The 72,019-nt window shown below is 31.5% G+C and overlaps 3 protein-coding genes across 3 annotated transcripts; 1 reads left to right on the top strand and 2 right to left on the bottom strand.

The window, feature by feature from the left end:
- Window positions 1-34,113: 34,113 nt before the first annotated feature.
- LOC124925936 lies at window positions 34,114-34,963 on the bottom strand. Its single transcript, XM_047466081.1, has 3 exons — window positions 34,472-34,963; window positions 34,249-34,356; window positions 34,114-34,179 (listed from the first exon to the last, which is right to left on the bottom strand). Exons 1-3 carry the CDS (start codon window positions 34,961-34,963, stop codon window positions 34,114-34,116), a joined length of 666 nt encoding a protein of 221 aa, XP_047322037.1.
- An 8,550-nt stretch (window positions 34,964-43,513) lies between these two features.
- LOC124922593 (plasmodesmata-located protein 2-like) lies at window positions 43,514-44,940 on the top strand. Its single transcript, XM_047463314.1, has 3 exons — window positions 43,514-44,481; window positions 44,560-44,673; window positions 44,737-44,940. The coding sequence occupies exons 1-3, from the start codon at window positions 43,683-43,685 to the stop codon at window positions 44,742-44,744; spliced, it is 921 nt and encodes a 306-aa protein (XP_047319270.1). The 5' UTR covers window positions 43,514-43,682; the 3' UTR covers window positions 44,745-44,940.
- Window positions 44,941-45,415: 475 nt separating this feature from the next.
- On the bottom strand, window positions 45,416-46,947 carry LOC124921010. The gene is made up of 3 exons (XM_047461608.1): window positions 46,711-46,947; window positions 46,380-46,599; window positions 45,416-46,267 (listed from the first exon to the last, which is right to left on the bottom strand). The coding sequence occupies exons 1-3, from the start codon at window positions 46,918-46,920 to the stop codon at window positions 45,420-45,422; spliced, it is 1,278 nt and encodes a 425-aa protein (XP_047317564.1). The 5' UTR covers window positions 46,921-46,947; the 3' UTR covers window positions 45,416-45,419.
- Between the last annotated feature and the right edge of the window lie 25,072 nt (window positions 46,948-72,019).

The raw sequence follows: 72,019 nt of genomic DNA, 5'->3' as shown, positions 1-72,019 counted from the left end.
TATAAGTTACACTAAAAATCAATATTTTGTTAGTTGGTTTTTAAGACATTTTAAATCAATTAATTTATTCAATTTAAATCAAATTTAACTGTATGAATTTTATTTAATTTTATTACCCACGTCACGTGGGTCACGTCTTAATTTCCATAATTAATTTTATAAAATTAGTTTAAAACGGTTTTTTTCGAAGGTTTTGTAAAACTCTCCTAAATACTCCTGAGAGGAACAAATCCTTTGGTATTAAAAATAGATTCCGAAGGGGGTGTAAAACCTTCGGGTTTATTAATTATTACCAAAAGGTCTTTGTAGAACTTTCGGTTTTTACCTTCCCAAAAAACCAAAAAAAATTCTAAGTGTTGGATGTGGGTTAATTGTTTCGGTTTTGAAATCTCGGGGATTTTTAATTGCGAAGGTTATTCAAAGAACCTTCGGTTTTACCTTTTTTGAAATTCTCTTTTCCGAAAGTTTTACAAAGAACCTTCGGTTTTGCTCAATTAAAAAAAATTCTAAATTTGGTAATGGTTATTTCCGAAGGGTCTTTAATAAACTTTCGGTTTTGACTAATATCAAAACCGAAAGTTATATGAAAACCTTCGGCATCAACCTCTATAAATACAAACCCTAACCCTTCTCTTTTTCATTCCACTCATCTCTCCTTTCTCTCTCTTCCGCGCCGCAGCCACCTGCCTCCTCCACGCCGGTTCTTCTCTTCTCTCGTTTAGGTTTGTTTCATTTGTTTTTTTTGTTTTGTTTATTATGAGATTTAGATTTCTTAAGTTTATATATATATATATATATATTATCTAGATTTATGCTAGTTTACGTTATTTTGTTTGATTAATATATATATAAATATATCTGAAATGCATTTAGGATATGGGTGATTCATGGAAGAGACTTCGGCGTACACCGGAGAAACTGCATCCGTGTTACCAGAATCTGATAGCACAATCAGAAATTGCGGCACGTGAGAAAGAGGTAAGACAGATGACGCTGGAAATGTAACAAATCCGATTAAGGGATGCGGAAAGAGGCCGTTTGCTCAGTGAAATTAAAGCGGACAGGGCCGAAATGGCCCAGAGATTAGAGAATCTCGAACAAGAACTTGTATTGTTGAGGAGTCAACTGAATCAACCACCCCCTACTCCCACCCAATCTAATAATTTCTAGATTTATTATGTGTTTATTAGTTTTTCGTACGAACGATGACAATATTTCTATGTGTTTTGTTTTAATATTCATGAATTATTATTATTATGTTTGGTTTGGTTTGGTTTGGTTTTAATAGGCTGTTAATGAATTATTTTATTATTGTTCACTTTTCACCTTATTTTTAAAAAAACCAGCATGGCCAAAACCGAAGGTTTATTTGAAAACCTTCGGTTTTGACCTTCAGATAAAAATTTCTAAGGGTCAAAACCGAAGGTTATTTGAAAACCTTCGGTTTTGACCCCTGTTTAAAAAAATCTAAATAATTTCTAAGTATGGGGAAGGGTAAAAACCGAAGGTTTATTTGAAAACCTTCGGTTTTGACCCATATTGAAAAAAATCTAAATAATCTCTAAGTATGGGGAAGGGTAAACACCGAAGGTTTATTTGAAAACCTTCGATTTTGACCCCTGTTTAAAAAAATCTAAATAATTTCTAAGTATGGGGAAGGGTAAAAACCGAAGGTTTATTTGAAAACCTTCGGTTTTGACCCCTTTTTAAAAAAATCTAAATAATTTCTAAGTATGGGGAAGGGTAAAAACCGAAAGTTTATTTGAAAACCTTCGGTTTTGACCCCTATTTAAAAAAATCTAAATAATTTCTAAGTATGGGGAAGGGTAAAAACCGAAGGTTTATTTGAAAACCTTCGGTTTTGACCCCTGTTTAAAAAAATCTAAATAATTTCTAAGTATGGGGAAGGGTAAAAACTGAAGGTTTATTTGAAAACCTTCGGTTTTGACCCCTGTTTAAAAAAATCTAAATAATTTCTAAGTATGGGGAAGGGTAAAAACCGAAGGTTTATTTGAAAACCTTCGGTTTTGACCCCTGTTTAAAAAAATCTAAATAATTTCTAAGTATGGGGAAGGGTAAAAACCGAAGGTTTATTTGAAAACCTTTGGTTTTGACCCCTGTTTAAAAAAATCTAAATAATTTCTAAGTATGGGGAAGGGTAAAAACCGAAGGTTTATTTGAAAACCTTCGGTTTTGACCCCTGTTTAAAAAAATCTAAATAATTTCTAAGTATGGGGAAGGGTAAAAACCGAAGGTTTATTTGAAAACCTTCGGTTTTGACCCCTATTTAAAAAAATCTAAATAATTTCTAAGTATGGGGAAGGGTAAAAACCGAAGGTTTATTTGAAAATCTTCGGTTTTGACCCCTGTTTAAAAAAATCTAAATAATTTCTAAGTATGGGGAAGGGTAAAACCGAAGGTTTATTTGAAAACCTTCGGTTTTGACCCCTGTTTAAAAAAATCTAAATAATTTCTAAGTATGGGGAAGGGTAAAAACCGAAGGTTTATTTGAAAACCTTCGGTTTTGACCCTTGTTTAAAAAAATCTTAGAATTTTCTAAGTATGGGGAAGGGTAAAAACCTTCGGTTTTGACCCCTTCGGTTTTAACAATTCCCAAAAACATTCTGATCAAGGTCAGGACCGAGAGGTTTATTCAAAACATTCGGTGATACCCTTCAAAACCGAAAGTTATACTATTAACTTTTGGTGTTACCACATCATAATTTGGAAAATTAATTGGTTTTCTACCTTCCAATCTAGACTCTTAACTAATATTATCAAGTGTGTGTTGTTTTAAAAAAATTAAGATTATGTTTAATGTTAAAATGTTTATGATTGTGTTTGATTATATAAAGAAGTGTGTATAGATGTTTGTGTTTGATGATCACATGAATGTGTATAAAGTTTGATAATATGAATTGTGTAATGTTTTAAAATTACCAAATGTGTTAAATTAATATTGTTCAATGTCATTAGAAGATTAAAAACACATTAATTCAACAATTTTGTGAAATTGTAATTCTGAAGGTTAATGCTATAACTTTCGGAAATAGCTATCAAAACCGAAAGTTATACCATTAACCTTCGGAATTGCCATTTCATAATTTGTAATATTCATGGGCTTTTTACTTTACAATCTAGACTCATAACTAATATGATCAAGTGTGTTGTATTTTAAAAAATTTAGATGGTGTTTAATGTTAAAATGTTTATGATTGTGTTTAATTATATAGAAAGTTTATATGAATGTTTATAATGTTTGATTATCCTATCAATGTGTGTAATGTTTGATCATATAACTTTTGTGTAATATTTTAAGGATGTCAAATTTGTTAAATTAATGTTATTGAAGGTCATTAGATGATTAAAAACTAATTAGTTTAACAATTTATGAAATGGTAATTCCGAAGGTTATTGTTATAACCTTCGGAAATAGTTATCAAAACCGAAAGTTATATATAAAACTTTCGGTTTATCTAATTAAAAAAAATTATAAATATTTCAAAACCGAGAGATTTAGACACATCTCTCGGAATTTAATTTATCAAAACCGAGAGACATGTCAAAATCTCTCGGAAATATGAATAATAAAAACCGAGAGTTATATGATTAACTCTCGGAATTGATTAAATGATCAAAACCGAAAGTTAATCATATAACTTTCGATATTGACCCTTTATTAAAATTAAAAAACGCTTTCTTTTCTCCCTTTCCTCTTTCTTTCCCCGTTTCTCCTTCCGCCTCTCGATCGACTTCTCTCTGCCTCCGCAAACGACGCCGCTGCCCAGACGAAAGCCACACCGCCGCCGATTGAAGTTCCGCCGCGCCGCAAGGAGAGTCTCCCAGCCACGCCCGATTGAAGTTCCGCCGGCCGCCGACGCTTGGATTTGGTCCGATTGAAGTCCCGCCGCGCCAGATTGAAGGTTTCCGTCTCGGTTATGAAGTTCAGGCGCCTCCTGCTATCTCCCTACAGCCGCCTCCTACTGCCGCCTGCCGCGTCCTGCCGCCGCCTGCTGCCGCCCTACAAAGGTTAGCTTATTTTTTAGGTTTAAGTTATATTAGTTTAATTTTAGGTTATATTTGTTTCATTTTAGGTTATATTAGTTTGATTTTGGTTAGTTTAGGTTATATTAGTTTAATTTTAGTTTGATTGATGATTTTGTAGTTTGATTTCAGGTTATTTGTTTGATTTTAGGTTATATTTGTTGTATTATGTTGAAAATATGGTTGATTTTGGTTAGTTTAGGTTATATTAGTTTAATTTTAGTTTGATTGATGAATTTGTAGTTTGATTTTAGGTTTTTGTTTGATATTAGGTTATTTGTTTGATTTTAGGTTATTTGTTTGATTTTAGGTTATATTTGTTTGATTGGGTTGAAAATATGGTTGATTTTGGTTAGTTTAGGTGATGTTAGTTTGATTTTAGTTTGATTCATGATTTTGTAGTTTGATTTTAGGTTTTTTGTTTGATATTAGGTTATTTGTTTGATTATGTTGAAAATATGGTTGGTTTGGGTTAGTTTAGGTTTTTTTATTTGATATATGTATGATTGGGATTTAGTTTTTGGAATGGATTGTTGGATTTTGTTTTTGGATTAATTATGTTGAATTGTTACATTAGGTTTATATTATTGTTAGATTGATTAGTTTAGATTATGTATTGGATTATGTTATTGGATTTGTTTTTTGGAATTGGTTGTTGGATTTGGTAGCGATTATGTTACAATTATGTAAGCCTAATTAATTTAGACAAATTTAAGTAAATAATAATGCGGGTTGTTTTCCATTTTATTAGAAATATGGAAGTACTCGATAAAAGCTGGATGACCTTACGTCGAGATCATCCAGATTACGAGGAAGGCATTCACAAATTCCTCGAGTATGCTCTTAGGAATACATCCCGACAAACCGTGAAATGTCCATGCGTGAAATGCTTGAACACGCCGTTTATGGAAATAGACGAAGTGAAGACTCACCTGATCATTTATGGAATAAATGTTCATTATGAGTATTGGTATTTTCATGGAGAAAAGAGACGTACTACTCAAGTGGTTAATGAAGATGTCGATGAAGATGCTGATGACTTCGATGATGATGACGACGATGATCAGTCGGAGGATGTCGTGCCGGAATTCAACGATGCGGGACCGGAGATGAATAATACAGTTAATGAAGAGGTCAATGAAGAACGTTATATGCACGAATTTATAAACGATATGTTTCCCAACGTTAATGATATCCTGAGCAACGATGAACCAGTCAAAGATGCGCATAGATTTTATAAATTGCTTGATGATTGCAAACGGCCATTGTATGAAGGTGCTCGAATAACGAAATCATCGGCACTACTGAAACTACTTCACATAAAAAATGTATGTCAATGGACGAATTCTTCGTTCGATATGTTGCTGCGTCTGCTTATAGACTACATATTACCGATTGACGCTCAATTGCCAAACTCATACTACGAAAGTAAAAAAATTCATTACTGATATCGGGCTTAAATATGACAAGATAGACGCATGTAAGAACAACTGTATGCTATTTTAGAAGGACGACCTAAATGAAGATTATTGCAGAGTTTGCGGTCTTTCAAGATGGAAAGTCGACCAAACAAGTGGGACAGTTCGGGAGAAGCAAAATGGGAAATTCATTCCAAAAAAGGTGTTGAGATATTTCCCTTTAATACCAAGACTGCAAAGACTATACATGTCCTCAAAAACGGCTCCAATGATGAGATGGCATAAAGAAGGAAGAGTTGATAGTGATACGTTGAGACACCCCGCTGATTCCTTAACTTGAAAGACGTTTGATGAAAATTATACAGATTTTGCTTCAGAATCTCGAAACGTAAGACTGGGTTTATCAAGCGATGGGTTTCAGCCATTTGCAAATGGGAAAAAATCATACAGTGTTTGGCCGGTTATTCTCGTTCCTTATAATGTGTCACCCACGACTTGCATGGATTCTAGCAATTTCATTTTATCTATGTTAATTCCGGGTCCAAAGAGTCCGGGAGATGCAATTGACATATTTCTCCAGCCATTGATCGAAGAGTTGCATGAACTGTGGCAAACAGGTGTGAAAACGTTTGATGCACACACCTTGCAATACTTTAACATGCGAGCGGCGTTGTTGTGGACCATTAACGACTTTCCCGCATACGCGAATTTATCAGGTTGGAGTACGAAAGGTAAATTCGCTTGTCCTTGTTGTAACAACGACACGATATCTCTTCGATTGGTTCATGGTTCCAAACAATGTTACTTGGGTCATAGACGTTTCCTTCCACCGAAGCACAAATACAGAAGGGATAAATAGTCGTTTGATGGTCGAACTGATTATAGAGATCCCCCTAGATTGTTAACGGGGCAAGAAAGTTACGAGCAAGCACGAGACCTAGAAGACATAATTCTTAATGCGGATCTGAGCAAGAGAACCAAGATATATCATGAAACGCGGGGAGACAATTGGAACAAACTTAGTATTTTCTTCCGTCTGCCTTATTGGAAATCACTATTATTGAGACATAATTTGGATGTGATGCATATTGAGAAAAATATTTGTGATAGCGTGTTGGGAACAATAATGAATGTGAAAGAGAAGACTAAGGATGATCCTAAAGCCCGTAAAGACTTAGAACTCTTAGGCATAAAATTATGGTTACATCCTATAAATGATGAAGGAGTTGTTTATTATCCAGAAGCGCCTTTCACTTTGACATCCGAAAATAAAAAACGTCTTTGTAACTTCTTGAAAGATCTCAAGTTGCCCGATGGCTTTTACTCAAATATCGGCGGTTGTGTAAATTTGGAAGAGAAAAAGATTTCGGGATTAAAGAGTCATGGTTGTCACATTTTATTGGAATATTTTATTCCTTTAGCAACTCGTGGATTACTTCCAGATAATGTGTATGATGCGTTAGTAAATTTGTCTCGTTTCTTTCGGTTGTTGTGCTTCAAAGAATTGATTCAAGAGGACTTGGAACAATTGTACATGGATATTACATTGACACTTTGCAAATTTGAAATGATTTTTCCGCCGTCAATCTTCGACATCATGATGCATCTCCCGGTTCACTTGTCGTTTGAGGCTTTGCTTGGAGGACCTGTTCAGTATCGATGGATGTATCCGTTTGAACATTACATGGGTACAATGAAAAGATATTTGAGGAATAATAACCACCCCGAAGCCTCTATAAGCGAGAGCTATCTTGTTAATGAGAGTATTAGTTTATGTGCCAGGTATATGGAGGAACAAGAGCAAGAAAATGCACAACCTGAAATCTCGGGCATTTCAATATTTGCATCGTTGAAAGACATATCTAACGAAAAAGTATACAACTTGGATTATATCGATCGAGTGACAGCTCATTCTTACATTTTGAAAAATTGTCCCGAAGCAAAACCTTTTTACATGTAAGATTCGATGTTGTTGTTACTAATTAGCATTAAAGAGTATGCTATTTAATATTCGATCTATTTGCAGAGATTATAACAACGAGTCCAGTGGAGAAACGTTTGCCGCATATTTCAAGCATCGAGTGAGTAAATTATAAACCATATATCCTCACTCTTTTTATTCATTTTAACAACTTCATTTCGGATACATATATAGGTCGCCCATTTAGCAGAAATTAACGACATATCAAGAGACCTCAAGATCTTAGGAGAAGGTCCAAGTATGTACTCGTCTATGTATGTTTGGTGTAAAGTAAACGGATTCAAATTCTGTACAGAAAAACACGACGAAGGTTTGACCACTCAAAATAGTGGGGTGGTTGTTGAGGGGTACAACAGATCTGAAATTATGTCATACTACGGAGTTTTGACGGATATAATCGATGTACAATACTATTCTCACAAACGAGTTGTTTTATTCAAGTGTAAGTGGTTTGATACACACTCGGGGGAACTAGGAGTGAAAGTGGATAAATATGGCTTCGTAAGTATAAATGTAAACCGAATTTTGAAAACCCAAAGTCAAGACCCGTATATATTGGGAAGTCAAGCAAAACAAGTATTCTACGCCCCTGATATGTCAGCCCGACCCGGTTGGAAGATTGTGACAAAAATAAAACCGCGGTTTACAAACATATAGTTCAGATTAATTAATTAGGTAGATTTATGTTTTTAACTTTATATTCATTCTTATTACTACTTTATTTCAATTATTCACTCAATTTTATTAATTGTGTGAATTAAGAATGTCTGAAGGTCCTAAAACAACTTGGAAGAGTATGAGGAAGACACCCAAGAAATTGGATAAAAGCTACCAAAACCTACTTGCCCAATCCGAGTCCTTAAAGCTCCGAGGATCGTCTTCTAGAGACCAACCACCTATTGCTGTGGTGCCGATAGCTACTGCGCCTCCCCGAACAGACGAGGCTGAAGACGATAATGAGCTCCAAGAGTTTATAGAGAGCACATTTGCTGATATGGTGGATAGCGATGAGGCAGTAGACGAGGGTCTCGAGGAGCTTATCGAGGAGGAGGATGGCGAGGGGAAGCACGGTTCCACTCCCGACCCATCATCGACAGGTAACTCGTTTACAAATTAGTTAGTGTTTAATTTGATTGACATATCTAATTATGATTTTGATAATTTTGAAGAATCTTCTGCCCGCAAAAGACGGGGGTAGAACAAGAATATTGCGCTGTCTAAGAGGGTAGCGGGGACGAGGATCCCTCTTACGTTTAGAGAGAAGGATGGGAGGCCAGACGGTACAGACGTGGGAAGAACACAGTGGTCTAGACATGTGGGGTCGATTATTCGGGACCCCGCAGCCGTCTCACACCGTCTTCTAAAGTGGAAGGCTTATTACTTGATTATACATTACGTCATTAAATAATTATTTTTAACATTTGGATGTTATTTTTTTCAGGATCCGTTCGAAGCTACTAATGGTGATATTGAGTCTTTTCGAAAGACCGGATTGGAACACGCCAATTAGATATGGGATAGATGGCGGTCGGATTTGAACAATACATATATCCGCGTCCACAAAGGAGACGAGGCGGCGGTACTGGCTAATCCTCCACCAGACTACGATCGAGATGATTGGGAGTTTGTGTGTCGCAACCATTTCTTCATAGAAACATTTAAGGTACGGTTTCATAATTCAAATAAAGTTGATATTAATTAATCTAACTTCATTTTTTATTTCAAATACAGAGACACAGTTCTACAAATATGAAGAACAGGAAGAATCTGAAATTCCCGCATCGAACGGGAAGTAGACCGTTTGCACAAATTGAAGACGAGTTGGTAAGTACATTATTTGTAATAACTTAATCTAAAGATTGTTATTAATTATATAAATCATTTATTTCAACAGGCGATTGAAATGGGACGGGCACCGTCTGTAATTGAAGTATTCAAGAGGACCCGTACCCCAAAACTGACAAAAGAAAACCCAACACCCGTCCCGGACGAACGCGTGCAAGAGAAAATTGTAAGTGAATTGAATATGCCTAGTTTTTTATTATAGAAATGATATTTTATTTGAATTGTGCAGGTTGAGATGGAGGAGGTTGTTAGTAACGAACCGGGAATATCGGATTTTGAATTGACGGAGAGGGTGTTCGGACAACAAAAACACGGGGTAGTGTTCGAAATGGGATCAGGCGTCCGGCCCACACACTTTCGTGAGGATAGTCGAAGTGGAAACAGTTCACAGCGAAACAATGAGCGATTGTTAGAAGAGAATCAAATAATGAAGCTCAAGCTGGAGGAACTGGAGAAGATGGATGAAGAAAGAAGGCGCAAAATGGAAGAAATGGAAGCGGAAAAGGAAGAAACGATGACAAGAATGGAGAGGGAGAAGTTAGAGATGAACGCAAGAATGGAGAGAATCGAATTGTATATGAGGCAACAACCACCTCCTCCCCCCACAAGCTAAGGTTGTTTCGATTATGAACATGTTTTCATTAGTAGTTGAATTTATAACAGATTGTTCGGAATATTAGTTTGGTTTCGAACTTTGTAATGTTAATGATCAATTAATGTGATTGTTTAATGTATGTTGCATTTCTTTTATCACTGATATATTGGTTTGGCTGAACAGGTTTTGGTTGCGAGCAAAATAATCCGCACGTTTTTAAAAATTTACGGGAAAAAACAGAAAGTAATATTGAAATCTCTCGGTTTTTCTTCAAATGGAAAAATCGAGAGATATTAGAAAACTCTCGGTTTGTACCCAATGAGAAAACCGAGAGTTATATGACAAACCCTCGGTTTTTACCCAAAAGATGAAAACCGAGAGTTATATGAAAACTTTCGGTTTTCCACTTCCTGTAAAAACCGAGAGTTTTCATATAACTCTCGGTTTTATCAATTTGAAGAAAAACCGAGAGTTATTACAAAACTCTCGGTTTTCTTCAAATGGAGAAAACCGAGAGTTATTATAAAACTCTCGGTTTTTACCCGAAGAGGAAACCGAAAGTTAAATCAAAACTCTCGGTTTTTCCACAAAGAGAAAAACCGAAAGTTATTTGTAAAACCCTCGGTTTTTCCACAAAGAGAAAAACCGAAAGTTATTTGTAAAACCCTCGGTTTTTCCACAAAAAGAAAAATCAAAAGTTATTTGTAAAACCCTCGGTTTTTCCACAAAGAGAAAAACCGAAAGTTATTTGTAAAACCCTCGGTTTTTCCACAAAGAGAAAAACCGAAAGTTTTCATATAACTCTCAGTTTTACTCTAGGGTATCTAAACCGAAAACTCTACGATATCTCTCGGTAAATGCCCAATTGTTTTTAACGAGAGAGTCAATACCGAGGGATGGCGATAGTTACTAAAACCTTCGGTAAAGTGTCTATACCGAAAATTATGGGGTCAAAACCGAGAGTTTTTACTCTCGGTTTTGACCCCTTTTTCACTAGTGACTGTAGTGGGTCACATGGGGACATATATGGGAATCCCACAAAAGATTGATCTCAATTAGATCCCAACGTCTCAGTTACTCTTCATGAGACTCGTCAGGCCGGGAAATCAAGCTAACCCCCATAGCCTGCTTTGAGTGAATATGTTGTCCAAGACACTCTCAATTGCCCATTAATTAGAAACCTTGCTCTACTAAATCCCAGATCACCCATCAGAAGAGCCCATCCAAGTTTTTGATTTATATGAAAGTGGTCAGGTTCAATGTTCCCGTTGTTAAGGCTACATAAACCCTTTCAAGAAATTCATGCAAGAATGTTTATTTGTAACTTGTGTGGTTTAATTTTTCTATTTATATAATATAATATATTTTATTTTAATTTATATTTTTAATTTAGTAATTTTAATTTTAATTATATATATATATATAAAGGTAAATAATATTTTAGTTGAATGAGGATGTAGATAAATTTAAAGAATCATGATAGTTGGAGAATATTGATGTAAATGTGGGTATGTAGTTTATGGAAGAAAATGGGAAAGGTAGAAAGAAATTTAATGGATTTATAGTTGAGATATTTAATGCCATGCTTAGATTATCTAACTAGTCCTGTTCATATCGTTTCGTTTGTATACTCGTGTTCGTGTCGTGTATATACTTGTGTTGCGTCTGTGTTTATGTCGTGCCGACTCGTAATCGTGTCATGATTTTATAAACTCATAATCGTGTCATGATCGTGTCATCTCGTATTTGTGTCGTGTCAAATCCACAACCCAAATGAGATAATATTGTATCATTTCGTTCTGTACCAATATCACGTTGGATCGTGTCGGTTCGTGTTGATTCAACCCATTGTCCATATCTAGTCTAGATAATTGGTAAGTTGGTGTTTTTGTAGCAATCGTCTAAAGTGTATGGAAGGATATTGCTCACCATCAGTACAAACTCGTCATCAATAGATTCCCTTGTTTTATTTGAGCAGGCAACTACAATGGTGGAAAGTGTCACAACCATCATGGTCCAACTGCCATTCGGAGTATTAGGAACGTCGTCTATGTTTATTTCGGTCAGACTTTGGATAAGAGTAAAATTGAATTTCTTGTTTCCCTACTAACCCATCTTCTTTGTTGATGTGTTTGATTAGTTTAATGAAATATGCCATTCTTCTTGCCTTTTGATATAACCATCGACAACACTAACCATTTTCATTATTGTATGCTTGGAAAACTCTAGTTCCTTTCTTTTCTTTTACGGTATCCGTGTCATCGTCATCGTCTTCTTCTTCATAGAATTAATTAAGAATATGATCATCTGTATAAATAAAAGAGGGATGTAAAGAGAGCAAGGAGATGACATTGATGAGTTAAAATCTAGAACATAATGCAAATATTCAGAAATAGAGCTCTCCAAATGTATTTTTTATTTATTTTAAGAGGCGTCAACTCAAATCAATTGTTGTAATCTCTCTGTCCAGTATCCCTATACAATCCACAAATCTGTACAACTTGATTTTGACAATCTTCAAATTTGTATCAAAACACCCTAAACTAGAGTCGGGCATTATGTATAAATAGCCTTATTTGACTCTGGCAATTTGTGTCAGATTTTTAATCGTGTCATGCCGTGTCAAAACTCATTTTCATATGTGTCGTATTGTATCTTGACCCACTCAAAATATCATAATCATCGAGTTCTTTCGTATCGTGATAACTCGTGTCAACATATTTATTTGCGTGGTGCTAACTCGTGTTCACACTCGTGTGTCGTGTTATGTCTACTAGAGTTGATCATCGTGTCAATACAATTCGTGTCTATTAGTTTATTAATCCAATTAAATGAGTTAAGTTAGTTTAATATGTCATGTGTTTTTTTAAATTAATAATTAATATATTAAGTTAATTAAATGATATTTTTTTCATTTTAATTTTTTTAGATAAATAACACACTCAAACTCGTCAATAACAAATTCCCTTGTTTTCTTTGAGCAGGTGACTGCAATGGTGAAAAGTATCCCAACAATCACGATCCAACTGTCATTTGGATGCTTTTAATAAGAGTAAGATTGAATTTCTTGATTCTATGGAAACCTTTTTTTTGTTGTTGAGGGGTATGATTAGTTTAATGGAATTTGTGTTCTTCTTGCCTTTGTTGATATAACCATAGACAACACTAACAATTTTCTTTAATGTATGCTCGGCAAACTCTAGTTTATTTTCCACTTTGGATCCCTTTCTTTTTCGATGTCCTTAACTAGTCTATTTTTATATAAAATATATTGGTATGATCTAGAGTTGAGCATTGTGCATAAACGGTCGTATTTGACTTGGACAAGTCGTGTTAGACTATAAATCTTGTGCGTGTCATATCATGTCTTGATTCACTCAAAACATTATGATCCACGTGTACTTTCGAGTCGTGTTAATTCATGTCCAAAAGTTTATTCGTGTCATGTTAACTCGTGTTTAAATTCGTGTTATTCCGGCTAGAATTAGTCATCGTATCGGGTAGATGCCCGTTTTTATGTGTGTCATGTCGTATCTTGACACGCTCAAAATATTATGGCCCGCGGGTCCATTCGTGCCGTGTTAAATCGTGTTTAAATCTATTAATTTTATTGTATTCATTAATGTCTACATTATTCTTACATATTTTATATCACATAATAACGCATATGACATAACTCTTCGATTAACAATCCTTGTCAATGTGTTGTTTATGAGACATGATAATTGTTGGGAAAAATCCTGACAGAAACACAAAAGAAGAAAACAAACGAAAGAACACTAACATAATTTGATAACGGAGTTCGGCCAAAATGTTGCTTACGTTGCCGAGCACTAAGGATATCAATTAATAAGGAAGAAAATATATAAATATTGGGTGCTCTAAACCAAAGAGGGGAGCGTTTCTTTAATACACTAAGAAACTTCACCAACTCCCATCATCTTCCGATTGAGATTTATTCTAATTGTGAATATAGTTTCTTTTATATACTAAGAAACTTCTTTTACTCCCATCATATTTCGATGTGGGATTCTAATTGTGCCAAATCAACAAATCTCCACATTGACACAATATCCAAATAATAATCTTCAATATTAAAAATAGCTCTTCAGTGCTTCCAATTGGCGCTTTTCAGCGCCGACTCAAACGCGGAATATGTTTACCAAATCTAAATAAAGTTCAGATTTGGTTTTTCACATGTCTTTCATCTCCAACTCTTTAACCAATTGAGCCTTCAATTTGTCAATTTCATATTGGCTCTTTGATGCTATCAATATATCATCAACATACAAGAGTAAATAGATATAAGACTCAGCTGGCATTTTGCGCAAATACACACATGAACTGAATTCACTTCTTGTGTACTTGTGCTCAATCATAAACTTATCAAGTCGCTTGTACCATTGTCTCGATGATTGCTTCAACCTGTATAATGATCTATTCAACTTGTAAACCCAATTTTCTTTATGAGCAACTTTGAATCCATCTGATTGATAAATGTAGATTTCATCATTCAAATGACCGTGTATGTCTGCGGTCTTCACATCTGGTTGAGCTAGCTCCAAATTCATTTGCGCTACCAAGGCCAATAAAATTCCAATGGAAGAGTATTTAATAATAGGAGAAAGTACCTCATTATAATCACCTCTTTCCTTCTGAGCGTAGTCTTTAGCTACCAATTTTGCCTTGTAGAGAACATTAAATTTTTCGGGAAATCCTTCTTTCTTAGCAAACATCCATTTACAACCAATAGTCTTCTTCCCTTTTTGTAGATGCGTCAACTTGCATGTCTTATTCTTCTTAACAGATTGCATCTCATCTTCCATAACACCTCTTCTTTTTCCATTTTCAGTATTTCGACTGACATCTGAAAAAGTGGATGGAACATCATCTACGAATAGAAGTGCATAGGCCGCCATGTCAACAAACCGACCTGGTTTTTGAATAACTTGTCTTGGTCTGTTCAAATCAATTGATTCACGTTGTTCTGAGGGTTCTTGGGTCAGAACCTCTTTCTCATTTAACTCTTCGTTTGTCGTCGGAGAGTCACTTATAATTGGGCTTATCTTTATCTGCTCAAACTCCACCTGTTGCGAAGTACAATCAATCTTGTCTGATGTTACCTTATTCAACATTGAATAATCATGAAAAGTAACATCTCTAATGATAATGGTTTTCTTTGCATCCAAACACTAGAGGCGATATTTTTTAACTCTCGTAGTAAATCCCATAAAAAGAGCCTTCTTTCCTCGTGGATCCAACTTTGATTCAACTAAATGATAATATACAGTAGAACCAAAAATATGCAAAAAATTATAATTAGTTGTAGGTTTTCCAGACCATACCTATAATGGAGTCTTGCCACCAAGTGCAGATGATGGTAGGAGATTTACCAAATGTTGAGCGTATGACATAACTTCTGGAATGAATCATTCTTGTATTCTCCATCGTTATCAGTCCGGAGAACTTTAATCTTTCTTCATGTCTCGTCTACAACTTGAGTTTTCCATTTAAGAAAAATCCCAAACACTTCACCTTTATTCTTCATAGTAAACACCCATACTATTCTGGAAAAATTATCAATAAAAGTAACAAAATAATGTCTACCTCCAAGAGAAATAGTCTTGGCAGGTCCCCAAACATCTGAGTGCACATAATCCAAAATACCCTTAGTGTTATGGATAGTAGTGCCAAATTTTACTCGCTTTTTTTTCCAGAATACAATGTTCACAAAAATCTAATTTACAAACTTTTGTATCTTTCAACAATCCTTGCTTGACAAGAGTTTGCATAGATTTCTCACCAACATACCCCAATCGCATATGTCATAACTTTGTTGCATCTAATTCTTTACTGCTCCCGGAAGTTGATACACCTGCTGTCCCATTAACTATACTACCTAGTAATACAAATTATTACTTTTCCTGATAGCTTTCAACATCACTAGCGCTCTAGATATTACCCAAAGAACTCCATTTTCCAATTTCACATTTAGGCCTTTTGACTTCAAGGCCCCCAAAGAAATGAGATTCTTTTTAATATTCGGTATGTACCGAACATCTCTAATAACTCTGGTGGATCCGTCATCATTTCTCAGCTTGATTGAACTTATCCCTTTTATTTTACATGAACTAGCATCTCCCATTAAACAACTCCACCATCTAGCTCTTTAAAGTCAAAGAACTATTTTCGAACTGATGTCATATGATAAGTGCAGGCTGAGTCCAATATCCACGCGTCAGAATGTGATGTTGTGTGTGACATCGATAAAGAATATTTTGAATCTGCATCACCTTTGTTTTCTGCAACATTTGCATCTTTAGAATCTTTCTATTTCTTCTTCAATTTTGGACAGTTAATCTTCCAATTACCTTTCTCACGAAAGAAAGCACATTCATCTTTGGCAACTCTACTTCAGATCTTCTTCCTTTCCCTTTTGATTTGCTTTGCTGACGACCCCTAACCATCAATGCTTCATCTGTTGTAACTATTTTGTTTTTTCCTTTTGTCTTGCCTTCTCAATTTATGACTATATAAAGTAGAACTTACAACATGAAAAAAAACATTTCCCTTCCCATGAAGTAACGTTGTTTCTAAGTATTCAAATTCATCAGGAATGGACAATAGTAACATCAAAGCAAGATCTTCATCCTCAAACTTAACATCAAGGTTTAACAGATCTGTATCTAATTTATTAAACTTAGTAATATGTTCATTCATAGTAGTACCTGATTGGTAGTCAAACCGGAACAACCGCTTCTTCATAAAAAGCTTATTCTGACCACTCTTCTTCAGAAATTTGTCCTCCAATGCTTGCCACAGTTTCTATGCAGAAGTTTCGTTTTTCACAGCATACTTCTACTCTTTAAACAGGCATGATCGAATTGTTCCGCACTCCAATCGGTTCATGATAATTCATTCTTTTCTTCTATACCATATGGTTTTTCGACCTCAATAACAACATCTAGACCTTGCTGAAAAAGACAATCTAGAACATTACCTTGCCACATGCCGAAATGCCCAGTTCCATCAAAGATTTCCATCGAAAACTTCAAATTTGACATTAGTGTCCTCGTCCAAGATGACGAAGGAGTTGACGCCCATTTTGAAGACTCCACCATGCCAAGGACGAACCTTCGGCTCTGATACCACTTGTTGGAAAAAACCTGACAGAAACACAAAAGAAGAAAACAAACGAAAGAACACTAATAGAATTTGATAACGGAGTTCGGCCAAAATGTTGCCTACGTCTCCGAGCACTAAGACTATCAATTAATAAGGAAGAAAAGATACAAATATTGGGTGCTCTAAAGCAAAGAGGGGAGAGTTTCTTTTATACACTAAGAAACTTCCCCAACTCCATCATCTTCCGATGTGGGATTTATTCTAATTGTGAATATAGTTTTTTTTATATACTAAGAAACTTATTTCACTCCCATCATCTTTCGATGTGAGATTCTAATTGTGCCAAAAACAACAATAATCTTATTCGAACGACAAAGCAAATCGACGGTGGTTTATTATAGGTTGCATTTTTGTTCTATTATCTTAGCCGATTTGAATTTGGGTGTTTGTGAAGTATATTTGTTAATGGTTATAGACACTTATTTTTTAAATTCTCTCGATTTATAAAATTTTCAAAAATCTTGAGTCATCAAAATGATTTTCTAAAAATTCATATAAAATTTATTACACGGGATAAAAATAAATAATTATTTTAGAAACAATATTATATCTAATAAATTCTAAAATAATTAAAAATAGGACTAATTTTAAATAAAACCAAAAATATACAAATAATTAAATAAATAAATGATATAAGTTAAACTAAATATATATATATATATATATTAATTAAACTATGAAGATTCCCGTACGATACACGTACAGATAAAAAATATATATATAAATTAATAAAAAAAATTATAATAATATGTATTTTAATGTTTAAAATTATTAATAGATCACAAATAATATATTAAAATAAAAAATAAAACACTCTCATTTCACATTTTATTCATTTCGGTAAAACAATTAATCTTCTCACATATCTCATCACATATTTTTTTCAAATGAACTTCTCATCTCGTGACCTTACACTTTTACTTTGGTCAAATAAAAAATCTCAAACATTATTAATCTATTTTTTACCCTCACTTTAGTAATCAACGCTCAATCGACCTCTCATCTCGTGACCTTAAAACACTCAGACTAACCAACCATCTCATTCCACATTTATTTACCAATTTAAATTGGACTTTTCATCTCGTGACCTTAACTTTCATTTCGGTCAAACAACTAATATTTTCGTATATTTTAATCACCAATATCAATTTATTTCCCAATTGATATCTATCTCTTTATCTTATTTTCACTTCGATTAATCAAGAATCATCTCATTCCATATTTTTATCCACCAATCACAATCGATTTTTATTCTCTCGAAGACTTTACTTTTACTTCATCAAATAACTCATCTTCTCACATATTTTATAATATACAACTCGTCATTCTTATCCTTGCTTCGGCTATGTATTGTTAGGTTGCAAATTCGAAATATACATATAATTTTTTTTAACCGTTTTAAGTTTATGGACGAGTAAACCCACAATGCGATCCAAGTATCCATTTATTATTATTATTATTATATATATATATATCCAAATCAACCACATTTCTCGGCCCGACAATCCGGACACTTTGAAATTAAGCATTATATATATATATATATATTTTTTTTTTTGTAGGTCGAAAAAAAAGTATTTTCTCGAAAAAGTTGTGACTTAGTCTAGGCAATGATCGGACCGGCCACAAGCCAACGCAAAAAAGGTCAAACTCAGTGATCAAGAGGCAAAGACCCAAGCTCAAGCATCTCTAGAGGTTAACGCGCGATGCTGGTCAACAACTTTCATCACTAGGATCGCCCACATGCGTTCAGCCTTCGCATCCGCGACCTAGGGACTCGTCTTCTTCCTTTGCTCATCATCAATAGCCTTTTTATTTGAAAAAAATGGCCAAAAGAGGAAGTTCAAAGCATGAAATGATCACAGTATCCTTATGATCATTTCCCTTATGATCATAGGATTTCCACCTACCGGAACTGATAGAATTCGATTGAGAAGTGAAAGTCATTAAATGTCCGATCAAATTCGACCGACTTAGCCACTTCTCATGGCTCGAACTGCCTATAAAAAGGATCATAGGATGATAAAGAATGGAAAATGCGCAACCAGCAAACATAAGACACTTTAAATAAAAACTCGTCATTAATAAGCTTTCTTCAAGGTTTTTTTTTTTCAACAGAAGCTTTAAAAGAACTTTTCATCAAGTCAAAAGTCTCACTAAGAACATAGGAATCTACTAAAAATTTGAACAAGTGAATTCTTGTGTTCTTCAATACCTTATTATTCTTCATTTGGTTAATTGAGAAATCATTTCTTACCTTAATTAGAAATTTTATGTGGAATTGAATATGACCCCATTACCTTAAATCAAAACCTACTTCCCGACCGAAGGCATTTCCGCGTGTTGAGTTGGTCTTTGGCCGGTTGATGACGGTTAGCCCGCGCCCGCTACCCGCGAACCTAGATCTGAACGACCCTTATGACTTGTTTGCTTGTAATTTCATTATCTTTATGTTTTTGGTAGTTTAAAAGTTTTTTTTTTAAATATTTTTTTTTGAAAATTTAAAAAACTTTAAAAGAATTTTAAAACAAAAAACAACACAAATTATCATTACAGACTTGTTTGAATTTCTTTTTAAAATTTAACATTTTTAATTGATATTTTTAAGGTACCTTTTTACCCTCCTCGACATTAATTATAAACATCAACTTATTTTTACTATTTAAAATTAAAATGTCAAGCCTAGGCACATATTTAAAATTTTGGAAAATAATTTAATAAAATAAAACACGAAAATCAAAATTTTAAAATAGTTAAAAATTTAAAATAGAGATCTTCTTTCAAACGGACATAGATGATATAATGCTAACATCAATTCTCGAGTGTCCTCAAACCAAATTAGAATTTTCTGAAAATGAATTCTTACCCACAAAATAATTTATTTCCTAGTTATGATCTTGAACTAACCTAATAGTTAAGATCATAATTCCAATGGAGAAGTTCATTTATTCCAAAGTAATGTGATTCAATGTTACTTACATATTTATTTAGATGATATGTCAGATCATCCAACACTCCAAGTGATTCTACTTTTCTTGTTTTGCACTTGACTATGAACTTTCATTTGTCATTAACCTAAAATCTAACTTAAAATCCATAAAATTTGAGATTGTGATCCAATTTAAAATCCAATGAAACAGGTATTTAGCTACATTCCTGTTGAGATAAGAAGTTTTATATTTTTCACGAATTAGTAGTGAAATCTTATATTTTTTGGATGAACTCGAAATCATGACTATCAATAAAAATATATAAACATATACAAAATAAACAACAAATATGAAAATGAAATGGAATATTAAATTTGCATAAAGTGAATGTAAATATTGAATATTAATTCTCTAGGTATTTTAATTTATTTAATAATATATGCATTTTAATTCATAGAAATTAAAATTACATATTAAATTATAACAGTCTAATTTAACATTTTTAAATGAATTAAAAGAATGCAGTATATATAATTCATATTTTTATAAACTAGGATGCAATCATCAATATTTACATTACAATGTTAGAATCTAGGGAATGTTTACATTACAATGTTAGAATCTAGGGGTAGCTAAGACTTAAATGCCTATCTATAAAAAAAAAAGTCCGGATCTAATATATTTTATTTATCTAAAAAGATATGACAATATTAAAAATTGATAGATATTTAAATTATTTTGAATAAAAGACTAATTCCTAATATGTATAAATCACGTTTTTTTAATATATTAATAAATTTTAAAAAAGAGAAAAAAAGTTTAATCATTAAATATATAAGATGATTAATAAAAATAATATATAAATATAATATTTTTTTTGAAATTATTATTATTATTATTATTATATATATATATATATATATATATATTGATGTATACATAGAAATAAGTTTAAAAATATATATAATATAATATGTATAAATGTTTGTTTCTGTATATTTTATAGGAAAAATTTTGTTGAGTCAATCAGAAAGTTTGTTTTTCATATATATATCTTTAATTGAAAAAAAAAAGAATATGATATATATGATTTTTCAGATATTATTCTTATATATAATAATAATAATAATAATAATAATAATAATAATAATAATAATAAATAATGAATATTATATATATATAAATGAGGATGAGAAGTAAATAAATGTATATAATCTATTTACATTGTATTCAAAAATAACTTAAAAAAAAGTTGAAATTTGAACATCTTTTAATTTATTTATAATATTATTTATCCTTCTTTTCTGATTTAGTATATTATTTTATTTTATATTTTTGAGTAAATTTAAATTTATTTACGAAATAATAAATTTAAATTTGTTTTATATAAATTACTATTTTAAAAAAAATGTATTTTATTAATAATGTTATTATTTATAAGGTTTGTATTATAAAATTTGATGCTTAATATTTTTTTTATTTTTTTGGTATTATATATTTATATTAGTTTTAAATTTTTAACTTTCAATTATATTTGTGTTATTTTAAAATTAGTTTTATTAAAACATATTTGATATTTTTTATTTAAGTTCAAAATATTTGAATTTATATATATATATATATATAATAATAATAATAATAATAATAATAATAATAATTCTGTAATATAATAATATTTTGTAATCTTCATATTTTATAGAATATAAACAAATAATTATAAATTAATTTTTTCAAATAATATATTATATTATAAAATAAATTTGAAGAAAAAATATTTAATCTACTATAATTTATAAATAAATATAAATATAAAAATATTAGGTTTTAATTAATTTAATAAAATATTAGTAGCTGTATTATTTATTAATATAAATAATTAAAACATATACAAATTTATAATTTTATTATTATTTTATAAAATTATAAAAATAAATTCAATATATTTAGAAATTCTAATTTTTTTGATTTTTTTAATTTATTAGACTATATTACCAACATCATAAACTATATATATAATTTATATTAAATTGTTTATAATTATTATAAATATAATTAATTCATAGCAAATATTTAGTATAAAATTATATATTAATATATAAAAATATTAAATTCAAATTTTATTTAAAAAAATAAAAATAGTTGTTTTTGTTTAATATTTAATAAATATTGTTAATAATTTAATATATTTTATTTTAATTCTACAATGAAAATAAATATATACTTAGAAAATATATTTAACTTCATTATTATTTTTATCTATCTAATTTATCTTATATATTATAATAATTAATTTTAAATTATTAATTTAATGTAATATTAATATATTATAAAGAAGATTAAAATATTTGAAAATCATATGTTTAACCAAAAAAAATAATAAACTTTATATATATATATATATATATATATAATTTATATTAAATTGTTTTAATAATTATATGTATAATTAAAAATAATATTATAAACTTTATATATATATATATAATTTATATTAAATTGTTTTAATAATTATATGTATAATTAAATTAAAAATATTAAAATATATTAAAATATTAAATTAAATTTTAATATATTTAAAAAAATAAAAATATTTATTTTTATGTTTTATTATTCAAGAAATATTGTTAATAATTTAAAATTTAATATAATTTATTTTAATTCTACCATAAACAATAAACTTAAAAAATATATATTTATATTTAACTATTAATATTATATATTTAATTTATCTTATATACATTAATTATTATTATTTTAATAATAATAAAATTATAAATTTAATGTAAAACTATATATATTTTAAACAAAATTAAAATATCTATTTGGAAAGATTTGAATTTGAATAATAACTGCAAAGTTAACCAGTTTATTTCACTACTCTTAAATATTAATTAATTTTAATAAATAGTTTCTTTATTATTTTTTTAATAATTTTTTTAATTATTATTTTTTAAATAATATTTATTTTTAAAATATATTAAAATATAAAATTATTATAAATTTTATTTTTTAATAATTGCTTTATAAAAAAATTGAAACTATTTTAAAGGATAATTTTTAATAATTTTAAAAAAATTATAACTATTTTTAAATTTTGTTCAATAATCATTTATTAAATAACTATTATAATTATTATAATTTTTTTTATATAATTAAAACATAAAATAAATACCAAATAATAAATTATTATTTAAAATTGGTAAACAAATTAATTTAAAATTTATTTTTTAATTATAAACATTAGTTTTATAATTACAAATATTAGTTTATAAATAAAATAAAAAATATAAGAAACAAATAATTATAAATATAATTTCTAAAAATTATATATTAATTACAATTTACAACTATATTTCAATTAATATCAACTATATTTCAATTAATATTTATGAAAGCAACAACAAAATATTGATATTTTTTTCATTTAATATAAATGACATTAATCACCAAAATAATATATATATATATATATATAATTTAGATAATTTAAAAAATAGGTATGATATATTATAAATTTAATATATTTTATTATATAAATATTTTTAAAATATATAAATATTTTATTTTGATATTATTAGTATTTCTAAAAATAATAACTAATTATTTTAATTAATTTTTGAAATATAATTAATTATAAAATAAAATTAGTATTGTTAATAATATTTTTTTTATAACTTTTATATTATTATTTTAAAATTAAAAATATTTTTAAAGAATATTACCTTAATAATCAAATTTAAAATAAAAAAAAAATAATATTTAAAAATTAAAGTTTCAAATTTAAAATATTTATGAAAAATATTTTATTTTATTTTATTTTATTTTATTTTAAATTAATTGATTATTTAATTTAAAATAATATTTGTTTAATTAAAATTTTAATTCAATTTTTTATATTTATATACGATATAAAATGTATAATAATAATAATAGGTATTTGAATTAAAATTATTTAATAAAAATAATTTTAATTTAAAAAATATATTAATATATTAAAAAATATATTTTTTAATTAAAATTATTTAGTTTAAATTTGTTAATTTCACTTTAAAAATTAATATAATTTATTTTTATAATTCATTAATGTTTTAAAAATCTTATTATAAATTAGAAATGAAAGTATTTTTTTAATTTTAATATAAATTTGATTTCTTTGTCAAAACTAAATTTAATAATTTTTTATATGTTTTTATTGATAAAATTTATACTTTAAAAAGAAGATTTAATAATTGTAATGCTCAAAACACAAAATTTAACTACAGAAATTTGGGTTAAAATCATTAATATGAAGGGCAATGGAGTACACTTGAAAACACAAAGTACTGTTCATACAAAAAAAAATATAGATAACTTTTTTTTTCTTTCAGCTTCAGATAAAAAAGAACTTAACACCTTCATATACATATAGAGAAACAAACATAGTTGACCGAGAACCAAATGATGATCACAAAGATCTAGAGCGACGGCAACCCTTATCAGAGAAATTGACTTCTCATTGAGCACGATATGGATCAAGTTGCACTGGTTCACTCAAGGACTGGATTATCCAATGAAGAATCCAGTCGCAGCTGACCTGGAAGAGATAATAAAAGCCGCTGAGCTTTCAATCAGGCGAAAGAGCATCTCGAATGCAAATCAAGATGGACATTACAAAATCCATAAAAACGGGGATGACCATAACCAGAGACGGAAAATAAGACATATGGATGATGGATCACTTACAAATATGAGAAAAACGGGAGATATTTGTTTTGGATGCAGCACGCCATGGCGTGAAGGACTGCGAATCCAGACGAATATAGCGAAACAAGATTCAATTTTCTAGTTGAACATATATAATCGCAGAATAACACCCACATGCCAAAGCCCACGGAGGCGTATCCCACATTCCATGTAAGCACAAAAAACTAACACATTACTTTAGTTAAATATGATCAAGGAGCGTAGTAAAAAATAAAATCATATAGGGATGATCTGTAAAAAAAATAAAATTATAAAGAAAATAATATATGTAGCTATAATATATATATACATCAACTATGAAAAATTATAAAATCACCTAGAAAAGGAAATTGGAACTATTGAAGTTGTATAATGCGATTTTTCATTGAATAAAACTCATCGATTATTGAATCGATATCTATCATTGTAGTAAACTCTCGTTCAATGTAGATAATCATAGAATCTGTCAATAATTCTTCTTCAATCTTATTCCGAAGAGATGTTTTAAGAAGTTTCATAACTCAGAATGATCGTTCCGTTGTTGCAGTAAAAATAGGGAGCGTTAAAACAAGACAAATCAATCTGTCACTACAAAATCGTCGACATAATTCCGAAATGGTAAAAATATTCTAAAACCTTTCATGATTAACTATATCAAGATTATAATGCTACAAGTGACTTCTCAAATCATGTAGTTCTTGACCACTAAAATCATTGGAATATAATTTTTCTGCAAGATTGTGAATATCATTAGCATTAAACAACTTAAAATTGTCTCGAGATTCCAAAGCAGAACTAAGTTTAAAAAATTCTACAGTCTCATCATCAAATCTGCTATTAAGCTCCTCAATTTGATAATCTATTACAACATGAAATACGTCAAAACGGTAATGATGCTCAACTGTAATAGAATCTCATTGCTGACATAAACGTCTTGTAGTTGATCTATAACAGGCATTCATATTAGGTATATCAATACCATTATTTTCACAAACTGATTGCACAATCATTAGATGATTATCATAAGCTTATGTTCTCAACATATAAAGTAAAGATTTGGTAGTTGAGACAAAATCCATTGCATTAAATAATCGATGTACTACTATGTTTTGATTTATAAAATGAAAACAAGGTTTTCTTCTTAGCTCTTTGATCATCCATTAAAAAAATCAACCTATTAAATATTAAATTAACCTTTTGAAAATTGAGATATGCTAAGAAATATTTAAAATAAAATATCTAGGAAAATCTTAAAATACAATAAGAATGAATAGATATTAGATATTATAAATTTATAACATACCAGTAGACAGGGAATATCCATAAATACAATCTTCGTTTATGGTCTGAACTCTGAATTAGGGCAAAACAATTAGACAATTATAAAATTAGGACAAAATTAGAACTAATGGGATTCTGATTTACGAAGAAGGAGAAAAGAAAGAGAAGAAGTTAGGAACTAGGGAAGGAAGAGAGAATAAAAAGAAGAATTGAACTGAGTTTGGGCTCCTCAATTTGGGACAGTCGTGGCTAAAATAAAAAGAAGAATTGAACTGGGTTTGAGCTCTTCAATCTGGAGCAGCAGCCAGGGTTATAGCCCTTGGTGTAGCTACGCCCCTAATAGGATTTGAATCACCTGAGTTAAGCCACAACAAAGTTCATCATAATATCGGAGAGATTAAAGACACCGGGGAAGTAAAGTATGTGATCCTATCAAGCTATATGAATCATTTAAACTTTGTACAATCATTACATGGGAAAGAGTCGCTTTATATCGTGCCAAACAAGGCAGGACTAATGGACAAATTTCCCAAAAGTAATAAGGAGAATGTAGTCATATGATAATAAAAAAGAAATACCTGAAAACCAAACAAGAGACATGCAAAACCGGAAAAAATGTGTTGCCTTTTTAATCCCACCTGTGAGTTCACCGTATTAAGAGGGCAAGAAAGAGTCTTGCTAACCAAAAAATTTTTACAAAGGTAAAAGCACCCAACATTATAAATCAATCTAATGCAAGAAAAGAAACAACCACATAAGATATGCAAATTGATGAAAACAATACCCAGGGCTTAAACAAAATGAATATTACTTTCAAAAGCTTTACACAATTATTTTTGTTGATAGTGTGGTTCAATGGTTGGAGACTATTGAAGAAGCCAACTCTGGGATGCGATTGCAAGTACTACACTACTGACAACACACCGTGACTTTGTCTGAGGGACTTCAACCACACAATGTACTAGTTCAACAGGTTCATCAACTAGACAACTGAATCAAACAAGAATAAGGAAATTTAGAGACATTATTAATACTTGCAATTTAATGGACATTCCACATGAAAGAAGTCATTTCACCTGGTTTAATGGAAAAGAAGGAGGCGTCCACAAAATCCTGGACAGAGCTTTTAGCAACACTTAGTGGAGAAAAACCTCTCACATGCATCTGTTTCTGCACACATTTAGCTATAGAATCCGACCATTCTCCTATTTAAATTTATTTCCATGGTATTAATCGTAATAAAAGCAAACATTTAAATTTGATTATTTTTGGCGTGATTATGATTAATGCATTACTTATGTGAAGCATCATTGAGACTCATATAATTGTGTTTCTAGTCTATCTTTGTTAGAATTTAAATTGCAGGCATATGTATCAAATCTGGGAGAAAAGAAGAAAAGCAATATAGACAACAGTAAAAAAAAAAATCAAAAGAGTTGCAAAGAAGCTTTTCTAACCTGCAAAATGTTGCTCCTCCTCATAACAATCTAGAACCAATGAGAAATATTAAAAAATAAATTACAATCCTCTGGAGAAATGAAGAGAAATACTGAAAAAAATAGAGCAAAGATTAAATACCTGCAGGCTGGAGATCAAAATACCCGCTAAGACCACATGAGCACCATCGGCAGGAAGAAAAGTAATTGAATTCAGAGGTTACATGATGAAACTGGAGCTTGGCATAATGATATTCTGGGCATGAGAAACATCATTGAAAAATACAATTGGGACTTATACTCAACTACAGGGAATAGGAATATGGCACCAGTCCTCAATTGTACTGAACCAAGAGTCACAGATGAGTGACACACAATGCTCACACAAATACCAACAACGGAGGAAATTAAACAAGCTTCACTTGATATGGACCCAAGGCACCAGGTTTTGATGGATTAACAGGACAATACATTCCAGTTCCAATTTCTTTAGAACACATTCAAACAAGATATTGTCAGGTCGGGTCATAAAAAATTTCAACAACAATTGTACAATGTCAGAAAGTCTAAATAGGACAAATATTTGTCTCATCCCAAAAGTGAAAACACCAATTGAAGTTGCACAACTGAGACTATTTAGCTTCTGCAATTTTGCATATAAAATTACTGCAAAAGTAATGGCTAATAGACTGCCAGCAATGATGGACAAGCTCATTTCAGAACAACAATTTTATTTCATAAAAGAGAGGAAAATCCAAGACAATGAATTCATTGCACAATGATGAAAATCAAAGTTTTATCCCAGGTCGGGAAAGAAGTGTTAATCAAAAGTGTTTTACACATCGTCAATTTATTTAACGAAAACTCACAAGGGTAACTCAAGTGGCAAGAGTCTTACCTCAAGTTCAATTCTCACTAAGAACGCTCTGATTTAAAAGGGGTCATGCTAGCCACACCCGAGAATAAACCCGTGTCACAAAAACAACACAAAAGGTGTTAAATGGTTGAAATGGGATAAAATGATTTACCAAAAGATAAAGGAGGAATGTGACAGATTTTAAAACTTTAAATAAGCAATGTTTGGCAAAAGCTTAGAGAATATATGAGGAAAAATATTCATTTTGGATGCAAACTTTTTAAGGCAATTTATTTTCCACAAATATTCTTTTGAGAGGCAAAATGGACATGGTCATGCTATTCTTGAAGTTGAATTTGCCAAATAATTTCAGGCAATACCAATGGGAAATTCTTATGCCAAGGACTATTTCATCTGTCCTCACACAAAAATCTGGTCACTACTCGGTTTAATCAGGTTATGAATGAATCTTCACACTTCACAGATAGAAACAATGACGACAGTCAGTTGGATCAAAATTTGGATTTGAAATGCTTACCAAAGATTAGGAATTTCATATGGATGGCACTCAACAATGCATTGGCTACAAAAGAAAACATTGCGAGAAGACATCTGGGAGAAGAGAATACATGTCCAACCTGTGAATCAACACAGGAAACAGTTGACCACATTCTGCTTAAATGCAAACTGATTAAGCAAATATTGCAATTTTCTTATGCTACTAACCCTGATTTCACTTTGCAAGACTGGTTCACAATTAATTTTTTGAAGAACAGTCAACCTGAGGTAGTAAAAATGGCCATTAAAGCAAATTTAGAAAGCAAGAACAGTCTCGTTTTCAAGAGAAGCAGTGTTTAATCAACAATCCATCACATATCAAGCAGCATTAGAACACCTACACTTCATGTCAGCACTACAGAAGAAAACCCAGCTAAGTCCAAACCTACTTTTTCATTCTAATCATAATAGTACAAGCATGGAAACTTACACGGAGCACATGTTGATCTATTTTCAGAGACGGGAAAGGACAAAAACTATCTTATGGAAAGGATGCAACTATTGCTGAAACTGAAGCTATCAGATACACTATTCAAATGGCGATATCAATGAAGGTTCAAAAACTGGCCATCTTTGTAGACTGTCAGATTGAAGTTAATACTCTCAAACCGAAGATACTGGCTATAAGACAAGATATTTGAAACAGACTTGAAACAATGAATCGAGAACAAAATAGAGCAGCACACAGGGTGACATAAAAGCTAAAAGAATGCAATCTACTGTGGAACTGGGTTGTTGAGATCAACAATGAATAACAAACTATGCTAATGAATGATTCAGAAGAGATTAAACAAGGAAGTGTTACCACACACCAAGCAATTCTCCTAACCTGACTGATTTCCGGCAAACAGACATCAACCCAGACTTGAATCCTCGATCAAGAGGCGTGAACCATATGTCGATCCCTATTCCAGAATCAGGAGAAGAGATCCCGGAAACTTCCAGAAACTTTACTATTAAACTGGCCCGAACGATTTTGAACCATCTTATTGAACCCTCGAAATGGGAATTATGGCACATGTAAAAATGAGATGAAGTTGGATATAAAAGTTTATATATTTGAACAAACTACACAGGCATAAATGTGTCAATATAATAGATTGAAAAGATGTAAATTTTGACTTTGAACCTTCTTTTCACCCATTATGAAATCATCATTTTCATTCCTTATCATACTTATTATTCCAAATTAGAGAAACTAAAATGAAGAAGGTGATATATACGAGGTATTCTAGGTATTTGTTAGTAATTTAATTTTTGAATGTAAATAATAATGCCTTGGTTAATTTTTAGTTTTGGTTTGTTATAATTTGGGCCATAGAAAATCTTTAAGGCCGTGTGTCTTGATTGAGAATTTAGGTATAAATATGTGGCGTGACAACACTTCGCCCTAGAGATGGTAGACGATTGCGCCGCCTTCGACATAAACCCTTTGATTGTTGAAAGCGTTGTGAATAGTCTATGCGTCTTCGACTTTTGATGGATCTATCATTTCTCTTTGGATCAACATTAAGCGAATATTTTCTCTGGCCCTCCAGGTTAGTCATTTGTCCAAAACTACTTTCGGTTTAATTTTTGTCGTAGCTAGGTTGCTAATGTTTGTTGATGTTGTATGATGTTTTATCCTTTTTTTTGCAATACATGAAACATGTTATGACTACAAGTTTGAGATGATAATTCTAAATGAAGATATGATAGTCTTTGTTTATGACTTTGCAATGGCCCTAGAACTTAGATTGTAGCGTGAGAGTAAGTTGTCTCAATGATTGTGGTTTAAAGACTACAATGTCACCGACTTTCAATGATACATATATTTGTTTTCTATAGTAATGTTATATTTTGTGTTGTAAAGAGGTCAAATGAAGATTTTGTTCTATCAATTGCAGGGATCTATACTAACGAGACTTACCCTTGGAGGAATGAATGATGGCGTTGTACCACCACTTATTCGAGAGGTGTGGTTTCTGAGTAATTATGCATCGAGTAATTATGCATCGCATGTATATTTCCACACATTTGTTCACTATTTATGTTTGTTCTTCTGTTTGTGGATGAAATATTAGGTAACTTTTGTTCAATAATATACACATTTAAGTAATTATTTAAAAAATAAAAGCAAATCAAAACATATTATCTATATTTTTTTGACATACCTTGAGTTTAAATACATTTTCAATAAAAGAAAACAATCACAATATAATTAATATGCAGTGTATGGATGATAGATGGCCAAAAAAATGGGACATTTTAGAAATCTTTCTACTACTACAAAAGTAGTTATGCCTTGTGATTTAGGGAGACCTTTTTATAATCCATAAATATGTGAGTCTAAATCTAAACCTATTTTGAAATGAGTATTGGTTGTAAAAAGCTATTTGGGAGATGTGGGTAAGGTTTGTGTACTTGACATATTTGGCAATTTTCACATATTTCTTAAATTTTTTATCATTTCTTTAAAAAAAAAAACAAGTATATTGTATTTTCTTTATAGTGACTTATGTTCTAGAATGTTCCCCATATATAGATGATGTATGAGCTACTTTTATGAGTTTTTTTTTTTTCTAAAAGTTTGGTCAAACTCTAGAACTATTTTCTTTTGTTTCTCAATTGATAGTAAAATAAGAATATTCTAAGTGAGTAGAAAGATTTATTTTATTATTTTCTTTAATTACCTTTTTATTTTATTTTTGTAAATGTAAATCAAATCCCAAAACTTATATAGCCAGTTTTTATTAATTTAGAAACAACAGTTCACTCCACTCTTAGACATAATTTTTAGCACTTTAACAAGTTTAGTGGGTTTTGTATAACTATTTGATTGAGTTGTATGCTTTCTCCCGAAGTTACGGGTTCATTTTGCCGAGTTACTTCGACATGGTTATCTCAAACGCCCTAGTATACTCTACTTGTGAACCTGTGTCGGTTTGGGGTACGGTCAGTTCACCGGGAGGATCGCCCTCCCAATTCTAAGTTTTTCCTGGAAGTTGAAACCGGCTATGACAACAGTCGCGACTATAAGATTAAGTGGTTCTAGATGAGTTTTTTTTTGTTGGTCTATAAATGGCTTGAACTGTAATTTTAATTTTTTTAACAACTTTAGTTAGTTAGTGCAAGTAGTTCTTTTTAATAAGTGGGTAGTAATTTATTAATTGGAGATTATTATGATGGGCATCATTTTGATTGTTCGGGGTTACCGATCTTGCATTTTCGCTTTGTATTGGAACATTAGGACGAACATCATCTTCTTCTGTAAAAAAATGTTGTGGTCTTTATCGTTGTAATGGTTGATTTGTTGTAATAGAGTTTCGACCGCGGTCTCAAATCTTGCTTGGTTTGTGTCTAATCACGAGCGCTAAAGTCATCAAAACTCTTTTGTTGAACATCGAGTATAGAATTTATTTGTTCTATCAATTTTTCAGTATTTTCCATGACGGTGTTGCATCATAGTGTAATGTTATGTAGTTTCTTTCTCGAAACGCTGATTGATCATGTTGATGTACATTTTGAATTCTTGATTTTCTGGTTGTGATCAGGGTCCTATCATATTATTTGAATTACTCATTTCTTTATTATTTTTGCAGGAAGTAGTTAAAAAACAATTTATCATCACCTTTGGTAGGAGGAGCAAAGCTAGTCTTGGGTGTCATTAGACTATGCAGAATGCGAAGGCAATTTGTCGGAGAAGAATCCACAGAATTACACGAGGAAGAAGATGAGAATAAGATGTAACGATTCAGAAAAGAAGGTACGTAAGATAAAATCCATATGAGAGTAAACATATTGTAATAATTTAAGTAAAAAGAGTGGCTTAAAATATCAAAGTTGTAGATCAATTTTATTAAAAATGTCTTAAGATCATAGCTAATAAACATTTTTAATTCTCAAATCTATTTTCAAATGCACAAGATTATCATTTCACAATAGCTTTGTGAGTATTAAAAATGTCTATTAGCTATGATTTTATTTTATTAGACATCTATTAAGATTTCAAACAATTAACTATGGGGTAGGATATTCGAGAAAATATTTGGCCATTTAGAGAAGATCCATTTGCTACTCATTTGCTATTTCTTAGAGGGATACTACTTATTTAAAATAATTATTTTTTGAATGAATTTTTATAATGACTAAAATACTATTTAGTGTCATATTCAAAACAAGATTTCAACCAAAATAACAATTATCCCAAATAAAGTTGTACAAATCAAGGTGCATTGGTAAACTTTTAAATCAATTTGGACACCTTATATGATTTGTACAACTTTCTTTGGAATAATTGTTATATTTTTGATTGAAATATTATTTTGAATGACACTAATTACGTATTTTAGTCATTATAAAAACTAATTTAAAAAAATAATTATGTTACACAAGTATTCCTCTAAGTTTATCATTTAGTAAACTTTTAAATCAATTTGGACACCTTTATATGATTTGTACAACTTTCTTTGGGATAATAATCCTTCAAACTCAGATCTAAATAAATAAAACACACCCAAAAATATGATTTAAGGATTCCCAAGTTGTTCCTCTCTCATGCCAGTTGATAATATATATAATAATTTAATTTATAATTTTTTGTTTTAAATTTTCAACCGATATTATTAATGTGATATATATTTAATTAATAATAATTTAAAATTTTTCATGTCATTAGTAAAAATAATATTAATGTGATATATATTTAATTAATAATATATTTTTTAAAATTATTATGGTGTTCCTTTTATTTATATATATATATATATATATATATATATATATATATATATATATATATATATATAAAATAAGTTAATGTATAATTTCCTTAATGTAATATTATCGATATAAAAATATATAACATTCATATGTCATTAATAAATAATATTAATGTGATATATATTTAATTAATAATATTTTTAAAAATTATTATGTTATTCCTTATAACAAAATATATGTAATAATTTAATACGTATATAATTTTAAATTAATTTAATATATTATTTTCTTTTTAAATTCTCAAATATAGTTAAATTTATATGTTAGTTATGAATAAAAAAAAAATAAAAAATTATTAAGTGCATTCAGTCTCTACCTATATAAGTAACATATAAAATACTAATATGACATTCAAAATAAAGATTTCAACCGAATAACATATATCCCAAACAAAGTTGGGCATATAAGGTGTCCAAAGTTTACCAAATCATCTAATAAAAAGAGAAATAAGTCTTCAAATTCAGATCTAAATAAATAAATAAAACACACAATAATATGATTTCAATGATTCCCCCAAGTTGTTTCCTCTCTCATGCTAGTTGATCCATTGGGGTCCAAAAACTCAATCTGAAAAAAAAAAATAATTAATTATAAACAATGATTTTAATAATTAATTAAAGAGAAATTAAAACTTACATTATCTTTGTTTGTGTCTGATGAGCCTTCCCCAGATTTCTCTTTTTTAATAAATCTCCCTTTCTCTGATCTCTTCCTAGTGTCAGCTAAAGTCTTTCTTGCAACATACTGCAAAAAAAAAAAAAAACAATTTGTGAACTAGAATAATATATATACATATATCTACCTACCTAACAATATTCATATATTCATGAAACATTTTCAAAAAAATATATATACTTACCCGGATTCTCTTGGAAAAGTTCCTCTCTTGTTTCTTCTTTAAATACCTATCAACCTTTATTTTCCTCTCTTCAGCCGAGATCTTAGGCACTTGAAAACCACCACTTCTAGGGCGATGAAAAATATTAAAGTCGGTAGCTTTCCTAATCGGTTCTTCTTGAGCATAGAGCATAGAGAGGATATTATCGTATCCATTATGATTATTCTGATTGGTCGGAAAGGTGGAGGCGGTGTAGAGATTGGCGTCGACATTGAAATTGGTATTGACGACGCCGTCGAGATTGACAATGGCATTGGCATTGACATTGACATTGACATTATTATCGTTAAAAGGATGGAGGCCGGGGATATGGTTATAAGATGTACTATGGTTGAAATTAGGATATGGGGTATGGTTAGGTGTGATGATGTCTGATGTCGGGGAAAATGATCTAGGATTTGGAATGAGCGAGATTATCTCTTCCTCATATGCATTGTTAGAATTCGGCGGCATTGTAGAGTATACATCTACATCCAACGAATCAAAAGAAGTTTCCGGGATGTCTTCATGATAATATCCCTCCAATAATGATTTCAAAACAATTTAATCATGTTAGATGCATGGTTAACTAAAATGGAAAAATTATATACTAAGATAGAAATGAATCATATTTTTTTTTTATATTTATTATTATAGCAATCCATTTTTCATTTTTATGAGAAAAAGTATTATAGCAATCTTCACTAAAGAAATTTTGTCAAGAAATTTGGTGCAACCATTTTCAACTTTTCTTTTGAGAAATATATGTTTTTTTAAGTATTCAACATGACTAATCATTAAAACAATTAACAAAAAGTATAATTTAACCAAATCTCTTACCACTTAAATATATATATCAAAGAGAAGGTACTAATGAGAAAAACAATTACATATAGTTAATAAAGAGAGTAAAATATATAAGAAAATCTTAACAAAAAAAATACTTAAGCTTTGAGAATCCTAGATCGAAAGATTTAGAAATTTGCAAAAAAAAATCCTCTCTAAGCAACTCACAAAGGGTCATGTAATTATTAAAAAAACTAAAAATTACATTTTTATCCCTACTTATGAGAGGGCACATGAGTGATTCGTCTCACAGAGACTCTCATAGAGGACTCTCGCTGATTTCTAACATATGATTAATCATGTTTTGAGGTTTTCATTTTTTGAATGGTACTTGAATTTATAAACCTATAAATTGTGTTAATGTGACTTTTATATGTGAGTTTAATTTGAAAAGTGTAGACAATTATTATAACAATGTAGAAACTCTAATGATTAATTTGAACTATATATTATTTGGTTTGTAAATATATAAGAGATGTAACATAAAGAATAAATCTTATATAATAAATAGAAGATAAAATTAGAGATTACATTGAAAAACATATTGGATGGAATGGCAGCTTCATCTCCATGTACCATTTTTGCAGCTTAGAAATGAACCCTAGAGAGAGAGAGAGAATGGAGAGTTTCTGGCTATGAAGAGATGTTTTATTTGAGATTTTTATAATAAGCTCCAAAATCTTCTTTTTTGTAAAAAAAAAAAAATTCAAATATATATTTTTAAGTTTGTTACATCATTTCACAGTGATGAAAAAGAATACAACTCTCTTTTTCATAAAACAGATTAAAAAAATCAATACCGTTGTCTAGTTTAGGAAACATTTTAACAAATTAATAATGATTAAATCCATAATTTTTAATGCATATTAATTTAAATTGTTAAATAAGGTATTTTCTATTATATTTTGAGAATTTTATGACAAATTTAATTCTTTTCTTTTTTTTTATTTATAATTGAGATAATTAACATTGAATTACTTACTTAAATTGTTTCTTTATAGATTAAGAAGATAGTCAAAATTAATTTCTCACATATATATTAATATTTATTTTATTTAATCAATATTTTATTATTATATTTTTTTTACCATTAATTTGTCACTTTTTATAGACAATATATAATTGTTAGATTGCTTTATTTACATTATTCAACGATCATAAAACTGATCACATGTTTTTATTTTGAATAATTAAACTAATATAACCTTTTCTTTATTATTTATTAATATCACGATTATTATTAGTATTTTATCACGATTATCATTACAATATTTATAATACAATTATAATACGTCATAAAAATTGTTAAAGTAAAAGTAATTTTTAATTTTATTTAATATACAAGATTATATTAAATTAGACCAACCATTTTAGGTAAAAAATGGACTAAAAAAGGTAAATTTTATAAACTTTATATCAGGCTAAATAAACAATTCATATTTTTTTTACCAAATATTTTTTTTGATGGTTGACAATAAAAATTGACCAACAAAATAAATTGTAATCTCAAAAGAAATTGTGATGATATCTAACATAATTAAATTGCAGATATAAAAAGAAAAATTATAATCTTCAAAAGTTTCAGATTAAATATTTCAGGTTTCTTACCAATTATGTTTTAATTAAATTGAAGTTGAGACAATGACAGTAAAGTTCATGTCAACTTCTCAAATTAAAAAGAAAATGTAAAATGTTATTTTTTTTATATACCTGAAAACCAAAGTTTGATAATTAATTCAATATAAAAATAATATGAAATATAATATTGCATTTAAATACTTTTGGGATAGGGTAGTCCATTTAATTTTTTAAAAAAATTATTATTTTGTTGTTGTGAAGGTGTAAATTTTATTTACTATTAGTAAAGTGTTCTAGAAACCAAACCAAGACAAGATTACATCAATGTTCATGAAAAAGGCAAACCAGAAACAAAACTAACATAAGAAAACCAGAAGGATGATGAGTTGGTTAATGCAAGATTGCTAAAGAGTTGGAATGTGATATTGCATTAAGATTAATCTTTCACCCTAAATTTACAATAAGTTGATCACATGACCCATCAATTAGACTCATCCAAAGTAGGAATGAAAAACTACATGGTCAAATGCAAAGAGACAACTTATATTATGCGTTAACATTGTATGGAAGGTGGATGTAGCGATTAACGCACACAAATGTATGATTCCACAAACAAAAACAGCAACAACCATAATTAATAAGGAGTTATTAAAAGAATCATACAAACAACACGGTTTCATTTAAATCGAGACAAGGACAAAAAATAAATTAAAAATGTTCAACATACCTATCAAAAGAGTTTAATAAAATAAAAATGTTCAACATACCTATCAAAAGAGTTTACTCCTTTTCATTTAAGATACCGAGGGGTTTGGAAGGTGATTGATGACAAGGTGTAACACCCTCTTCATTCTTTCTTCTTCCTCCTCATCTTCTCATGAATCTAAAAAAAATTTGAACAAACAAAATATAGATTGTCAAACATATCTAAAAACAACTCATAATAGATGTACATAAATAGATGATCTTCACTAAGAGATGTTGATCATGAAGGTTATATAACATATATATGTGGATTTTTAGCAAAATTGGAGCAAGGGAAGGTGGTGGGAATGATTCCTTATGTGAGCTAGAAATAGGCGAGTAAGAGTGGTGGTGAAGGCGATGAGAGATTGATCTACTTGTGAGGCGGCGCCTTCCAGAGGAAGAGCGGAAACCTATAAAAGAGTTCTCCCAAATGGGCCGCCAGCGGAAGAGTCGAAACCTAAAAAATATTATCCAAATGGGCCGCGTACAATGTACAAACGCGGAGAACATTTCTCTATTCGTATTAACTAACCAAGATTTATTTAAAAGTTATTAGTTACACATACAATTATTATGGTAATATAAAATCTATTATTGATGTTAATTATTACAACTAGTCGAGACACACTAACACATATGTCAGGCTAATTAGAATCATATAACATTTGATAGTTCAAAATAAAATGCATGACAAACTAATGTGATTACTTTATTATTGTGTTGATGACAATTATTATATCTTAGAATTTATAATTGAATTAAAAAAATAAGATAAGTGAATTATGTCGTTGAGTTATAAGATAACAATAATAGTTTGTGGTACCAAGGTCATTTAAAAAAATAATAAAAACTCTAATATATACTTTTAAAAAATCCATATAAATAGAAATGGATTGTTTAAGTATAAACAATATAAAAATCAAAGAAAAAGTACCAAAAAAATATCCCAATTACGTCCTCTAAGGCTCTAGCCATTCAATTCTCCCCCAAATATATAAAATTCACCATGAATTAGTCTAATGAGACTATTACAACTATTGAATATAACTACAATGGTTGTGATTGTGATGGCTAGGTAATCCATGAGAACACAATATTAACGATGACCCATTGTTTGCTTTGGTATGCAAGGACCATAATCTCAATCCACGCATCACAAAAGTCGACCATAGTACTAAGCATAAGTCACTGCATGTCGGAACAAGTTTCAAATATTAAACACAACCATGTAATGAAGGAGTAGATGGGAGATCAACTCCTCCTCACTACACATGCAACATCCATCGAAGGGTCATCACAAAACCCTTCGACATGTGTAGTCGGTAAACCAAAAAATTAAATTTGTTATTATTTTATTATGTATATTTTATGTGAAATTGATTAAATATAATAATTTTATATTATAATTAATAAAGAAAAAAATTACTTAATTTAGTTGGTTAAACATTATATCAATACATGATGTGGTACATGATTTAACCCTAAGGACGCATCCAGATTTAAAGTATGGGTGATCATAAAACCCTTTGGCGTTATATTAATATATGTTGGGCTCGCATACGACATTAGACGACACGAGTAATCTTATAGACGGTCGTAGGGACAAATTTAAAAATTAGAGTTATGATTAACTTGAAAAAAATTGGGGTAAACTCAAAAAAAAATTAAATTAAAAAAATGAACCAAAACATTATTTAAAAATTTTATCGCACAACGCACTATCCAACTATATAGTTAGGATCAATTTAAAGAAATGATAAGCTTTGGTGCAATATAGCCTCCATGTAGGTCCGTCTAAAGACCTTTCTTATCATTAGACGTCGGTCATGCATGGAGGCAAAGTACTATCCTAGGCATGATCATGGGACCGTGATGAACAAACATTGAATAACTTGTACTTACAAAAGATGAAGCATGGTCCCTCCATCTGATTTGATCTGTTTACAAACCAATGGACTAAGGTGCTGTTTGGAAACACTTAGAGTTAGAGTTGAAGTGAATAAATATCATAATAAAATATTAGGCTTTGTTCGGTCCAGAATATTTAAATAATCTGGAGAGAAAAAAAAGATGATTATTGGTGATGATTTTAAGGAGATAATAATATTTTATTAATAAAAAGACTTAAAGGGTATTAATATATATATATATATATAAATAATAATAATTTAAAATAAAGAGTTTTTTAATATTTTGGTTAATGAATTAATTAATTTGATAGATGAGATATGGAGTGAAGTGATAATTGATTTTGTTAGATTATTTGAAAAACTCAAAACCGAACAGAAGGCATGATATAGGTCTAGAGATATTCGAACAAGAGGACTTACATCAACCCATATATTGATGACAATGACAGAATCATACTAAACCCTCCTCGAGAATTTTATTACGAATATTAGAATTATTTGCTTGAAATCACTACTCCATACATGAATTTAAGGTATAGTACATAGTCATTTATATTTCATTACATGTGTTTTTCGACTATTAACTAACCACTATTATCTTATAATTACAGGAAAAAAAGGTAAGATCAACGCTGTGAACATAGCGAAATTGATGTACCCCTACCACACCGGCAACAAACCATTCGCAGAAGAAACGAGATATGGTAATTTTTAGTTATTATTTAATTTTCATAATATCTAACATATGATATATGTATGTTATTTGTACAGGAGAGGGAGATGCGACACCCCCTTAGTCAATCCGAGTTCTTTTTACAAACACATACACTAGGAGAGCGACTGCCGATGATCCGACTCCCACGTCTTCTCCGCTGTTTCAGTAAGCCGTCGTAAGTTGTTATCCTTTCTATCTTTTTATTTTGCATGTCTAAGTTTAAAATTACTAACATTAATGTTGTAAATGATTGTAGATTGTTATGCGCGAGCGGCTATAAGTAAACCATAATTTGTCGTCGTTCGAGGTGTTTGAGTCTACTTTGGGACGTCAGGGACACGGGAGGTTCATGACCAGGATGAGATCGGGAATACGTCCCACTCACTTTAAACCCGATCAAAGAGGAAGTTCTTCCTCTAGTGTCAACTCACGTGTGTCACAACAAACACTGATGGAGTAGAACATGATCTTACGAGAAGAGATGGAAAAGATGCGCGCAAATCAGGAGGCACAAGAGGAAAGGACGATGGAGCAAACCGACATGCAAGCACAATTTATAGTAGATCAGAATGCACGGCATGTCGCTCTACAGGCGCGCAGATACGTGCACAACAATTAAATATTAATATATATATATATATATATATATATAAATATATATATTAAATAAAATTTCACTTTAATATATATATATATAATATTTATTTTATTACATTTTAAAATTTCTTTTAATATAAATTAAATTATGAAATTATTTCATTTTAAATATTTTATTAATTATTTTAAATAAAAATTAAAACAAAATATAAATCAAACTATAACCTATCCTATCTAATATAACATTTAAATTTTAAATAATTCAAATAAATATTACTAAAAAATAAAGTTAATATATTTAAATAACAAATATTAACTAATTTATAAATATACCTTATCTAACTTAAATATTTATAAAAAAAATTATTATAATTTTATTTTATATATAAACTAACTCTAAACCATCCTTCTAAATAAATATATTAATTATATTAATTAAAATAAATTTACAATATAAATAAAATTATAATATACTATATTATCTAATATAAATTAAATTAAATTAAGAAATTATTTAATTAAAAAAATTATATTAAATAAAATAAATTTACAATATAAATAAAACTATAATATATATTATATTATCTAATAAAACATTTAAATTTTAATAATAGTAATTTATAAAAAAAAATTATTTATTTAAATTTTATTTTTTATTAACAAAAGTTAATATTAATATATGTATAATTTTTTAATATTTATTTTATTATATTTTAAAATTTTATTTAATATAAGTTTAAAAAATATTATTAATTATAAATATATAGAGAAAGGTAAAAAAGGAATGAAAATTAAAAAACATAATTTTTACTAACTCAATATACAAATAACTGAATCCACCACCAATGTATACATGAATATTAAACTACTTAAATACCACTTAATTAAATTACTTAATTTATTAATTAAAATATTAAAATACTTTTATTTTTAAATGATTATTATTATATTTATATATATTAATACCCTTTACGCCTTTTTATAAAAAAAAAAAATATTAACATCTCCTCCATCAATTACTCTTTTTTTTTACTCACTAAATGATTACAACCCAATCCAAACAAGTCCTATATTATGAACATTTTGGTGAGTTAGCGTCCATTAACCTACCTAACACATCTCTCATATTTTTGCACTGTTTTATGGATGGTTCGAATTTGAATTATGGTTATAATAATTGAGGTGATTTTAAGAAGATATGAAATATTCTATGAATATTTTGATAAAAAAAAAAATCAAAATATATAATAATAAAATTCAAAATTAAATTAAGTAATACTATACAATAATAAAATATTGACATTCACTCTTTTCTCCAAGAGAAAGGACAATCATTCTTGAAGGATAATCAAGTCAAGTCGATGAGAATTATTTAAATTATATTTTTTAAATTTGAATTATTTAAATAAATCCAACCAAAAATTTAAGTTTGAACATTTTTATACGAAGGAATTCATTCCTTTCTCAATACTTTTGACAGCATCATAGTATGCAGTATCTGCCGACTCCGTATAGTTGGGCTGCCCTAGACTCAATTTTCTTTTTTAATATAAAAGAAGGGAGGGATAGAAAAAAAATGAGATTTTATGATTTTATTGTTATTTGTTTTTTAATTTTAGGCCATTAGGCTGCCTAGGGAATAAGTCTGCCCTGTCTCCTGGGCTTTTTTGGGCTTACTTACTTCTGGGCCGACCAGATATAACCTGTTTGGTCTAATAGAAACTATATAATAATATTTTAATAGGGTGTTAAGTTTTAATGTTTTATACTTGTATACAATTTAATTATTTATACTTACATTTGATATAAATTTATAATTAGTCTTTCAAAATAAACATTTTTTTTTATAACTCTTAATTTTTTATTTCTCATTAACTCTTACTAATAATAATATTATTATATATATATATATATATATTTAAATGGTTTAATATTATAATTAAAAAAATATATTTATTTTTATAATGATAATTCTATTAATTATTATAACTTTTTATACTTTAATAAATTATAAATAATATTGTTATTTTATATTTATTTTTTTTATAATTATTAATAATATTTAAATTAAATAAATATAATTTACTGTTAATATTATAATTATTTTTTATATTTTAATTAAAATTATATTAGTTATTAAATATAATAATTACAATATTAAATAAAATTATAATTTTATTCTTATTCTACTTTTTTTTATACTATATATTAAACACAAAATTATAGATCATATATAATTTATACCATTTATTATAATTTAACAAAACAATAATAGCATATTCAACTAATATTATATACGTATATACTTGTATAGTTATAATTTATATTTTTTTACCATGGTTATCAATCACAAAACTTAACCAAAAGTTAATAAGAAAATAAACAAACATATAACTAATTATTTGAAATTATTTAAACATCTGATCAATCGGAAGAAGGTGTTATTTTTTCAATGCAAAGACTTTAGAAACCCCTCAATAATTAAATAATTTTGAGTAGCTCAATGTTCAAACCACAGCAAGCATGTTCATCATTTTCTGAGTAAAATGTTACTTTAGTGGACTACTGACTGTGCATATTGTATTACCCTAGTAGAGACCCTTGTCTTTCTTAGGAGAAAAAAAAGATTCTTTCTTCTTTTCTGATTCACGAATGTAGGCCATTTCAACCAACAGTAGAGAGAGATAGAGAGAAAAGAAACCATTTTTTAGTTTCAAGAAAAACAAGAAAGAAAGAGAGAAAAAGAGAGACCCAATTAGATTTAGATCTCCCCCCATGAATTGATTATCGATTTGTCAAAATGGGTTTTTCATTGAAACCCTTTTGCCTCCTCTTTCTTCTATTCTTCTTCACGATTAATGCATCTGATTATACAACTTTGATTTACAAAGGCTGTGGAAAACAACCCTTATCAGATCCAACCGGACTTTATTCACAAGCAATCTCATCTCTTTACGGTACCCTAGTTTCCCAATCTTCAAAAGCCAAATTCTTCCAAGCCACAACTGGAAACAAACAATCCGCCATTAATGGAGTTTTCCAATGCAGAGGTGACTTAAGTAATGTCGATTGCTACAACTGTGTAAGCCGTCTCCCAATCCTAATCGACAAACTATGCGACGGTTTTCCAGTGGCAGCAAGAATCCAACTCGTCGGTTGCTATATGCTCTACGAAGCTTCTGGGTTTCCTCAAGTATCAGGATTGGAATTACTTTACAAGACTTGCAGTGGGAGTAACAAACAAGGAAGTGGGTTTGAAGAGAAAAGGGATACTGCTCTGTATTCACTTGAGAATGGGATAATAAGCAGTGGAAATGGTGGGTTTTATGTTACAAGCTATGAATCAGTTTATGTATTGGCACAATGTGAAGGGACGTTAGGGAATGGAGATTGTGGAGAGTGTGTGAAGAGTGCTGTGCAGAGAGCTCAAGTTGAATGTGGAAGCTCTGTTTCAGGACAGGTTTATCTTGATAAGTGTTTTATTAGTTATAATTATGGGTCTTCTAAGAATCGACCGTCAGCAGCAGCAGCATCTGATTCTTCATTTCCTACTCCATCTTCTTCATCGTCTTCATCTAATTCTTTCTCCTCAGGGCCAGGTGAGAAATCAAGAAATCATCGATTTGTTATTATCATTATTATTGTTGTTTTGTTTCTAATGGATTGGATATGTTCAGGCCAAAACGTCAATACAGGGAAGACAGTGGCTATAATACTTGGAGGTGCAACAGGATTGGGATTTGTAGTGATTTGTTTGCTTGTGATTAGGAATTCAATGAAGAAACATGACCGTAAGTATGGATTTCATGTTTTTAATAGATGGGTATTCTCTGATTATTGTATCAAATCTGCAGATTATTGAGGACATACGGAAGGAAGGAAGAAGAAGAAGATAGGGTTTGGATTGAAATTTTGGGATGAATGAATGAATGATAAGATCAATCAGTCAATTTTGGTGTCTTTTTCTTTCACGTTTCCATGTGGGTTGCTGCCTGTCTCTTTCTCTCTTTTTCCACCGTTTTAACTTTAATAATTATTATTTTTTTCTTTCTTTCTCTTGATGCTCACAGTTCATACGATTCCTCTGTTTTGAAATCAAAATTAAACCCTGAACTTGTCAGATCTTCTTCTCTTCACGATTTCCTTGTCTGGTTCTTCCCTTCCGATCAATCTCATGATGAGAATCAATGATTTTTAAAGGCCCTTTTCTTAAAATAATATGAATCCTCATCTAAAACAAAAGTCTATATGACAAGATAATATATTATAATTTAAAACAAATGGGCTTTTAATTTTGTATTAATTTAAACCATTTAGAAACACTTTCATTTTTGTGTGTAAGGAATGTCTTTATACAATTTCACACTAAACCGTTTAAGTAACTTTGACTTATTAGAAAATGGGTTTGTTAAACAATACAATTTTTATGAAATATTTCTTAGTTCCTACTTAAATCTGAATCTATACTCAAACAGTGTTTCAAAATTGGCATAATCTGCATAATGATATAACATAGAGATTGTAATTGAAATGAAAGCTAATCAAGAAGAGTAAATCCTTCTTTTATATATGGTAAGCATGAAAAAGGCAAGTTTAAAATGTTATCAACTTCAATAGACTTGGAGGCAAGAATATCCAGAGCTGAATCCCTATTATTGTTTACTAACATTCCAGAATTTCTACTCACCACCAGAGATGAATTACACAGCCACGGCACAGCGACGTTAAATGCGAAACCAGAACCCCTATGATGATTTCTCATCAGCGCTTCCTTATAAGCCTGGCCAACACCCAACACATACTTGCCCACATTTGGAATCTGGTGAATAGCAGATCGAAACGACCCATCATCATCAACATCCAATTCTAAATCTGAATGAAGGTTCACCACAACCGTTCCATGTTCAGGGTGAAGCTGCCTTTCTAAGGCACGAAGGAAAGGTGCATTTGGGTCCCAAAGCATTGATGGGAAAATGTCATCACCATCGTAGGCATCTATGAATACCATATCGTAAATGTTTGTGGTTTCAACAACAAATTTCTCAGCGTCGGATTCGAATAGGAACAGCCTCTCGTGAATGCCTTTCCACAACAGTTCGTCCAATGGATTTGGTTTGGGTTGTAAATGGTCACCAGATGGAGACACCACTGAAAAAGAAGGGAAACCCATTCCTCGGATTGAGGCTGAGATGACTATTGGATCAATTTCTACTATGTGAACAATTGCACCTTGAATTTTACTAGCCAAGAATAATGGTAGACTTCCACCGCCATGACCAATGCACAAAATGTTCATTACTTTTGTCCCAAGAACAGCACTCTTGAGATCATAATCACGAGCTGATGCGATCGCAGCCATACCAGCTGATACCATACTCTTCACATCTGCCAGAAGAACAAATTTAAGAAATATCTTTAGTTGATTTAAAGGAAATGGCAACAACAGCTTGACTAGATCACAAGAACATAAATGACATTTTGTTTATGAGAAACCTACATGGAACAGGAAGACAATTTGCTTGCTGCATAATAAAAACAGAGCCAGGATCTGATTCTCTATATGCAGCCATTATTTTGGCTGTACTTTGTCTAGTATCGTCGTTAAAGTGTAAATTTCGCCATTGATAACCAAGAATCTTAAACCGTTCGTGTCCTAGATTCAACTCTGCATACCTTTGATCAAGCCACTTCTCAGTCTCTGTCCAGTACAATCTACTCTGAGAACATATAAGAAGATGAATTAATCAAAACAGTACATAAGAATGAAATTGGTAGATCTAAATAATGCATGGAGGAAAACATTAGCAGGAGAGAGAGAGAGAGAGAACTGGTTTTGAAGCAGGGTAGGCGACGACGGAAACAACACCGTTTCCTCTGTCGGAAGTGGATCGGAAGACGGTTTGGCCATTGGATTTACTTCCCCCCCACCATTCCTGAGAGTAAATCCAATCTCCTTCATCGTCGATACGGCGGCGAACCGTAGTTGAAAACTGCCGGAGCCTCGTTTTCAAACCTATTTTGGCTCTCAGCCATACCATTTTTTTTCTTCTTTCTAAAACCCTAAACCCGCTGTCATCTAACAAACAAGCGTTTAAAATCGAAAATGTCAAACATATTTGAGTGTTTTTTATTTTAATTTTTTTTATAAATAATTAATTCTCACAAGTTATATAAAAAAACAATTAGTAAATATAATAATACAATTTAACATTTATAAAATCAAAATAATTAAAAGATGATCTAGATATTAAATTGTATAAACATTTTACAAAATTAAAACTCCTAATAAAAAAGATTCAATGATTATTCAATTTATTAAATTTTTTATAAAAAATAAACTCATTTAAATTCGTGAACGATGAGCGTTGAGGTAAAGTAAGTCTCTGAACGTCAATTAAAATTAACCTTAACCAAGTGTTAGTAAACAACGTCGAAAAATGTTTTGTTAAGTGAAAATAGATTTACGTGTATAACCAAAATAGTAAAAATTCATATAAATAGTGAGAGGATACCTCTAAAAGATCCTTCATATGAAATATGGAATCCATAAATTTATAAACTCTTTATTGAAAAAATAAAAAATAACTCTAGATTCGATTATTTCATCTTTTTTGCTACTAAGAAATGGACGAACACTGATTCGAGAAATGGTCACCAATACAATTAGAGTGTACGAGCAGCAAACGACCCATCAATAATTGAGAGTTTTATTCGGATTATAAAATTTCGGGACGAAAAAATCAATCTGACTAAATAAAATGTCGGACTGAACCGAACGCAACATCAACTAAAATCTGAGTGAGGTAAAGAAAAAGAAGACACCCTCCAATACTAAAAAAGAGTTAATGAAAAAGTCAAAATTATTTTTTAGAAAAAAAATGTGAATATGCCTAGTTTTAGAAGAGATTATTATTATTTTTTTTTTCTTTCAATGAGTTAGAAAAGACTTATTCACATATATATATATTATAATTTTTAAGTTATTCTAGTATTTCTACATCGTGTTTCCAAACAAAACCATGCCATTTTTTTTTTGTCATTTGCATAATAATTCACAAATATTGATATTTGATTTCGTTTTTAAATATCATATTTAATCTAGAAATAACACCAAATCAAGTATTAAAATTCACAAACTAAAATAAAAAAAAATTTAAGAAGTTGTTAGTGCCACTACTTAGTGGGAGTAAATTATAAAAGAAAGACTCGGTAATGATAAACAAAATAGAGCCAATGAATGCAGCCCTAATGTTGTCACACCATAAAGTCGAAGTTCGTTAAGAGGGGTAAGAAGGGATTGTAACTAACCAAGTTAAGAAGGGTAAGAAGGGATTGTAACTAACCAAGTTCAACGGTGACATGAGCTAAAGTTCAAAATTCAGACTCAATGCTTAAGCGAGAAACAATAACTTGCTTTTTTGAGTTCCAAGATATTAAGTTATCACCAAGAAATATACAATAACTAGCCGTGGATACCGATCATTAGGACAACTGGCCCAATCGACATCTGAATAGACAACGAGAGAGATGTGATGATAGACTGATGAAGAGCCTCTGATTCGGTGAGATATGAAACATCCTAGAAATTATATTATTATTATTAGAAGTCGGCCTCAACCCACTGCCGAGAAATCCAGGAGTTTTTTTTTTAAGAAATGACTTACGCCATTAATTTAAAAGACCCGAAAATGGTAAAAGCAATACAAGACCTGAAATTGAGCTTACAACAATTTGCTTAAAGTCAACACACGATGGCCATAAGGATTTCACAGTTGGCTTAAGAAACGCACACGGACATGAAATCATAGTACGAAATCTGGGAGTTGTCGTGAAGAAGGAGGAGACGACGACGACGGTTGATGAAAGGGTGGTGGTAGAAAGATGATAACGATAGTTGAAAAGCGGATGCCTGAAATTACTAAACAGATCTCTAAAGCCGTTAATAGTTGAGGATGGAATGTCACCTAAATTAAGTTTATTTTGTTGTTAGATGTTTTTGTTAATTTGTGATATATATATAAACATTAAATTTAATTAATAATTTGGTAATATTTTGTTGTATGTTGATGATAAAATTGACAATATTCTTGAAACAATACCATCAACATCTGCAATTGAACAGCACACAGTAATTAGTATATATTTCTCATATCCATTTCATGCAAAGAGAACAAAATGAAGGATGCGGCCACCTGCCGTTGCTCATCTCACTTAGCTGTAAGTCCACAAGCAATTCGAATATCCCATGTCCATGCAAACATGAAACATGTCAGCAAAACTGCATGCAATCATCATCCGCCCCCCTTATAAATTCCCCATCTCTCTTCCCTAAATTCTCATCTCTATGCCCACAGCCATGAACACTTCACTGCTCTCTCTCTTCTTCCTCTTCATCATCTTCTTGGGCACTGTCTCCGCCAGGAGCAGCAGGGAACAGCCTGAACATGACTTTAGCCAAGAAGACCAGGCACAGTGCCAAATTCAGAGGCTCAATGCCCAAGAACCCACCTTTACAATCCAGGCTGAGGCCGGCGAGTCCCAGATCTAGGAGTACTGGAAGGATGATCAGTTCCGCTGCGCCGGAGTTGTCGCCGCCAGGCATACTATTAACCCACGTGGACTCTTCTTGCTTTCTTACTCCAACGCCCCACTCCTCATGTACATTGTCAAAGGTAGCGGAATGTCTGGAGTTTTGATGCCTGGATGCCCAGAGACAATCCAATCATCTCAGGAATCCCAGAATAGACAGAGAGACAGCCAGGAAGCTTCGCGGAGAAGACGATAAGACTTAAGAGAGGTCACATTGTCCGCGTGGAACAGGGCTTTCAAGTCATCAGCCCACCCTCGAGGAGGGAGGAGTCAAACGACAACGGCTTGGAAGAAACCGTTTGCTCTACCAAGCTGATCGAAAACATCAATGACCCTTCCCGCACCGATAACTTCAATCCACAGGTTCAACACCCTAACCAGCTACGACCTACCCATTCTCAAATGCTTGAAATTGAGCACAAGAGAGGGGTTCTTTACAGGGTAAGTAAGTATACTATTTATTTTATTGAATCGCCTAAATGATAAATCTAACCATTTATTTTTCAAAAAAATCTAACAATTTAATTAATGGTAAGAATATGTCAAATTTATTTATTAAGTATCAAAATTCTATTTATATTTATATGTATTAGTTTGTCAAAAAGTATCAAGTATGTTTGAAATAACATATATATATATATATATATATATATATATATATATTAAAAGGGTCAAAAATTTTGCGACTTAATATCCACCTATTTTTTATTTTTTTAAATTGACATTACTTTTAATTAATTTTCAATTCAAACTAAACTTATTTTTCTTTACTCATTCTCTCTCGTAACCTTTCATTTTCTTCTAACTTTTCATTTTTTTTGATTAACCCAAGTTTTATCATATTTTACCATCTTTCGATTAACCCATAATTTTATCAGATTTTACTTTCTTCGTTCTTTCGATTAACCCCCAAGTTTTATCAGATTTTACCTTCTTCTTTCTTCCGATTAACCCCCAAGTCCCTAACTGAACTTTGAAACTGTCATCGCCGCTGGTGGAAGTTTCTGTTGGCGACGGTCTGGCCAAAATCTCCCTTAGTCGAACCCTAAATCATTATCACCATTAGCAGACAATGCCGAATCAAGGTAAAATTTTAGTATTCATACTACTCACACTATTAAACTTTATCAGCTCCCAGTCGTAACCCCCAATCCAAGTCTTTCTCAGTTAAACCTTAAACTATCATCGTCATTAGTTGAAACATTCCTTGGTCGAATTCTAAATCGTCAATGTTGTGGTGAAGTCTTTGTTGGCCGAATCCTAAAACGCCAGCGCTGTGGCGAAGTCTCCTTAGCCAAACCCTAAATTGTTGTTCTGAATAGCTCATAATATGAATCGACTTGGAGAAGAAAGGTTAGTTGCACTGTAACATGATAGTTTGTTTGTTAGTTTGTTGATTTTGTTAGTTAAAGTTTCCTCTGAAATGGTATAGCAACGGGTTGTTAAAGTTTCATCTTATTGTTATAACAATAGTTTGAGAATTTGAATTGTTTCATTGTTGATCAAAATTGTGAAATTGACTGTAAAATTTTTAGTTAAAACATTGTTTAAGTTCTTAAAAATTTTCTTTAGTTAAAAAGGTTAAATTTTTAGCTGGATAAAAATGACTATAAAATTAGAACGGTAAATAAGATTCTGAAAATTAAGTTAAAAAAGAAATAATTAGTGTTACTGTTAAGTAAAGTTTTAAGAAATGGTGTTATATAAATACAGTATTGATAAATTACAATTTCATTTAAATGTTATATAAATACAGTTGAACTATAACAGTATTGATAAATTACAGTTTTATTAATGATAGTTTGTATATTTGTCTCTTAGTTAGAGAGAATTAGCTGTTGAAGAAGAAGAAAATGACAGTGATGAATTCATCGTACGAGCAATTACCATCTGATTTAGTTTCAAGTGAGAATGAAGTAAGTGATTCCTTTAGTGAAAAGACATTTGATAATTCTGATATAGGGAGCTTCACAAATGAAGATGGGTAGAAGTGGATCTTGATAATTTGAATATTGAGAGTTTAGATAATGAACCAGTGAGAAAACCAAGTCGAGGTTATGCCTATAATCCCAACGATAATGGTAATACACTGTTTAAATTTGGTATGACTTTCAATTTGAAAGAAAGACGCCAAATTGGCCATAACAGAGTATAGTTGTGCACAAAAATTTTCTTTGAGATTAAGTGTGGTTGATAATAGGAAAATAAAAGCAATATGTAGTAAGGGGAAGTGTCCTTGGACAATGTTTATTAGCAAAGACAACACAAATAATACATGGATGATCAAGAGAATTCAATCGAAGCATACTTGTTACACAATTAACAAAATTGGTTTAGTAACTGCTAAGTTCATTGCCTCCAAATTTGAAGAGAGGATAAAGATAGATCCTTCAATTACCCTAAATGTTCTCGGTGAGTTATGTAAAACGGAGTTGAATGCTGAAGTGACAAAATCAATGGTTGCCAGAGCTAAACGCATTGTTATGGAGAAATTGAAAGGTAATGCTTTAATAGAGTATCAAAAGTTATTTGGATATGTTGCTGAAATACAATCCAACTGGAGAGCTGAACACAAATTTTGTGCAAGACATTGGTACGCCAACTGGTCTAGAAAATTTAAAGGTAATGACCTCAAATTCCGATTTTGGATTTGTGCAAAATCATCTTATGTAGAACAATTAGATGAGAATATTACAAAGTTAGAAACACGAAACCAACATCTGGACCTGCAAAATTCACGAAGGTATGAGCTGGTCTCTAAAAAAGATTCTTAAACTAAGAAGCGATACTGCAGATCTTTATGACATCCGACTAGGGGACGGGAAAGACACTCTATTCTGGCACGACCATTGGTTTGAAAATCAGCTTATCATCGACAAGGAGGAGTTTCAAAATACTCGTATCAGAAGGGACTGCGCAAAAGCAAAAATCAGAGACATCAAAGACGGGAATTGGAGCTTGCTCTTGAGAAGAATTCCAGAAGGAAAGAGGATACTTGATCATATAAGTAACATACAACTGCACGACAGACCGGATATTCATGAATGGAAAGTTGAGGATAATGTGAAACTGGTATTGAAGAAAATATGGGAGGTAATCCGGGAAAAAGCGCAGAAAGTAGAATGGACTCCTCTTGTATGGTCAACGAAGATTATCCCTCGACACCAGTTCATCCTATGGCTCGCCTTCTGAGAAAGACTCAGCACACATGATCGTATCAGTAATTATATGAGCATCCCGGATGCGAGCTGTATTCTATGCATAGGAAATGAAGAAACCATAGATCACATATTCGGGAGCTGCTGTATTGCTTCGGAGCTTTGGGACAGATTCTATAAAAGCCTGGAGCTGATCAGTTTCCCGAGCGAATGGAATGAAATCAAAGAAGCGGCACTACTCAAAGCCAAGGGAAATAGATTTGCAACAAGCGTGTTCAAGTGCGGCTTTGGAGAAGTGGTGTATAACATTTGGCAAGAACGGAATGCAAGGGTATATGACAAAACCCGTAGGAGCATTGACGAGTTATGGAAAGATATTGTATCGGATTGCAGCGCCCTCGCGGGAACGTGGAGAGGAATTCCAAGCACAGAGCAAAACTGGAATATCTGCAGGAACTGGAATTTACCGTTTTTTAAACTCATTAGAATTGAAAGCATTGTAAACAGATAATTCATTTACGTTTTTAGCTTTTATTCAGAATGTTACGACTTCAAAATCATTCTAGACCTGTTTAGAATGATCTCTTAAACTCGTGGTTTTTTTTTCCCGTTTTTGGGAATTTTTAATGAAATGACGCTAAGTCGTTTTCCCCCCAAAAAAAGGAGGAGATTGATGCAACTGAGAAAGACAAAAACAAGTAAGAACATGATCCTCTACCTATCTATCCTTAAGGAGATTATTATATTGCATTTATCTTTCATTCTTTGGTATGTCATATAGAGGAAATAATTGTCCTTAAAAGTATTATTGAACATCTAGCTCAATGACATCTCATTTCAGAAAACAGGAAGCTCTCAAAATAAAATTGAAAATAATGCTGAAAGTTCTCTTGTGTGCTGTATATGTTTTAAATTCCTAAAATGTTATCAATAATTTTTCTAATGCTCAACTACATGCATCTATTAGAACACTACAAACACAGTTCCTTTATTGTAAATAAACTAACATTCATTCAAGTCTATCTATATTATGGTAGCGACAAAGATTGGAACGGTCGCAGTCAAGATTAGAACTATGGCGGTGAAGATTGGAACTGTTGTAGTGAGGATTGGAATAGTCGTTGTGAAGAATGGAATGGTCGTGGCTGTTGGTGAAATTTGGAAGAGAGTGATGGAGAGTTAGGTCGTGAAATTGGAAATAGAGAAGGGTTAAAAGTTAATTTTAGTTTTTTTATAATTGTTAAAATTGAGTTATAAAAAAGTATATAAAATGTGTGGATATGGCGTAGACAAAATTTTAACGCAGTTTGATAATTCTGTGAAGATGAATAAATTTGACATTGTTTGTCAAGTTTATACACATATATAGAATTTTACGACTTTAATAATAAACTTGACACATACATCCAACTTTATAAATATATTTGACATTTTCACGTTAGTTAAAGTCATAATAGCTGTTTGTAACATACAATATCCTTGATAGACAAGTATTGTGAGTAGTCTAATCAATTATATCAAGATCACATAACAATCTTGGTAATAACAACTAAGAACAAGAAATAATAAGATCAACGAACCATACCAATTATGTAATTCTGATTTTTTGTTGGACTGACATAGAAGTCTCATAATACAAATCTTTACCGTACAGAACGTAGCCCTAGAAATAACCAACAAGTTGTTAACGTTTTAAGTCGATCAAACAGTGAAAACTCCGACAAACGAAAATCTTCTCTAATTGCCACTTCAAACCCCTAAATCTATTTTTCTCTGCCCACTCTTTTACTATATTCTCAAAACCCAGATAACCTAGACGGAAAATATAATGTCACTTCACATTATATTATGTGAGCCTAAATAAAGCTCATACCAAGTTGTGTCTCTCCAACTAGGAGAGGATAAAACCCAACATTTCGAAAGTATCTTAATATTCATTTAACTACTCGCCAATGACTAGTGATATGGGAATGCATAAACTGACATGCCTGATTAACAACAAAGACAAGTTCAAGACGAGTAAGAGTAATGTATTGTAAGGCTCCAACCTACTTCAATATATGTTAGATAAAATAAGACCGGTTCAAATAAACCTAACTTAAATAAACCTTCCATGTAGGAACAAGGAACCGGACCGGATGAACAAGAGAACCGACTAAAGAAACCTAACCGGTCAAGCTACCAAACCGATCAAGAGTATTCGGAACGTGACCGCACAAAGAAAGGATCGGTCAAAGCTCAAAACCGGAATCATCAAACAGCCGATCATCCACAAGACAAGAATAACCGGAAGAAGTCCGGTTACATCACTACCAAAAGACATTCAGCCAAGTCAAATGACCGACCAGCACAAGAAGACAATTTGGGTATCTGTTGAGAATGATACCAAAGGAACAGACTGAATACTTCCATATCCATGCAAGTCTGAGGAAAGACTATAGGCTGCAGAAAACAGTACTACCGGATCCTTCTACTTCGAGATAAGCCAGAAAGGAAATCTTCAAAGTACAGACAACTGTCCAAATAGACAGTGCCTATATCAAGTAAAAGACAAACCCGGCAGGTTTGTCTTACACACCGGAAGAACAGACCGCCAGGTCTGAGACATAATACCAGGTCTGAGATTGACCATCAGGTCTGAGGAAACGACCGCAGGTCTGAACCTCTGAAACACTGAATCACTGCACTTCTGTTCAGCCAATCAGATTCAAGGCAGTGAAATATGACCGTTGGCATATTTCACCTATAAAAGGGGTAGTTGAAGAAGAGTAAATGCAGTGACTTAAGCGGGACATTAAGAGACAACAGTGTGATATTGAGATATTAAGAGCATTTACTACAAGTGATAAGAGTGTGCTGTTCTAGAAAGCCTAAGTGTTGAAAGTTAAAGTGTGTTTTACAATTTCGGTGTAAATTGTAAGAGTGTTATCGAGCAGGAAATAAGTCTCGATCGGCATGTATTTGTATTCCTTAGTGAATATCCTTCTCGCGGTTTCGAGAGGAAGGGGTGACGTAGGAGTTTTATCTCCGAACATCCATAAAATCTGTCTTGCTATTTAATTTTTGCCGGCTTCATTATCTAACCGATTAACTTAACCACACCGCTCCAAACCGACTCTATACTAACCATACCGAATATCCAGATTACCGAAACCGACCCACCATTTCCAAATCTTCATCATCCAAAACCGACCGTGCCTATCATACAAGCGTGCCGCTTCAACTTGAAAGCAAGCCTCTTCCGCGCTTGAACCTAGTTCAAGGGTTTGTGACAGGTTGTGTAGTATTGAAACCCCAGTGTTAATCTCTAATCGGATTAACCACCACCCTACGAGTGAGAACAGCTAACCGGTCCAACCCCCGGTTCACCAGCGGCGATCTAGATCCTAACAATTGGTATCAGAGCAGTTAGTTTCAATACTCAAGCAAACATGTATCAGGATAGGCCTTCAATTCTAGAAGGTGATGACTTTGCCAACTGGAAGGCACGCATGCACCTGCACCTAGTCACCTTGGATGATGAAATGGAATCCATTCTGACCGAAGGACCGATATCTATATATATATAATGATGCTTAATTTTTAAAGTGTCCGGATTGCCGGGTCGAGAGCTGTGGTTAATTTGGATACTTGGGTCGGATTGTGAGTTGACCCGTTTTTAAATTTAAAACGGTTAAAAATAAAATTAAAAATGCTAGAGGTATGTTTCGAACTTGCAACCTAACAAAACAAGTACAACTCTTTAACCAACTAGGCTACAAAGACTTTATATTTTAAATTCAACACCAAATTTGATAAACGCGGGACGTTTTAATATTAATATAAGTTCAACTTTTTAACTAACTAATCTATATATATATAATGATGCTTAATTTTTAAAGTGTCTGGATTGCCGGGTCGAGAGCTGTGGTTAATTTGGATACTTGGGTCGGATTGTGGGTTGACCCGTTTTTAAATTTAAAACGGTTAAAAATAAAATTAAAAATGCTAGAGGTATGTTTCAAACTTGCAACCTAACAAAACAAGTACAACTCTTTAACCAACTAGGCTACAAAGACTTTATATTTTAAATTCAACACCAAATTTGATAAACGCGGGACGTTTTAATATTAATATAAGTTCAACTTTTTAACTAATTAATATATAATGATGTTGAGTAAATGAATACTTGTGTCGGATTGTGGGTTGACTCACCCATAAACTTAAAACGGTTAAAAATAAAATAAAAAATGTTATCCGTAATTTTTTTCACGGTTTTTATATTATTACTCGTGCAAATGCACGGGCTAAATGCACGCATGCACCTGCACCTAGTCACCTTGGATGATGAAATGGAATCCATTCTGACCGAAGGACCGATATTCATTGATAAAGATAGAAAAGAATGGACGACTGAAGATAGGAGAAGGAACAATCTGGACAACCATGCAAGAAACCGGATCTCCAACAGCGTGGACAGAAACACATACTGCAAGATTAGAGATTGCAAAACCGCGAAGGAGACATGGAACACGGTTATCCAGATCTTTTAAGGAAATGAAAGAACAAGGGAGAACAAAATAATGATGGCCACACAGAAGTTTGAGAGCATCAAGATGAAACCAGGAGAAACTATGAAGGAATACAGTGACCGGTTCACTGGTGTGTTAGATGAGTTAGCAACTCTGGGCAAGAAGTATGACAACAAAGAGGTCATTATGAAGGTTTTGAGATCTCTTCCAAGTGCTTGAGACATAAAAACGATGGTAATGAGAGAATCAAAGAGCCTACGTAAGATGAAATTATACGATGTATTCGAAGATCTTAAGGAATATGAGTTCGAAATGAGATCTAGAACCGAAGAGGAAGTCTCGGCTTCAACATCAACCAGAGCACTAATCACATCTACAGAACCGGCTGCACCTGCTCCTACACCTGCACCGGCACCGGCTCCTGCACCTGTACCGATCAGAACCGCCGAACAGTTCACTGAAGATGCCATGGCAATGCTTGCACAGAAGTTTGGAAGGTTCATGAAAAGGAGCCAACCAACAAACAACTACTATGGTGACAAATCCAATGTAAGATGCTACAACTGTAACTGTTTGGGACACTTTAAGTGGGAGTGCAGGAAACCGAGGAGGGATACCCAGAAACCGGAATATCAAAATGACAGAAACAATTATCAACAAGCCGGTGAAGGAGGTGAGGTACCGAAAGCACTGATAGCCGACGATGGAGGAAGTCTATGGGCTCGCAGTGATAGTGACGATGAACTCACATGTCTCATGGCCAATGAGGAACATGTATTTGACTCTCCTTGTGAAGAATTTACTAAAGATGGGTTATACAATGCATTGAATGACATGGTAGAAGAATATAAGAACCTATTGACCATGCTACCTAAACACCTCAATATCAAGCCCGACTCCATAACACCTATTCAAATAGAACCAGAGGTACTCATCATAACTGAACCGGAAGTCATACAACCTGATGATACCCACACTCTAGAAACCGAGTTAGATCCTAAGACCGAACAACCTAGTGAACCGACTAGAGAACTAACCAAGGAAGAAAATGCCAGACTTCAATATAAGATGGCCGCGTATAAGAGATCTAGTGATATAGTAAAGAACATGAATAAACACTACAGGCATCCTCGTTGTAAGCGTGGCCTGGGATACACAGAGAATAGCTCTAAAGACCGAAAACCCATAGAGAAAGTAAGGCTTACAAAAGGAAACCTTCCCTTTATAAAATTTCTTAAGAGCTCCTGGACCGCTGAAGAAGAGGAGACCGCATACTATAGGGAAGAAAAGCTAAAATACGACTATGTTGGTCCAACCGATTCATGGCTTGACCCTGAGAAAAGAAAAGCCGAAATCCTCAGATATAAGAAAAACTTCCCTGAACCGCGTAGGTCAAACCATAGATCACCGAACCAAAGACCATCACCATTTAGGACATTTGAAGGAAAACCGAAATACACCAGACCAAGTGTCAAAAAGACAGTTAAAACCCTAGCAAAGAAGACCGTCCGGTTTATCAAAGTTTGGGTACCTAAGGGACTAATCGCATGTGGACCCAAGTAAATGTGGATACCAAACAGTTGTGAATATGTACATTTTGCAGGATCCAAAGAAACGGCTAGGAAACTCCGAATGAATCTTGGACAGCGGTTGCTCCAGGCACATGACCGAAAATAGCAATTTGCTAACCGACATCAGATCAGTAACCGGTGCTCTAATTATCTTCGGTGACAACTCAAAAGATAAAACTGTGGGCAAGGGTAAGATTGTCCATGGTAACCTAACCATTGATAATGTACTTCTAGTTGAAAACCTACGTTTTAATCTACTTAGCATTAGTCAGATGTGTGATGCCGGATACACGATAGAATTCCTTAAACATGCATGCTTAGTTAAGAATTCTCAAGGCATCGTACTACTAACCGGAAATAGGATAGGTAACATTTACAAGGTAGACTGGAAAACTAGAGTAGAATATCCTATATGCATGATAGCTAAGACTGATGAAACCTGGCTATGGCACAAGAGACTAAACCATCTAAACATGAAAACCTTAAACTACATTCGCGGTAAAAAACTAGTTGAAGGTATTCCTGATATAGTATTTAACCAGGATAAGGTTTGTTCAGCATGCCAAATGGGTAAACAAACTAGGTCATCTTTTAAGAGTAAAGGAAATATTCAATCTAGCCGATGCTTAGATCTCCTTCACATGGATTTATTTGGACCGATTCAAGTCATTAGCCTAGGAGGCATGCTCTACACCATGGTAGTTATTGATGACTATTCTAGATATACATGGGTAATATTTCTACCATCTAAACGAGAAACCGCATCTAACTTGATCACACTTCTTAAACGATTGCAAAATGAAAAATCAACTCGCATTAATAGCATTCGAAGTGATAGAGGTACCGAATTTACCAATAGTACATTAACTGCATATCTTGACGAATCCGACATTAGACATGAGTTGTCTAGTGCTAGGACTCCTCAACAAAATGGCCTGGCCGAGAGAAGAAACCGAACTCTCAAGGAAGCCGCACGGTCCATGATAGCCGATTCCGGCATTGCTCAGAAATTTTGGGCTGAGGCTATCAACACTGCATGTTATACACAAAACCGGTCTTTGATAAACAGATTTCACAACAAAACACCGTATGAGGTTTATTTTAACAGAGTTCCCAAACTCAAGTACCTCAGGATTTTCGGTTGTAAATGTTACATTCATATAAATGGTAAAACCCAACTCACCGTTTTTGATGCAAAAACCGATACCGGCATCATGCTAGGGTACTCGGCAGTAAGTAAAGCATATAGAGTATATAATAATAGAACTGCAACCATGGAGGAAACAATTCACGTTGTTTTCGATGAATCGGTTGAAAGCAATACTGCTTCATGCTTTGATCTACACAACAGATTGGAAAATAACGATATTCATTCTGATAGTGAAGATGAGACTCCGGTCTTCAGGCGGTTTGTCCATGACCAAACGGGTAATATTGATACCCTGCCGGATCAAGCTGTTCCACAACAGGAAGCTGACACTTCGGTCCAATCCGAGGGAGTCGGTCGGTCTGACAATCTCGTTCATCCTACCGACATGTCTAGCCTTGGTCAAGTTACCGGTAATTTGGTAGACATCCACGAACTGAATCTCAGAAGAAACAGTAAACATCCTCCTGAGCAAATTATAGGTGACCCTTCAGAACCTGTTCGAACTAGGAGTCAACTTCTGGAAGGATACTTTAACTCTGCTTTCATATCCCAGATTGAACCGAAAAGAATAGATGAAGCATTGTCAGATCCGGATTGGATCTTGGGAATGCAAGAAGAGCTAAACCAGTTCGAGAGTAGTAAAGTCTGGTACTTAGTTCCCAGACCGAAAGATCAATCGGTCATAGGAACAAGATGGGTATTCAGAAACAAACTCAATGAGGACGGTTTGGTCACGAGGAACAAAGCCAGATTAGTTGCTCAAGGTTACAAACAGGAAGAAGGCATTGATTTTGAAGAGTCATTTGCTCCTGTAGCCAGGATTGAAGCCATTAGGATCTTTCTAGCTTTTGCGGCTTTCAAAAACTTTAAAGTTTTTCAAATGGATGTTAAAAGTGCATTTCTGAACGGTGACCTACGTGAAGAGGTGTATGTTGAACAGCCACCCGGTTTCAAAAATGCTGCATTTCCAAACCATGTATACCGGCTGAACAAAGCTTTATACGGTCTAAAGCAAGCACCTAGAGCCTGGTATGATACACTAACCGCATTTCTATTAAAACATGATTTCACCATCGGTTCGGTGGATAAAACATTGTTCAAATTTGAAAAGAAGGAACATATCCTACTTGTTCAAATTTATGTAGATGACATTATTTTCGGTTCCACCGATCCTAAGCTATGTGACAAGTTTTCAAAAATGATGACTGACAAGTTTGAGATGAGTATGATGGGAGAATTAAGTTTCTTCCTAGGTCTTCAGGTTAAACAACTCAAAGAAGGAACATTCATCAGTCAACCTAAATATACCAAGGAGCTGCTAAAGAAATTCGGTATGGACACCTGCTCCTCGGCGGCTACTCCAATGAGCTCATCCATTAAACTGGACAGAGATGATGAGGGCCAATCGGTAGACCAGATTGCATACCGGGGCATGATCGGTTCCCTACTGTACCTGACAGCAAGTAGACCGGACATCCTGTTTGCAGTTGGTGTGTGTGGAAGATTTCAAGCAAATCCAAAGCAATCCCATTACACAGCCGCAAAGAGGATACTGAAGTATCTAAAGGGCACACCTGATGTCGGTCTGTGGTACCCAAAGAACTCGTCCTTCAATCTAACAAGTTATTCAGATGCAGACTATGCAGGGTGTAAGATTGACAGAAAAAGTACCAGCGGAACATGTCAGTTCCTTGGTGACCGGCTCGTTTCATGGCATAGCAAGAAGCAGACATCTGTGGCCACATTCACTGCAGAGGCTGAATACTTGGCGGCCGGAAGTTGCTGTTCTCAACTCCTCTGGATCCAACAGCAGCTGAAAGACTTCGGTGTCATAGCCGAAGAGTCCCCGATTTTCTGTGACAACACGAGTGCCATAACGATTACCTACAATCCGGTTCTCCACTCCAGAACCAAGCACATCGACATAAGGCATCATTTCATCCGGGAGCATGTCACGCTGAAGCATATCCGGCTGGAATACGTACCGACTGATCAACAAGTAGCCGATATCTTCACAAAGCCGCTACAGGAAGCTAAGTTTTCTCAATTCAGGCTTACTCTCGGCTTAACCGATATTAGCCAAATCCTTCCAAAGTATGCTTAAAGGGAAGCCGGTTCAGACAGACAAAACCGATAATTCTTCCTAAACTGTTGAACTTCGAATCTTCAGGGTGTTTGTGGAAGAACCGCCCAGTCTATCAGATAGAGTAAATCGACCGGCTACTTGGTGCATGCACCAAATAACCGCATCGGGATGAACAACTGATGACTGACCAGTTTGGAAGCAGGTCATTCTAGATTATTTGAATTTCACACAGAAGTGGAACAACTATCAATGCTTGTAGATATCTGTCCTGAAACATTGCCTTTTCAGAGTAACATGGTCGCGCCTAAAAAGACGTGAAGATCTTTTGATATCTTTCACAGTCCAGGCCTATGACCGACACCTAGACTGCAAACATGCCTATTTTATGCAATATCTCTTATCCTGCAGTTAATACATGTCATCCCATTTAATGCCTGGATAATAGGATAGTCCCTAAACTAGTATTTAAGTGAAGCAAACGTTCACCACAACACTCACTAAGTCACAAGAACATCCTCTCACTTAGTTTTGATAATTTTAAATAAAATAATCAAAAAGGGAGAAATTGATAAGATAAAAGATAGAGACTCTTACAAAGACTTTTCCAAAATTTTTCTCAAACACTTTTCGAAAAATTCTCCCAAGTCAAAAATCCGGCCAAACAAAACAACCGGCCTACGGTTGCAAACTTACATGATTTTGATAATTTTAAATAAAATAATCAAAAAGGGAGAAATTGTTAGATAAAATAAGACCGGTTCAAATAAACCTAACTTAAATAAACCTTCCATGCATGAACAAGGAACCGGACCGGATGAACAAGAGAACCGACTAAAGAAACCTAACCGGTCAAGCTACCAAACCGATGAAGAGTATTCGGAACGTGACCGCACAAAGAAAGGATCGGTCAAAGCTCAAAACCGGAATCATCAAACAGCCGATCATCCACAAGACAAGAATAACCGGAAGAAGTCCGGTTACATCACTACCAAAAGACATTCGGCCAAGTCAAATTACCGACCAGCACAAGAAGACAATTTGGGTATCTGTTGAGAATGATACCAAAGGAACAGACTGAATACTTCCATATCCATGCAAGTCTGAGGAAAGACTGTAGGCTGCAGAAAACAGTACTACCGAATCCTTCTACTTCGGGATAAGCCAGAAAGGAAATCTTCCAAGTACAGACAACTGTCCAAACAGACAGTTCCTATATCAAGTAAAAGACAAACCCGACAGGTTTGTCTTACACACCGGAAGAACAGATCGCCAGGTCTGAGACATAATACCAGGTCTGAGATTGACCATTAGGTCTGAGGAAACGACCGCAGGTCTGAACCTCTGAAACACTGAATCACTGCACTTCTGTTCAGCCAATCAGATTCAAGGCAGTGAAATATGACCGTTGGCATATTTCACCTATAAAAGGGTAGCTGAAGAAGAGTAAATGCAGTGACTTAAGCGGGACATTAAGAGACAACAGTGTGATATTGAGATATTAAGAGCATTACTACAAGTGATAAGAATGTGCTGTTCTAGAAAGCCTAAGTGTTGAAAGTTAAAGTGTGTTTTACAATTTCGGTGTAAATTGTAAGAGTGTTATCGAGCAGGAAATAAGTCTCGATCGGCCTGTATTTGTATTCCTTAGTGAATATCCTTCTCGCGGTTTCGAGAGGAAGGGGTGACGTAGGAGTTTTATCTCCGAACATCCATAAAATCTGTCTTGCTATTTACTTTCTGCTGGATTCATTATCTAACCGATTAACTTAACCACACTGCTCCAAACCGACTCTATACTAACCATACCGAATATCCAGATTACCGAAACCGACCCACCATTTCCAAATCTTCATCATCCAAAACCGACTGTGCCTATCATACAAGCGTGCCGCTTCAACCCGAAAGCAAACCTCTTCCGCGCTTGAACCTAGTTCAAGGGTTTGTGACAGGTTGTGTAGTATTGAAACCCCGGTGTTAATCTCTAATCGGATTAACCACCACCCTACGAGTGAGAACAGCTAACCGGTCCAACCCCCGGTTCACCAGCGGCGATCTAGATCCTAACAATATATATATGGAACGACAATAGGGTCACCATAGTATTTGGAGAGCAAAGAAAACAACTAGAATAAGAAAAGGTTTTGCATTGCACATGTCAGCACAGTTCAAGATGTTTGAAATATAGTTGGTCTCACTAAGATATAAGTCATCAGATGTTCGAGTGGGCTCGATCCCAAGAAAGTAGTGAATAACTCTTATCTCGAATGGGGAACATGTTTTGTAGATAATTTATAAAGGAGGAGATATGAGATGGAGAGTTAATGTAAGGATGATGATGTCCACACAAACAAGTAAGTATGCACATATATCACCATTATGATAGAGGAATATGAATGTTTCGGATTTGGATGCAACAAATTCAATAGAGGATAAGATATGGAGAGTGGAGTGCCACACAATGGGAACTTACTTGAGTCCATACATACTTTTTTGAGACGACACACATGATTAAATAGTTCTGGATGAGTAAAACCGGGGGTTGAACCATAAATACTTCTTCAAGTAACGTGCCATGGAGGAATGCATTGTTGATGTCGAGTTGGTGAATAGGTCATTGACGAATGTACGCGTTTTTATCGGTCCACCCATTCTTCTTTAAAAAAATCCTCTTATTTCAAATAATACCCCATCTTTAAGGGTGGTTCGTGCGATCCGGAATTTTTCATGTTATCAAACTGTTGTGTGGCAACCATAAGTTTGTTTTCTCTGGTTTGCTCGTTGCCCTCAAACAGTTGAGTCCGCTTCTCCCAGATTTCTTTGACAGCGGGACATGTGATGATCTTGTTGAACATGTTATCATCCAATGTCTTGTAGAGGATGTCTTTAGCCATGTTGTCGAGGTTGTTCTTCCTATTATCTTCACTAGTCCATTTACATCTTGACTTCTCAATCTTTATCGGACCATCGGTGATGACAAACCACATGTCATCATCTATGGCAGATAAATGAGTTTGCACTCTCACTTTCCATCCGTTGTAGTTTTCCTTACAGAACATAGGAACCTTGTTGGTGGCAGCCATAAACATGATTTTTGGATCTGATGATCATTGAGAATAGAAAATAGGGCTCTGATACCACTTGTTAGGATTGGTGATGATAATAGAGACTAGGGTGTGACTATTGTGAGCAACTTATGACTTTCAATTCGGTTTTAACTCTGTTAAAGTTAAAACATGTTTCTATTCTTCACAAATCTTCACAAACTCTTGAACAAGTTCAAGTGCGGAACCGTTAGTTGGATTTGAAGCTTCAGATGAATGTAAATGGAAGAAAGTAAAGAACACATGGAATTTAATGGATGTTCGGAGATAAAACACATACGTCACCCCTTCTTCCTCAACATGAAGGATATTCACTAGAAGAATTTGATTGGTATAAAACACACTACATAAAATTAGTCAAAAACCACATGACTTCACAATTTCCTACTTCTGAAATTCTAGCTAACTCTTTGTTGAACAGAACACCATCTGTTCAAATTACAACACTAAGATTTCACATAGAAAGAATAGTGAATGAATTACAGAATACTCTCTGAAAAGTAAACACAACGCTTTAGATAGAGAATATGACTTGATAGCAGTAAAAAAGTTTAGCAATCAATTAGAAGGCTAAGACAAGTTGAGCAAAGAGTCAGTGTCAAGAAGTTGTTCGTCCGTTGTCCTTAGGCTTCTATTTATACTTGAAGTGCACCAACGATCAAAACTTCTTTGAGGACACGTGTCCTCCTTTTATTTGACGACCGCCAATAGTACGAGAGTACATTAGAGTCTGAGCATTAGGATCGTGGTCGTACCAGATAGGTAGTGCGCCGAATATCCTCTAACATTGTCTTGTATTAAAGAGATACAACGTGGGTAATTTGAATGATAAACACGTACGTGACAGTTGTTCATTCGTTGTTGGAGCTGAGTTGTCAGACTTTTGAAAACGATAACTACAGATGAGCTGAGTGAGTACGTAGTTAGACGCTCCTTCAGACGTCTAATCAAGTTAGACAACGTCTGCTTGCGCTCTTTCTTTAGACCGCGTCTAAGAAGGAGTTAGATCGCGTCTAACTACGCCTTCCTTTAGACCACGTCTAAAGGAGTTAGACCACGTCTAACTGCGTTTCCCTTTAAACCACGTCTAAAAGAGTTAGACCGCGTCTAACTGCGCTTTCCTTTAGACCACGTCTAAAGGAGTTAGACCGTGTCTAACTGCGCTTCCCTTTAGACCACGTCTAAAGGAGTTAGGTCGCGTCTAATTGCGCTTCCCTTTAGACCATGTCTAAAGGAGTTAGGCCGCGTCTAACTGCGCTTCCCTTTAGACCACGTCTAAAAAAGTTAGACCTCGTCTAACTACGCTTCCCTTTAGACCACGTCTAAAGGAGTTAGATCACGTCTAACTAGACAGTCTTCTTTAGATCTGTACCTGCACAACAATAAATAACCCAACTTAGTTTTATTCAAACCATATCATCAAAATTATGTTGTGCATATTCTTTTACGTTAATTAATTATTTATTTCTTAATTAATTTTTTCTTTTCTTTGTTTAATTTAACCGAACATATAGACCTTTTTAATTATTGGCCTGTATAGGTTTAGATCGATTCGTTTGCGGACAAATCGATTTACTTGACTTATAGTCGCCACTTTAGTTTACTTCTCAAAGAATCTAAAGAAAAAAAATCAGATTATTCGTTTTAAAGGTGATTGGATACGTTTGAGAAAGGGTCATCAACGTTATATCCCATATGCTTATCCTAAACAAACAGTCTCTACTCCTAAATAGTTGTTAATTTGATATTATGAAGTGTTGTTACTTAAGTTTGAGATTATAACTCTTTTGTTCTTTGAGGATATTTTAATGTGTCTAAAATGGTTAACACTATTCATTGCCTAAAGTGGATCTAAGAGTTCATTAGGTGTAGACAATATTAAAATAAAAGCTCATAACATTATTTCTAATAAAAAATAAGAGTACAATCGATAAATGAAAAAAATCCTTGTTTGCTTGATTAGAAGAAAAATTGTGCATCATCATATAAAATATTTCGAGAAATACCTTGAATCTTTCAATGGAATGTCCAGGATCGAAAAACTCAATTTACGACACAACTAGGATGAATATTTTTCTGTAAAGTGTTTCAAAAAATTTGAAAATTTTCGAGCTGGTTGAGAATATTTTGATAACCATATAATTTTTTCGAATGAATTTTAAAATTTTGAAATTAGAAGTTATTGTAAAAATTGAACTAAAATTAAATTAAAGTTCATGGATCAAGGTTAGATGATTCTGAAAATCTGAAACCAAAGTTTTAAAATATAAAAAATATTTCAAAATTGAAAGTTGGAGGGTCAAAACTTGACATAGATGAAGTTCCAGGACCCATGTGAAGAGAGCAGAGATTTCAAGGGATGAATTATTTCAACTTATAATTTGAATTCAGAAACAATGAGGACAAAATTCAAGTTTAGAATGACAGGGGATCAAACTGCACGGATGAACTTTTTTAATATCTGATATTGTTTTATTCGCAGTGGCATGACCGTATATACGCCGAAGACTGACCCCTTGACACTTTTGACCATGTCAGGCCAGCAGATATCTCTTCCAATTGGTCCGTCCATTACCCATGCAACCTGTGCCGACCTTCCACGTGACACCGGCAGTGGAGGACCTCATTTTCAATTTAACTTCCTAACTTAGTCTCGTTTGTTCAATCTTTTCCAGGTCTATTTTATTGTTTAACTCATTTATTATATTTATTTATTTTTATTTTATTAATATAATAACTTATTATTAAATATATATTATATATTTAATTATTTAAATTATAAATTTTTATAATATAATATTATCATACCTTTATAAATAATTAATATATGATGTTTCTTTACCAATTATTTGTTATGGTTTCTTATAACATTTTTTATATTATCATTTTAAAACATTTTTATCCAAATTTTTATTTATTAAGTTTTCTTTTATCAAATATTTATTATAAATTATTTAGTTTTTTTTTTCTTTTCTTTTTCTCTTCATACACTTTCAATGTAGAAATAATAAAAAAAATCTTTGTATTGTATTTTTAATTCACAACTTTTTATTATATATTCAAAATTTTTATTGTGTCGTATATTCAAAGCTTTTCATTGTTTTATAAATTCAAAATTTGTCATTAGGTTATCATTTCATAACTTTCTGCAACAATCTTTATCGAGCAATAATATACAATAAAATGAAAAACTAATTTAAATATACAACACAATGAAAAGCTTTGAATATACAATAAAAAAAAATTGTAAATTAACAATATAATATAAACATTTTTTTATTATTATTTCTATATTGAAAAAGTGTATGAAAATACAAAAATGAAAAAGAAACTAAATAATTTATAATAAATATTTGATAAGAAAAAAAAACTTAATAAATAAAAATTTGGATGAAAATGTTTTAAAATGATAATATAAGAAATGTTATAAAGAAACCTTAACAAATAATTAGTAAAAAACAACTTATATTAATTCTTTATAAAGGTGATGATAAATATAGATATATAAATATATATATAGATATATAGATATATAAATATATAAATATATAAATATATATAAATATATATAAATATATATAAATATATAAATATATAAATATAAATATATATAAATATATAAATATAAATATATATAAATATAAATATATATATATATAAATATATATAAATATAAATATATATATATATATAAATATATATAAATATATATAAATATATATAAATATATATATATATATAAATATATATATATATATATATATATATATATATATATATATATATATATATATATATATATATATATATATATATATATATATATATACTCAAGTTTGAATACTAAAATAGACTAATTCGGGAAAGATTTTACAAATGAAACTAGTTTGGGAAATTGAATTGAAAATGAGACTTTGAAAAAAAAAAAAAAAAAAAACTCTATACATAAGAGTCGGAGTTCTAGGGTAAATTTTGTAAAACTTTATATGTATAATAATGTTTAAAAGTTATCTTGGTAGTTTTAAAAATAAAGAAATAAGTAAAGTCAGGTGGTGATCAGACTCTAATCTCTTTTATTTGTATGAAGCCATATTTATGAAATATCAATTATTATTTTACATTTTTAAAACTTAATACTATAATAACCATTTTTCATAATTTTTCTACAAAAATTAAAGTTAAAATAGGAAATATTATTTTTAAAATATCAACTTATGAATTATATTAACTTAAGAAGGTGTAGTTGTACTTGAGAAATAAAGTTACATTCAAAGTTTTATAATATGTTATTTCAGAGTTTTACAATGTAAGAACCCGAATTAACAACTCAAATATTAATGGTAGAAATAATCACACTTATAATCATAATTTAAAAAAATAAAGTATTAATAATATTAAGCTAACAAAAAAAAATAGAATTATAACTTATATGATAATAGTAGACCAACAATAACAATACTTAAAGAATGTGTTTGGTATGGGGTATAACACCTATACCAATACCAATAGTGTTATACCCCATACCAAACACATTCTTTAAGTATTGTTATTGTTGGTCTACTATTATCATATAAGTTATAATTCTGTTTTTTTTTGTTAGCTTAATATTAATAAACTATACGAATAGTGTTTTAATATAGTGTTTTGTTAGGATTTTATTATTGATATAAATTATACCTCTATATAATTTATACATCATATTTGATATAAAATTGTAACTAATCCCTCTAGGTCAGGGTTGTAACCGAATCGAATCGAAGCGAATATTACTGTATTCGATTCGTATTCGTGAAAATATTCGAATATTCGTATTCGAAATTTTTTCAAATAATTAATGTGATTCGTATTCGATTTGAAATTGATATTCGTATTATTCGATCCGATTCGAGTATTCGATTCAATTTTTTTAAAACATATTTTATACAATTTATTCGAAAATTCTTAAATTAATATTTTTACATAATATATAACAATATTTAATAAAATTACCTAATAAAAATTAAATAATAATGTTCAAATTATGATTTTCAATATTCAACTCTCAATATAATGCAATGCAAGCCATTAATTAAAACTTCCGCGTAACATAACATAAACAATAGTTATCAAAAGAACATTTCATTAAAGTGGTTTGTAAATCAATATTCGAATCCTTCATGGCTTACAAATCAAGTGGTTTGCAACAAGACGACGAGCGGAGAAGAGAACTACATGGAGGCGGCGATGGCGACTGAAGTAACGTCGACTGGAGAAGAGAAGAGATGAGATGGAAGCGGTGGTAGGTTTTGAGTGATTAGCAGCAGAATGACTAAATGTGGGTTTCAATTTTTTAACCGAGGAAATGTATATATGTACTAGGGTTTTAGAATAAATAATATTTATAAAATTAAAATTAATAAAACGGTATATATATATATATATAATCAAATATTTAATCGAATATTAGCGAATACCGAATCAAATATCGTGATTTTATATTCGTATTCATTTATTAGTCGAATCGAATATTTTTATTCGAATTCGAATCACAAAATTACGAATATGAATATCAAAATTCGAATACGAATATCGAATCGAATCAAAAGTATTTGATTCATTTACAACCCTACTCTAGATACAACATTTTTCTTATATCACTTAATTTTTAATTTCTTATTATAATTTTTATTAATATTATATAATATATTAAATATATTTTATTTTATTTTATTTTAATATTATTATATTTAATTATTTTTAATATATACAGTTTTAAATAGTTTAATATTTAATTAAAAAATATTTATTTATTTTTATAATGATAATTTTATTAATTATTAATTTATATATTTACTTTTATTATAAATAATAATTTTATTTTATTACAATTATTAATAATATTTAAATTAAATAAAGATAAATGTTTATATTATAATTAATTTTTTATACAATAATTTATAATAATAAACAATATTATTTATAATATAAATAAATATAAAATAATAATAATAATAATAATTAAAATTTTAAATTAATATTTATACAACTTATACTACATTCGTATACTATATACCAATTACCAAACACAAAATTATAAATCATATACAATTTATATCATTTTTTATAATTCATACCAAACATTAATAATCTATACAATTTATACATTCTCTATATTATTTATATATCGTTACAAATTATACCTCTATACAATTTATACCATATATAATTTGTACCACGTACCAGTACCAAACGCTACCTTTAAAGTTTAATAATAGTAAACAAACATAATAACTAGAATAATTAGTAAACTAAACTTAATAATTAGATTTAAAGTGAAAAATATTTAATAAAAAAAATATATAGTTACTTTTAAACTATTTCAAAATTTTATAAAAAAATAAAAATTTATATTCAACACAAGTTAAAACAATTAAATTGATTTGGTTATATCATTTAAACAAAGAAATTTTCAAAAACAAAAAATAAATCAATTATAAAATAATTATTCGACCATATAACAAATTGATCGGATTTGAAAATTGATGTATTATTTATTCTTTCAAAACGGTTTATTATATTCAAAACAAGTTAAAACAATTAAATTGATTTGGTTATATCATTTAAACAAAGAAATTTTCAAAAACAAAAAATAAATCAATTATAAAATAATTATTCGACCATATAACAAATTGATTGGATTTGAAAATTGATGTATTATTTATTATTTCAAAATGGTTTATAGACATTAATATTCTATAATAGTATTCTCGAGTGTCACTTGATAATCTGTTTTTGGCTACAATATTGTGTTTTTTTTTCTTATTTTAATGTTTTGTGTCTTTTTTTCTATATTCTCACTAAACTAGATTAAAATCCACTCAATTAAACATGAATATTTTCTTTCTTTATATAATTAACTTTTACTAATTTAAAATCTAATTAATTTAACTTTTCACATTTTTAAGTTAATTTTTTTTCAATTATATAATTTC

Source organism: Impatiens glandulifera, chromosome 1 (genome assembly GCF_907164915.1).
Source record: "Impatiens glandulifera chromosome 1, dImpGla2.1, whole genome shotgun sequence".
Lineage (NCBI taxonomy): Eukaryota > Viridiplantae > Streptophyta > Magnoliopsida > Ericales > Balsaminaceae > Impatiens > Impatiens glandulifera.
The sequence above is the reverse complement of the archived record's forward strand: the minus strand, read 5'-3'. Positions and strand labels throughout refer to the sequence as shown.

Excerpts from the sequence above, each read along its gene's own strand:
- LOC124925936 (XM_047466081.1), bottom strand. The coding sequence starts at position 34,963 with ATGCCGCCGAATTCTAACAATGCATATGAGGAAGAGATAATCTCGCTC. Across the intron at positions 34,357-34,471 it reads ACTTTTCCAAGAGAATCCGG|TATGTTGCAAGAAAGACTTT; the intron begins GTAAGTATATAT and ends TTTTTTTTGCAG. Across the intron at positions 34,180-34,248 it reads CAGACACAAACAAAGATAAT|ATTGAGTTTTTGGACCCCAA; the intron begins GTAAGTTTTAAT and ends TTTTTTTTTCAG.
- LOC124922593 (XM_047463314.1), top strand. The coding sequence starts at position 43,683 with ATGGGTTTTTCATTGAAACCCTTTTGCCTCCTCTTTCTTCTATTCTTC. Across the intron at positions 44,482-44,559 it reads TTCTTTCTCCTCAGGGCCAG|GCCAAAACGTCAATACAGGG; the intron begins GTGAGAAATCAA and ends GGATATGTTCAG.
- LOC124921010 (XM_047461608.1), bottom strand. The coding sequence starts at position 46,920 with ATGGTATGGCTGAGAGCCAAAATAGGTTTGAAAACGAGGCTCCGGCAG. Across the intron at positions 46,600-46,710 it reads CCTACCCTGCTTCAAAACCA|AGTAGATTGTACTGGACAGA; the intron begins GTTCTCTCTCTC and ends ATATGTTCTCAG. Across the intron at positions 46,268-46,379 it reads AAATTGTCTTCCTGTTCCAT|ATGTGAAGAGTATGGTATCA; the intron begins GTAGGTTTCTCA and ends TTCTTCTGGCAG.